This window comes from Leptonychotes weddellii, chromosome 2 (genome assembly GCF_054177405.1).
Source record: "Leptonychotes weddellii isolate Sample4059 chromosome 2, ASM5417740v2, whole genome shotgun sequence".
Classification (NCBI taxonomy): Eukaryota; Metazoa; Chordata; class Mammalia; order Carnivora; family Phocidae; genus Leptonychotes; species Leptonychotes weddellii.
Genome location: NC_138370.1, coordinates 39,759,933 through 39,832,021, shown reverse-complemented (window position 1 = coordinate 39,832,021; position 72,089 = coordinate 39,759,933). Strand labels below are relative to the sequence as shown.

At 43.7% G+C, this 72,089-nt stretch overlaps 1 long non-coding RNA gene across 2 annotated transcripts; it reads left to right on the top strand.

The window, feature by feature from the left end:
• The first annotated feature begins 20,250 nt into the window (after window positions 1-20,250).
• Window positions 20,251-39,835, top strand: LOC145718862 (uncharacterized). Of its 2 annotated transcripts, none has more exons than XR_014142062.1 (7): window positions 20,251-20,352; window positions 21,565-21,610; window positions 27,865-28,031; window positions 31,056-31,223; window positions 31,649-31,696; window positions 33,533-33,633; window positions 35,545-39,835. It is a non-coding gene; the product is annotated as an uncharacterized LOC145718862 (long non-coding RNA). The 2 variants fall into 2 exon arrangements; XR_014142061.1 differs by having other exon boundaries at window positions 27,762-28,031.
• The last annotated feature ends 32,254 nt before the right edge of the window (window positions 39,836-72,089 follow it).

The window sequence follows — 72,089 nt, the reverse complement described above, 5'->3', positions numbered from 1 at the left end:
GAAGAGGGAGAGGAGAGTCGGGGGTAAGGGGGACGAGTGACTAAGTGAGATAAATGTGCTGATTGTCCCTGGTCTCCATGTAAATAGCAATGTAACTGGCACCGAGCTGCAAAGTCACGTGCACGGACTCTCATGAAAATATGAAGCCAATAGTTCATTCGATTGTTTGGTGTTATGACTAGTAAGTCGTTAACATAATGCATTGTATTATTAGCCTACTTTTAACAGCTTAGAAGCCATCCACAGGAACAAGACAAGAATCGCCATGGATGCCTCCATGATGACTCTGATGGGGATGCTGAAGGTGTGACCCCAGAGATGTGACTGGGGCCAGGGCTGTGGTGTGCGGGGGTGCACAGAGGGTTGGCAAACCAACCCTCCCCCCCACACACAGGGTCGACCTCAGCCTGGGCAGATGGTGACTCTGCTTTCGGGGTCCCTCTGTGCCTCACACACTCTTGTGTCACTTGGTATGTCAGATTTCATTGCTTTCGGAGTCACAGAAAAACCCTGTTGCCAGGGCTGTGCTGGGAACGTTGGCTCTCGAGAAAGGTTTGGCAGTGTGAATGCTCGCCCGCCATGGCCAGTGTCAAGCTTCCCAAGTTGGAATGAGGATAATTGGCTCTGGGGAGCCAGGGTGAGCAGGCTCCCGCTGCACCCACTGCACCCCCAGACAGCGCCTTCCCACCACATGCAGTTACTAGTCCACCATCGGTAAAGTGGGGCTCCCTTCAAGATAGAAATCTATCTAGAAAGGTTGGGGTGTGGGAATTCCTCCTCCCTTCTAGGTCCTTCCTCCCTCCTCCGTCTCCTCCTCCTCCTCCTACTTCTCTTTACTTCCCCTCCTCCAACCCTCTTTCTCTTCCTCTTCCCTTTCAGAATTTACCGATGGCAACTCCACGTTGGACATCAAGCCAGACACTGGGCTGCAAAGACGGGTCAGGATTCATCTCTGACGGTAGGAACTTATGGTCTAGCTGGTGGAGACCCACGTAGGAAGGCAGCAGACGTTTCCATATTTGGTGCCGGAGGACTGCATGGCACACACGGGGACTCAGAGGAGAGGGGTTAATTCTGTGCGATGCAGGAGTGAGTATGTAAGGAAGGGTCTCAGGAAGGTGCTGGTGCTTAAGCTGAATCATCAGAAGTGTTCCTCTTTGAACTTGTGTTTAAGATTGAATTCATGTCAAGTGAAAGCCCAACGGTGAGAATAAAAACAGTAGCAGCAAGGTTTACTGAGCACATCCTATGTGTTAGGCACTCTTCCGAGCCCATGTATTATCTCATGTACCCTGACAGCAACTTTATGAAGATTATACTCTCAGTGTCCCTATTTTATTTTTTATTTTTTTAGAGAGATTGAGAGAGAGAGAAAGAGCGAGAGAGAGCAGGGTGGGGGGACGGGTGGCGGGAGGGAGAGGGAGAGAGAGAATCTTAAGCAGGTGCCATGCTCAGTATAGAGCCCAATATGCTTGATACAGGGCGTGATCCCACAACCCTGAGATCATGACCTGAGCCGAGATCAAGAGTCCGATGCTCTGGCACCTGGGTGGTTCAGTCGGATAAGCATCTGCTTTAGGCTCAGGTCATGATCCCAGGGTCTTAGGATTGAGTCCTGCATCCTGCTCAGTAGGGAGTCTGCTTCTCCCTCTGTCCTCCCCCCCAACGCCGTCCCCCACCCATGAGCGTGTGCGCACTCTCTCTTTCAAAAATAAATAAAATCTTTAAAAAATAATAAAAAAAAAGAGTCAGACACTCAACCAACTGGACCACCCAGGCACCCCTTAGTGCCCCTATTTTAGATGAGATGACTGAGGCACAGAGGGAGGTTAATATCTTGCCAAAGACCACGGAGCTAGTAAAATATGGAGCCAAGAATGAACTCAGGCACTTTGACTCTGGAGCTGCAATCTCAACCATTTAGGATAGACTGCTTCAAATAACATCACAGTATAAAATATAACTGAAAGTTTTTCGGGAATTCAAATAGAACAAATAGGAACGGTTTAAACCACCACACATGACCTCAAAAGCCCTGGGCCAGGACATCAGTCCTGTATCGGCAGGGCAATCAGATGTTCTGTGTGGAGCCGATCACTGAGCATGCCAGCTTGGCAACAGTTCATTAGCTATAAATGTAGTGGTAAATGTGCCATGAAGAAATTTTCTGTAACCAATTCCAGTAATAATTGGATTAGATACTTATTTAGGACAGATTTCAATAAAGCTGCAATGTTAACTTCACGTTCAAATGAACAAAACTGCTTTGCCGAGATCAAATGACAGCGCATTAAATTGGCATTGAAAATCACCTGCTGGCAGAGTTTTGGTTAAGCATGGGGTCGGATCATCTTGAACTAGCAAACAAAGCTTTGAAATTATGAATGCCGTTTTGTACAACATACTATGCAAATAGAGGGTCTCTGCCTCGCTATTACGGAAGTCAAAGGACGGAGAAGCTTAAGTCAAGAGATGGACCTGAGGCTATAGGGTCTTATTTTAAAACACAACATGTATGAGTTAATTAAACAAAACGTGATCTAGCATATTACATCGATAATGTTCATTTAGATATTATTGGTTTTGTATTTTGATTTGGACTCCCTGAGGAGTGCGTTTGCCTTGGTTTTTATAGGTGCATAAGCAGCATAAGGAATTTGTCTCTTTTAAGTTAATATTGCAACTTCCAACTTCCTGTTTCATCCTTCGTTTAAAATATTTTGGTGTGTATAGTTTTTCCAGTTCTTGAAACTGAGATTTTGACCCTTGGCTGAGATGATCTGTGGGCATCCAGAGCATGCCTTCTCTGTCCCTGGTGTTTGTCTATTACCCCCAAAGGCTATGGCTCTCAGTTTCATGTTGCAGATGTGTAGGTAAAGCACTTAGAAATGTAGGCAGCAGAGAATCCAACTCCACTGATCACGGAGTTTGAGAGGGCAAGTATTTGTAGTCGAGGATGATACTCCCCTAAACAAAGTCAGGGTATTGCTGGTAAGGAAGAAACGGAGATGGGGGTTGGGTAGGAAACTAGCAGAGTCTGTTGAAGTGACTGAGTCAAGGAAAGAAAAGACAAAACCATTCTCAGAGTTCTTTCTATACAGTCCCTCCCTCCCACTGTCCTTTCCTTGGTCTCTTAAAAGCAGTGGTGTGCTGATAACTGTTTCACACGTGGCTCTTGGTGGGGAAAAGCACTGATTTCTGTTTGCCAGTTTCTGTGGTGGAAATAGTCCCATCGTGGCGGGTTTCAAGCTACTAACGTGCTGTCCCCCACTGCGCACGGTGTGGGGGAGAGATGCCCAACGGCTCACCGTCACGTAGCATTTCCCCCAGACAGATCCAGTAGGAGTCAGTCACCTCAAGATTATTGAATATAGTAAAATGTTCTATCGGTCAGCTTGGATGCACCAGAACAAAATACCACGGGCCGGGTGGCTTACACAGCAGACATTAATTTTCTCACAGTTCTGGAGGCTGGAAGTCTGAGACAAAGGAATTGGCAAGGTTGGGGTCCTCGGAGGTCTCTCTCCTCAGCTCACAGGCAGCCATCCGTTTGCGGCCTCTTCACATAGCTGTCCTGGCTTTCCATGCATGTGTGCGTCTCGAGTCTCTTTGTGTGTCCAAATGTCCTCTTCTTATTAGGACCGCCGGTCAGAGTGGGTTAGGGCCCACACTAATGACCTCATGTTAACTTTACTGCATCTTTTTTTTTTTTTTTTTAAGATTTTATCTATTTATTTGACAGAGAGAGAGAGAGAGAGAGACCAAGCAGGGGGAGCAGGTAGAGGGAGAAGGAGAAGCAGAATCCCTGCTGAGCAGGGAGCCCAATGTGGGGCTCGATCCCAGGACCCCAGGATCATGACCTGAGCCGAAGGCAGACCCCCAACTGGCTGAGCCACCCAAGTGCCCCAATTTTATCACATCTTTAAAGGTCTTGTCTCCAAATACTGTCACATTCTGAGGTGCTGGGGGTTAGGACTTCAACATAATTCAGTCCATAACAAATGTCGTAAAAAACTAGGAAGTGATGAACTGGGAGTATTTCCTTTGTTTTTAATATCATTTAGTGAATCATAAGTTCATAGAATTTAGGTTTAAAAAATGGCTGTGTTTAGCAGCTGAATTGAAAAAATTCCTGAAGATTTAAAAATCAGCTCTCATGAGCTGGTGTGAACTGCTTTAATAAAACAAAAGCTTAAGCAAATCCCCCTAGCCAACCAGAAAAAGACAAAGCACGATGTGCCAGGGTGTCAATTTTCCTAAGGATCTTTTCCTGGCAATTATCTCATTACTGTGAGGAAACAATAATTTCCAGAATCATTCGAGCTCTAATATTCTTTCATTTTGTAAAAGATCTTAATAGTAACTAGAAATGTCATGATGCTTTGCAATTTAAAAAAATATTTTACCTTATTCCACACTGCATTTATAAAGTCTTTGCTGAGTACATGCTATAGACTGAATGTTTGTGTCCCTCCCAAATTCATGTATTGAAACCCTAATCCCCAATGTGATGGTATCTGGAGGTAATTAGGTTTGATGAGAACAAGAGGGTGGAGCCTGGTGAATAGGATTAGTGCCTTTATAAGAAGAGACACAGGACAGCTCGCTTCCTCTCTGTCTCTCTCCCTCTTCCTCTCTTGACTCTGCCATGGGTGGATACAGTTGGAAGGTGGCCATCTGCCAAGCAGGAAGAAGGTCCTCAAAAGAACCCTGATCTTGGACTTCCCAGCCTCCAGAACTGTGAGAAATAAATATCTGTTATTCAAGCTGCTCAGTCCATGACATTCTGTTACAGCAGCCCGAACGGACTAAGACAGTACCTTCCAGGTACATGGCACTGTGCTGGGAAATAGGGCCCAGAGAAGACAAGAGAGACATGATCCCTCCCCCGATGGTGCCTACATCTAGAGGGGGAGATAGATGTAGAGCGACTAGTCATTTAGTAACTAATTATAGTAGTTGTAACTGCTAGTAGGAACATGTATAGGGCACTACGGGAACATTTATCAAAGGAGGAATTAACCAAACCTAGGAGATCACAGAAGACTTATCTTGGGAAATGACATTTAACCTGTGTTATAGGCTGAATCCTCTACTACCCGCCCCCCCCAATTCAGGTACTGAAGCCTTAATCCTTAGAACCTCAGAATGTGACTGGGTTCAGAGATAGATCTTCATTTATTTATTTATTTTTAAAGGTTTTATTTATTTATTTGAGAGAGAGAGTGAGAGAGAGTATGAGAGTGGGGTGAGGAGCAGAGGGAGGAGCAGACTCCCCGCTGAGCAGGGAGCCCGATATGGGGCTTGATCCTGGGACCCTGGGATCATGACCTGAGCCAAAGGCAGATGCTTAACCAACTGAGCCACCTACCCTCTTTAAAGATAGAATCTTTAAAGAGGTAAGTTAAAATGAGTCTTTAATGTGAGTCCTAATCCAATCTGACCAGTGTCCTTATTGGAAGAGGGAATTTGACCATACAGAAGGACACCAGGGATGTAGGGATGAATGCACAGAGGACACAGCGAGAAGGTAGCTATCCAGAAACCAAGGAGAGAGGCCTCAGGAGAAATTACACCTGCCAACACCTTGATTTTGGACTTCCAGCCTCCAGAACTGTGAGAACATAAACTTCTGTTGCTTAACCCAGCTGGTCTGTCATATTTTGTTACGGTAACACCAGCAGACTAATGGAACCCGGGGCCCGGGAGTAAGGACGGGCTGGTAAGACGAGGGGAGGCAGGAGGGCATTCTAACCAGAGGAGGGAACATCTGGCGGGATCCTTAAAACAACAGATAAAAGGCTCAGAATCTAATCTAGAAGGGCGGTTAGGGATATGGGCCCCGGAGTCAAAGGGCCAGACTCAACCCTGGAAAAGTTCTAGGACTAGACACCTCTGTTTTCTCATCTGTACAGTGCAGCTAATGCTAGGTTCTCCTGCAGGGATGATGGGGAGAGGGTTAAGGGACTGAGCTGCGAAGCAGTTAGCGCAGTGCTTGGCACACACTCCTGGAAATGCTCAAAATATGTGAGATGTCACTTATTATCTGAGAATAGCTCACCATTCTCAAAGTGTAGTTGGAATGTTCCTTACAGTGGCAAGTCTTTACTGGTACCACTCCAACCTGAGTAAAATCATTTTCTCTCCCTTATTGGGAAGGAAGACCATCTGTTTCTAAAATCTGGATTCTCCATTTTATCTTCCTGAGGGTTTGGATTTTGTCCTAATGTCTTTTGCTATGGGCCATAGAAACCTATCATTTAGAAAAAAAGAAATAAAATTCAGGCTTTGGGGAGTGAGGACTGACCAGGCTGTGGGTAGAGCCCATGATGGTTTGGGGGACAGTACCAGGAGAGGGGACTCTGGCTCTGACAGGTGTTTGGGCCTCCATCCCTGAGCTCTCAGGTCCTGAGAAGTGCCAGGAAGCCAGGAGAAGAGTCACGCTGAAGGCACCACTAAGTGAGTATTGGGGCACTTGGAGAGGACATCGCCCTACAACACCATATTTGTAAGCCCCTTGAAAACTGGAAATTCTGCAGGATGGTGGTGATAGACAGACGCACTTGCACCCCTACCTTCATGCACCCCAAATTAGGGACTTCTGGGGTAGGACAGCATGTTTGGCATTAACGACACCATTTTCTCTAAATTCCCTCACTGGACCCTGGTCCTTAAGGACAAGTATTCTATTTTTCTCTCTGCATCCTCCACACTCAGTATAGTGCCGAATACCTGTATTTGCTGAATAAAATTTGTATTTATAAATTAGGCACTTGAGGCCGAGTGATTGAGCGACTCGCTTGAGGGCATACATCTTGGTGTAAAACCGTATCCAAAAGCCTAAGGTCCGTCGGTAGCGGCTTTGCTCTTGCCAGCCACCACAAGGGCAAGGGATGTTTCTTATGCTTTTCCCATGGTGCCTGGTGCCCTGGTGAGCCTGCAGTCGAGCACAGGAAGAACCTGAGAATCAGTAGTGCTATCTAGAAGGTGCGTCAGTGGAATGATTGATAGAGTTGTTTGTGTGGAGGCCAGAACAGATAAGCATGCTCATCCCATTTTGGCTTTAGGGAAGCCCCACAGCCATTCATATTCATTTATTCCAAAGACATTTAGGAATGGGGATGTCACACATCCGGCTTTTTCTCCTCTACATTTATGCCCCGCGAGCTAGTGAACAAAGCATGGACTTTTGGTCATTCATTCAGCATATATTTATCAAGCAGTGTCCCAAATATTTACTGTCTGGCTGCGCAAGGGCCAGCTGGTCTACCTCTGTGTTTCGGTGTCCACATGTATAAATTGAGGACAATAACACCTATTGCATAAAGGTTGGCATAAAGTTCAAAAGAGGGTGAACACATAAAAGCTGCACATACGTTCATACCACCTGGCCCTCGCACCCGGGACAATGACAGCTGATTATTTCACTTCTCTTTCGCAGTGCTGGGGAGCCCATGGGGGCTTCATAAATGTGGTGGAGTTGGTTCTTGTGCCTGATTTGGCTCCTCAATTATGGTAAAACAAGAGGAGCGGGACTTCCCTGGTCAGAGTCTCTCCTGTGACTGGCACATTAATGATGCGCAGTAAATATACATTCAGTCAGTTATTCTGGCCTTTGGAATGAGTGGGACATTTTGATTACGCAGGAAATTGAGATTCACTATACAGCTATGCTTGTTCTGGCCACGGTCACTTCCTATAAATTGAGAAAAGAAAGTCCCCGGCAAAATAAGTTTATGCTGTTTCAGTATCAGTTCTTTATCAGTTCGGATTAGGTTCATCTGCATAAGGTAGAAACACTTCCCCACACATGTCCCTTTCCCTATTTAGCCTTTGATAAGATAAAATCCCATTTCTTTTTCATGTAAAAGACTAGAGTTAGGCATTCCAGGACTTGTGTGACAGCTCCACACAGCCATCAAAGACCCAGGTCCCTTCCAGCTTCACTCCCAGGGTGGTCTCCTAGTCCACGGTGACTGCTAAGGCTCCCGCCAGCCATCTCATCTCTGTTCCTTGAAGCAAGATGGAAGAATGGGGAGAAGAAAAGAGCATTCTCTCCCTTTAAAAAAGACTTCCCTAAGTCCCACACAGTACTTCTTCAGTGAGAGATTGGGCAGAGGGCCAGACCTCTGCAAGCAAGGCTAGAAAATGAAGTCTTTCAGCTGGGCAGTAATGTGCTCAGCCAAAAACTGGAATTCTAGCACAAAGGAAGAAAAGGAAGCTGGGGTCTAAGGTAGGCAAATTACAATCTCTCTCACCTCCTCCATTCTGGAGAAGATACATGGCCATTTTTCCCTTCTATGTTTCTGCCACCCCACGCACAGGCATCATTAATGTCTTGACATCTTATGTTGAGGGAAACAGAGGAGATGATGCTGAGGTTTTTCATCCTAGGCCAGAAAGAAAGAAGAAATGATACCATTTGTCCATGTGCACATTCATGCCCTTTTTCTCACATGTGGTGTCATCCTCTCTCTGTCTCTCCCCACCTATGTGCACAGAGCTCAGGTTAAAACTGCCCTCTGCACTGCAAATGATGATTGCCCTGAAAGTGATCGCGGGGTTTTGTGCACTTGGCCCCGGGACATCCACCGCCAGCCACAGACCAGAGCCCTTCCTCTTGTTCAGGAAGAACAGCTCTAAGAGCGGGTAACCACTCCACACGCTAGCATCTCCTGAGTGAAGAGTGGGGTTCTGTTGGGATTTGGACCGGTAGTCTTTCATTTAATGATTACCGAGAGTTCTCCCCAGAATCTTCTGTCTTCTCATTTTGAACATAGAGAATTAGTGTCTACCTCTTACCTTTCATAAAATAAAATAAAGATTAATAAAATAAATAAACAGCTGGCTGTGGCAAATTCCAGGTAAAAACATTTTGGAAGACACCCGTTGTCTATGAATCTAATTATTGGTTATGGCAGAAGTGAAGTCAGAATTTAACATGGTGGTTTGGGGTGAGGGTGGGAGGTGTTTGAATAGGAAGGCCTGGCTAAGCCCTGGGGTAGCCATTGGATTCTGGGTGAACCTGGGTGATATCTTCATCCTTGAAATGTCAATAAGGATGTCTACTTCACAGGGCCATTTTAGCGCTTTCAATTAGATAACACACCCCTTAACACTGGGCCTGACAAAGGGCAAGGACTCCCTAATTTGTTTCCTTTTCCCTGAGGCGAGTAATAGAGAATAAAGGATCAAGAAGGGAAGGGAGAGGAGATGAGGAGTTGAAGTGGAAGTTGCTTTAAATAGGTTCTTACCAACTGGGGGGTTGAAGTCCATGGAGGCTCTGGAAGCAAGCCCACCGTCCATTCCACTTTATTTCATTCCACTTTAAGACCAGCTCTGTTCGGCAGACATAGCTTATTCTATAAGACATAGTGAGGAGTTATTTTTCAAGGCCGCTAAACTCTAAATTTTTTTTTCAAGGTTAGAAATAATACTGGAGCTTTAAAAAAAATCTGGAACCTAAATAATAGTAGTTTACTTTCCAAAAAGGAAACAAAGGTAAAGAAGTTGAGTGACTACATCACGCTGCCAAACAGTGTTTCCCTCCTCTCTCATCTCACCCTCCCCTCCTACCCCCCACCCCCAGGACAGAGGCGGACCACAGTTTGAAAGTATTTGTATCACAGAGGCGCTAGCACAGGGCCCGCAGTGGGCTCTGTGACCCCCTCCCCACCCACCACTGGGGGTTCTTTGGCAGCCCCAGGGCTCCTGCCCAGGGGAACACCCCGTGGGGGGCCTGCCTGCCATGTCAAACACAAGTGGGTGTGCGGAAAAGGGGCAGCAGGAGGAAGAACTGAAATGATTCAGAGCAGAAGCATCATCGCTCCTGGGCCTGCAGACTGGGCTGGGGAGAACCAGGGAGCAGCACATTCCTACAGATGCTCTGTTTTCTTGGTATTTTGTCTGAAGATGCAGACATTAATCCTCAACTGAGTTGTGGGTTTTAAACAAGAGACTGTGTGTGGGGTGCCTGGGTGGCTCAGCTGGTTAAGCGGCTGCCTTCGGCTCAGGTCATGATCCCAGGGTCCTGGGATCGAGTCCCGCTCCGTGGGGAGCCTGCTTCTCCCTCTGCATGCCGCTCCCCCTGCTTGTGCTCTCTCTCCCTCTCTGACAAATAAACAAATAAAATCTTTAAAAAAGAAATACACAAGAGACTGTGTGAAAGTGCCAATGCAGTGTTCATCATAGAGAGCTGGTTCACATGGCCTCCAGCCCCCAAACTCAGCCCCGAATTGTCTATGCAATCCCTCAGCAAACATTATGAAAAGTCTACAAAGTGCTTGGTATGTTTAGATATATTATTTTATCTAATCCTCAGGGTTCTTTTTTTTTTTTTTTTTAAGATTTTATTTATTTATTTGAGAGAGAGAATGAGAGAGAGAGAGCACATGAGAGGGGGGAGGATCAGAGGGAGAAGCAGACCCCCTGCTGAGCAAGGAGCCCGATATGGGACTCCATCCCGGGACTCCAGGATCATGATCTGAGCCGAAGGCAGTTGCTTAACCAACTGAGCCACCCAGGCGCCCTAATCCTCAGGGTTCTGACCAGGGTGAGGTGGTGAGGTGCTTGCTTCTTGTGCAAAATTTAAGAGGATGCCCCCAAACTCCACCTAACTCCGTGATTAAGATAAATAAGATTTCAATGCAATATTTAAAAAAGAAAAACTAATGCAAAATAATCAATGATGAGAAACACAGCAAGATTTTAAATATAGTATATCCATGTTTGTGGTTTCTTTATTCGGCTCAGCTCCTAAATGGCTTTTGTTCTGGCACTGCCAATCCTTTTATTCTATTCTTGAGGTAGGGCCACGCCGTAGATTGGGGTTCAAAAGAGCTGCATAAACTTAACTCTGGTAGATGGTAGACCTGGAACTTGAACCCGGGACTCCATTGTCTGTTTTCTTTTCCTAGAACTGTAGCCACCTGCCTGGTTTTGCAGGACTGGTGTCTGCCTCCTTCAGAGGATTTGTTAATATGTCTTCCAGGCAGCTGATACCCTTAGCTTCTGAGATAACTGCTTCTCGGAGGTGCCAGAAGGAGATAATTTGTGCAGTGCCCGGAGGGATAAATCACCCTGTAAGCCTAAAATCATCTCGTTGGGGGAGGGGCTGGAGTGAGCAAAACATATACTTCGGTTTGGATGACAAACATGCTGAGCAAGAATTAGCCTGACTTTGAGTTCTCAACGCCATGTAATCCTTCCATTTAACCTCTCCCTGGCAGAATGGGTTTCTCAGACCCAAAGGCTGCCCGCAGAATCAGTTAAAGGAGAAACAAGTTTCAAAATCCATTTTGAAAGCCAAGGTTAGGTAATGGTGTTTACAAACTCAGCCGAGGCTTTTCGTGCTGTAATTTTTTTTTTTTTTTTTTTTAATCGCAAAGGTGCCTCTAGGCATCCCTGGTTTGTTTCCAGCACCGCAGGTTGACTAGGAGGAGGACGCGAGGCCAGAGGAAGGGCGGCTGGAAGGCATTCTGGATTGCAGTGTTTCCCCGGGTGCCGGGCGTGGAGCTGGGCTGGGGTCCGGGCCGGGCTCCGGGGTGGCCACGCCTGCCTTCCGCCTCGAACGCTGCACACACACTGCCACCTACGGAGCTCGGGAGGCAAGTCAGCCTCCCCGCCCGGCCCTTTCCTCCCGCCGAGACCGGCCTGGCCTCTAGCCCGGCGTAGGATTCCTGCAGGGGCCTCCCCACATTACCATGACAAAAGCTGAAGCTTTCCTTGGGCAACTGAAGACATTCTGTGAAGCAAGTCTCATTTTACCAACCCTGTCTAGCTAACCTTGGGTCCCTCCCCGACAGAGGTCCTGTCCTTTCCGCGGCTGGTAAGACTCCTTCCCCAAATGTACCTTGAGGGCCGGCTAAGCTCACCCTACCGCACCACACGGCCGTCCTCTGCTCCCCTACTGGTTGTTCGTATTTATTGAACACCCCTCAGATACCAGGCTCTGTACTATGTACTTTACGTACATCATTTTATTTAACTTTCCCCAAACCCTTTAAATGAGGTCCTAGAATTGCGTATGCTATAGAGGACGAAACAGGCTTAGGAACATTATGTAAATTTATGTAAGGTCACTTAGCCAGTAAGCAGTGGTGCCCGGTTTTAAATCTGAGTAGATTTTAAATCCGAGTAGATTTTAAATCCAGGGCCCACATCCTGACTCCCTTAAATTAGATCCCCTAGGAGACTCTGAACGGACCTCATTCAGTCTAAAAGTACTGAGCATCAACATAGGCCATGTGCTCTGCTTAGGGCTTGGACACATTTTATCCTGTTTAATTCTTACCGTTCCATAAAGTACATACAGATGATAAGACTATTTTACAAATAAAGAAGCGAGGCTCAAAGAAATTAATGGTCTTTTTCTCGAAACCATAAGAGACTCTTACTCATAGGAAACAAACTGAGGGTTGCTGGAGGGGACGAGGGTGGGGGAATGGGGCATTAAGGAGGGCACTTGATGTAATGAGCACTAGGTATTGTATAAGACTGATGAATCACAGACCTGTACTCCTGAAACAAATAATACATTATATGTTAATTAATTGAATTTAAATAAAAAATGTTAAAAAAAAAAAGAAGTTAATAGTTTTTTTCTGTTGGCCACTGTGTCTGGGTATAAGAACTGGAGTAGGGTAGGGCAGAAAGCTGGAAAGAACTTGGGTTATTCTCAACCAGCCACCTGGAGCCACCCTTTCCAGCTACTTCTGGATTCTTTGTCGTGAAAAAAGATATATTCTAAGGATTTGACTTAGGGTTTTTGTTTTTTGTGCGTGAAAGCAAAGCAGCTGATGTAATGAGGATTCAAACGCAGGTCTAGCAAACCCAAGAGCTGCTGGACATGTTTTCCAGGCTACCTTCCTGCCTTGTGTTATAAAATTATTAAAAAGTTGCAGATTCCTCAGGGATAAGGAGACTTCTACATGTGCAATCACGTGTTAGAAAGAATCAGGAGGCCTAGAGTTTGATCCTGACTCTTCCTTAGGTTGCTTGCTGATTCACCAGGGAAATAAGTCACCAACAAATGAAATACTAAGAAAGGTGGAGTACTAGAATGGAATGGTCAAGCCAATGAATGCTTTCTTAGAAAGTCTTAGAGGGGCTCCTGGCTGGCTCAGTCAGTTCTAAGTGTCTGCCTTTGGGTTGGGTCATGATCCTGGGGTCCTGGGGTCCCAGGGTCCTGCTCAGTGGGGAGCCTGCTTCTCCCTCTCCCTCTACCCCACCAATCTCCCCTCCTACCCTGCACTCTCTCTCTCTCTCAAGTAAATAAATAATATCATAAAAAAAAGTCTTAGAGCAGAAATTAAATAAGTCTGGCTTTTGGGCATTCTGCAAAGGTAAAAGATCCAGATAAACAAAGAAATGGCCTATCCGTATTAACAGAAACTTATTTTCCAAACTCTGCTGAAGCGTTCATTCCACTTTGTATGCAGCCCCATCTGGAGCCCAGCGAAATGAATAATGTCATTCAGTAACATCGAAGGGCAATGGGACCACAACCCACCATGCTTGGGGAATGGCATACTCAGGTTTATAAAATAAATATGCTTTCGAATCATACACTGTTACTATATGTGCATTACCAGTTTTCAAGAAAATAAGATTCAGTAAAGTTTAGCTCATGGCATAACCATGTAGGACAGGAGTCGTCCTTTGATGGCTAAGCAAGATTTGTCCTTGATGAACCATGCAGAATCACAGGGCCACTGGGATCCTTACTATAAGGTACAATTGGAAAATAATGGTTTCAGGTTGATGGAGTGCTAAATACACCAGCTTTGACCTAACAATAATTGCTGGGAACACATTTTAATAGCTTGCTAATAAGCCAGTATACGTTACCTGTGCACGCCTCTAAGTAAGTGGTTTTGACAAGACTTGCTTCTAGGGACATAGGCCCTGGACTTGATCTACTACATAGAAAGTGGTTGAGAGCCATATTTCATGACAAGCTCCCATCTTTTAAATAACTCCTATCACTGCTTTCTGTCTGCCTTCATTTATCTATTTATAGAATGGGCATTAAACTATGTTTCCCTACTTCCCATAGAGGGGTAGAGTCTGTAAGGTAGCTTGAGATACGGGCATCATGTGAATATATGGATTTTCCTGTACTGTTTGTTTTCTTTGGATGGCCAGGCCATTCTGAAATAAATTGTTTCGGTTCTTAACCGTTGACTGGCAAATTAATAGTAATGATGGTCTAATCAGGGAGTTTTAGACTTACCAGATAGAGATCCAGTATCTCATAGAAGTGTGATCTCCTGGTGGTCTTTAGAGTCACCTTAAGGTGGGGGTTATTTAAAACACATTACTTGGGCGCCTGGGTGGCTCAGTTGGTTAAGCGACTGCCTTCGGCTCAGGTCATGATCCTGGAGTCCCGGGATCGAGTCCCGCATCGGGCTCCCTGCTCGGCGGGGAGTCTGCTTCTCCCTCTGACCCTCCCCCCTCTCATGTGCTCTCTGTCTCTCTCATTCTCTCTGTCTCAAAAAAAAAAAAAAAAAAAAATCCTTAAAACACATTACTTAAAATACATATTTAAATTTTATTTAAAGGACATTATTTCAAACACATTTGTCTGGGCCCTATGCCAAACCCTTGCATCAGTATGTGGGGGGTTAGGGACTAGGAGTCTGCCTTTCGCCAGCTCCTCTGATATGTCTGGTGTATATTGAAGTCTGAGGATCACTGGTGTGGTACGTGGAAAACACAATAGCATGAAACCTGAAGGGTAATCCGTGTATCACTGGACATGACCATAGGATATTGCAGTGGAAGGCTCCTTTACCTCCTTCAGTATGTAGTTCTTCAGTCTGAGTGAGGAGGGCCATTGAAGGAGCCCAGAGGTCTATGTGAGCTGAGTGCCTCAGCGGTGGGCAAGGGTGGATCCACCACTGATCCCCACAGCCCTCCCTCCTCCTGCAAAACTTGGCTTGGCCATTCAGGGCAGCCTTGCCTCGTCTTCATTGCTCTTATCTGTGGTGTAATTTTTTGGGTTGTTCTTTTAAAAATTGTTTTTAATTATGCTAGAATGCACATAAAATTTATCATCTTAGCCATTTTTAAGTGTACGACTCAGTGGCATTAAGTACGTTCACCTTGTTGTGCGACCTTCACCACCAACATCTCCAGAACTTTTTCATTGTCCCAAACTGAAGCTCTGTCCCCGTTAGACACTAACTCTCCATTCCTTCCTTACCCCGGGCCCCTGGTAACCTCCATCCTACTTTCTGTCTCTATGAATTGACTACTCTAAGTACCTCATATAAGAGGAATCATGCAGTATTTGTCCTTTTGTGACTGGTTTATTTCACTCAGCATCGTGTCTTCAACATTCATTCATGTTGAGCAAGTGTCAGAATTGCCTTCCTTTTTAAAGCCGAATAATATTCCATCGCATGGATAGACCGCATTTTATTTACCCATCCATCCATTGATGGACACCTGGGTTGCTTCCCCCTTTTGGCAACTGTGAATAATGCAGCTCTGAACATGGGTGTATAGATATCTTTTTGAGACACTGCTTTCCATTCTTCTTTTCTTCCCCAAAGATTTTATTTATTTATTTGAGAGGGAGAGAGAGCAAGTGAGAGCACAAGAGCGGGGGGAGGGAGAAGCAGGCTCCCCGCTGAGCAGGGAGCCCAATGTGGGGCTGGATCCCAGGACTGGGACCATGACCTGAGCCAAAGGCAGCCGCCCACCCGACTGAGCCACCCAGGCGCCCCGTTCTTCTGACTTCTTCTGACCAAGAAGGGCAATTGCTGGATGGAATGGTAATTCTATTATTAACTTTTTAAGGAACTGAGACCACAGTGTTTTCAATAGTAGCTCTCTGGTGTGATTTTACGTTGATTTGTGTGATTATTTGATTGTCTGTCCGCTCACCATGAGAGCAGGGATCCTGTTTATTTTTGCCGCCTTGCCTCCTGTATCTCCGTATCTTGAACAACAATGTCTGGGACGCAGTAGTCACTGAAATATCTGATGAATTAATGAATGAGTCAGCCTGATGGGAACACGGCATTGCAGAGAGACTCAGTCTCTGCACTTAATGAGTTTATAAATTAGTTGGTGAGACGTGACCCACACAAGGCAGTGAGCAAATAAAGGAAGGATATAATTATGTACTTCCCACCAACAGTGCACAAGAGGAGGAAACAGTCTTCGCTTGTGATTCTTTCTCGGGGGCCTACATTGGAGGGCTGGGTGCAGAGTTAGCTAAGGAGTCTGGAGACATCAGCCTGGGCACAGCAGTATGCAATGTGGATTAGGAGTGGGCACAAGAGGTCCAAGGCAAGTTGTTCCTTAGGTCACTGCAATGGGGGATCCAGAAAGCAGCCCCCACTTGACGATTAAGCAGGGGGGCAATGCGGGGGGATCTACCATGTCTCCCTCAGGGAGGCACAACGATAGTCCACACCCAGGCTGAGGGCCTGGCAAAAGCAAAGCATGGCCCAGTCAATAGGGTTGGGAGCTTAGGCAGAAACTGGGGATGCGGGTGGGGAGCACAGCTCGATCCTAAGAACTCAGATGAAAACCAGACTGAAAGGTGTGAGCTGGGCCTTCTTTTGCCATAAACACCATAAATCCCACAATTGGAAGGATTCTTCATGTTAAGGGGCCGCAGCCCTAAAGTCTTTTTTTTTTTTTTTTCCCTTTATGGCCCAGCGGGGAAGGGCTCTGGAAGAGGGCAGGGCTGAGTTTGCAAAAAGGGAGAGTGGCCAGCCAGCTGTGGGGATGTGGGGGAAGGAGGCAGAAGGAGAGGAATTGGTGATAAGAGAGGTATGGAAAAGGGAGGCGTTGGTAAACAGGTGCATGGGGAGCAAGATGGAAAAGTGGCCTGCCTAGCCAAGATGGCAGGCACAGGCTGTAATGGGAGCCACAGAGCTGGGCTAGTGTTGAGGCAGGGTGGGGAGGCCTGGGAATCAAGTGGAGACATGCTCCTATTTCATTTTCCTTCTCCTTCGGTGAGGAGGAAAAAAAAATCATTGCTTTAATATTAGAACTTGGAATTCCTAGGGGAGAGAATAGTCTATTTAACCTTGATGGACCAGGCTGGTTTTGAAAAAAATAGAACCCAGAGCCTCTGTGTCCAGGGTCAGGTATGAATCGGAGTCAGGTAATTGTCTCTGCCAAAGAAATGAACAGAAATGCTTAGTTTGAGGAGTGCGAAAGCTCTGGAAGAACTCTGAGGGGAAGGGATATTGCAGTTTGGCTTTTCCGTGAAGCAGATGCCCAGATAGGGAGTTCAGGATGTGTGTCAAAGAGGCCCCTGGGCTCAGGACCATGGGAGGCAGGAGGATTCACAGACGGAGAAACTGAACTGGACCTGGGACCTGGTGGCCGTCTGGGCCTGTCATGGCCTGTCCGGGTTGTCCCCAGCTGGGCTGAGTGGCTGGGCCTTCCTCTGCCCTCCTCCATCAGTCACTGGATGTGGGCTGCCTCAGAAGGTGTGGTCTTGGCGAGGTGCGGCTGCTGCACAGCCTGGAAGAGAGCGAGTTGGAGGTGGTCACTCAGCATTCTCAGCAGCAGGGACAACAGGTCCTTTCTTGAAGGGGCTCTGGGCTGAGCCTCTCTGTGTCCAACATAGGGCTCTCAGGTTTTGGGACTAGAGGCAGATGTTGGGATGGTCATCGGGTTTTCCATCCTATGCATGATGCATGTTGAAACAGAGTTTTAATTATTTCGAAGGGCAAGGAAACCCCAGCAATGTAGAAGATTTGAAATACGGAGGGGCCAGCATCTGTCCGGGTCATTGTGGTAGCCAGACTTGGAGATGGCCCCTGGTGATCCTTGGCACCTGGTATTCAAGCCTCTCCCACACTGAATAGTCCACCTGGGTGATCAGTAGGCTGTTACAGAAATGATGGTGTGTGACTTCTTGGCTAGGGAAGAGGAAGACATTGTGACTTCCATGTGGTTCTTTCTTGGATCATTCCCTCGGGGGAAGCCAGTTGTCCCGCTGTGAGGACACAAGCAATTCTCTGGAGAGGTCCCTGGGGCAAGGAACTGATATCTGCCAACAGCCAGCACCAACTTGCCAAACGCGAAGTCAGATCCTTAGTTCCAGTCTAACCTTCCATGACCTCAGGCTTGCCTTTCACCTTGACTGTAACCTCGTTAAAGACCTGGGGGCCATGAGCTGGAAACAGCCACCGAAGGTGCTTCTGAGTTTTTGACCCACAAAAATGGAGAAACAGTACAACACTGTTTATTGTTGATTTAAGTCATCGAGTGTTGGGTAATTTGTTACTGATGAAGAAATAACTAATCCATTGTGTTCTTAGTCAAAATTCTTTTATTTTGGCTGAGTATTTCCATTCTCTGCCCCCCCCAAACACACTCAGAGTAGTGTGTCGTTTTTCTCCCAGCCGCATCAAAGTACTACTTCAAGGATATTTTCAGAGGTTGCTGTGCATTAAAGTAACCTAAAAACTGAATTCCAAATCCTTGAGCCGTATGTATTTCTAACACAGACCAAACACAGGAAGGAAACAAAAACATCTGCTTACAAGCATACGGTTTTTGTTCAATTCCTATCCAATTTTTTTTTTAACTTCTGACTTTATTTTATTAAGCATTTACAAAGAAAACCCCCCAAATTTACAAAAGAAACAGCAATACAGTACTCCAATATATTGACAACAAAATGAAAAAAAATACTATTAGATGTAATGTAAAATGCACATTTTGTGCACCATGCCTTGAACTTCTAAGTGATTATTGTGTTCAATTGTGCATCACTGATTGATGTTTAGACTAATTGGACCACAAATCGATTCGGTCGGTGAAAATGGCCATGCTGGCCACACACCATGCTGTTGACACCACCAGTTGGTGACTAAGCTACAGTGGGAGTAGATGACAGGCTGGGGCTGCAACAATAGAAAAACAAATTATCCATGGCTAGTCATTGCTAATAAAGTAATAAGGTTACACACATTCTCAAAATGTCTATGAATAAGAAGGAGGATAAAAAGGGCGGAGAACAGGAATCAAGTTATGTCAAAGGACCTCAGTAGATTATTTTGGAAAAACAAAACTTGCCACGTGGATGGCTTTACCCAGGACTGTGTTAATGCCCAAGCAGCTTCAAATGCTGTTTGGACAGTGGGAACGAATCCAAAGTCAGAACAGGCTATTGGAGAAAGGGTGAGTTAAGACAGACTAGTATTACTGGAGGGCTGAGAAGTGTTAAGAATCCAGTGAATTCTGAGTTGGCATTAAGGTGATCCATGCTCCGGTCAGGGATCAGCATCCAACTAATCATCCAATCAAGAGGACCTCCAGCAGGAGACTGTGATTCAGAGGCAGGAAATCCCACCCCCAGGGTGGGACCGCCAGCATATTGTGCTGGGACTTCACCAGCTCTCTGTCCACTACATGGTCCCTAGACACCACTTCTTACCCCGAGGCAAGCTGCATAGCCATATCCCTCCAAGGCCCTGCTGTTCTCTGGTCCCTGAACTTTCTGAGAGCTTGTCTCATCCGAGCAGGGGAGGCCCCTCCAGCTGGGACTTCCTCCCTGCTGGCTGTGGGCAGTCGAGCCCCTGAGCTCTCTGAGAGTTCATGGCTCCTTTCAAATTCCCAGAGGTAGTCTCGATCTTTCAGATATCCAGCCCCCTTTGTCACTGCCTTAGACCAAGTTGCCATGACCTGGGAAGGAGCCTCCTTGGGGAACTACTGCTCTGTGCTACACCAGTTCTCCTCCTCCACTGGCCTAACTCCAATCATGAGGACGCAGCTTCTTCCTCTTTCAAGGCGGCTCCATTTATCTTCCTTTCAGGGGACTTGGGGCCTGCATTTTTCTTCTCTCTTTTGTACAGGAATCTTAATACTTATGCCCGGGCTGTGACCTCTGACCTGTAAGTCCCTTTGCAGTTTCTCCCCAGGGTGACTCGTGAGGAGGGATAGCCCAGAGTTCGGAAGTGGGAGTGAAGGTTACATTAGCTCGTTGCCAGGCTACACTTATTTTAAGGGATAGAGTCCTCTTTTATTTTTTTTCTTCCTCAAGCTCCTTTCCAAAGCATTGTTTATAGCTATTGTGTCTTTTAAAAAAAAATTGGAAATTACTGCCTTTAAGTTTGACCCTTGCAAAAGGTCTAAATCTGTCCTGGGAACTAGGGGTTACAAGATAGAACAAGCCTGGGCAAATAATTTATAGTCTCACGTGGTCCAAGGACAAGCAAGGAAATGTGCAGTCCTACTACAGATCTGAATGAAGCATTCTTTCCTCAGAAAGCATCTAGGGGTACCAGGATCAAGTTCAAGGTCCCCAGCACAGTGCGAATGGCTTTTCAAGACCTGACTCCATCCACCTTTCCAAACGCATCTCTCCATTCACAAGTAAGTTGTCCCCAGGTTTGCTTATGACTTTGCGTTATGCCCTTTGCCTTGTGTGATCGTTAATTTTATGTACCAACTTGACTAAACTAAGGGATGCCAAGGTAGCTGGTAAAACATTATTTCTGGGCACGTCTGTGGAGGATGTTTCAGGAAGAGAATAGCATTTGAATTGGTAGACTGGGTAAAGCAGATAGCCTTCCCCAATAGGGGTGGGCCTCATCCAATCCATTGGGGATCCAAATAGAACAAAAAGGTGAGGAAGGGAAAATTCACTCTGCTTGATTTGGGACCTCCCTCTTCTTCTGTCTTGGTTCTCAAACTTTGGACTCAGACTGAATGATACCATTGGCTTTCGTAGTTCTCCAGCTTGCACACGGCAGATCGTGGGACATGGCCTCCATAAGTGTGTGAACCAATTCCTATAGTAAATTTCCTCTTCCAGGTATCTCTGTGTATCCTACTGTCTCTGTTTCTCTGGAGAACCCTGACTAATACACCTTGAATGCCTTTGTCCACCTCTGAGCTCTTATTTATCTTTTACGAGGCAGGTTAAATGTCACTGTCCTGGTGACACTTCGCCAGATCCTCCTACAGTTAGTAACTCCTGTTCTGCTCCCACTTTGTCCACACCTCATGTAGTTACATTGTAATGATTTATTTAGATGTCTTACTGCCCCAATAGCTTATGAGTTCCTGTGGCATGAGCTTTATTCATATCTGTATTCCTAGTACAGAGTAGACACTCAATAAATGTTTTTTAGTAAAATGAATGAATGAGTGAATGAATGACTGAATGAAATCTTGATTGGCAGGATAATTTTGGGTATTCGGCTCTAGCATGGGTTAATTAGGAGCATGGACGAGGGACTGGGAGAGGCAGAAGACCATGTTCTTGAATAGGAAGATGAGGGGGACACCAGAAGTGAACATAATTTTCTTAGTAATTTTGCCTTAGATTTGTTCTGCCTAAGGGGGTGTCTTGTATGGAAAAGAATTCCATTTGACTCAACCTTTGACCATTGACCCTTTATGGACATTTCTCAGGAAGCTTATGGTCCACATAACCCAAATCTCAAATTAGGTGGTGATCATAATTGGATTTCCAAATTTACTGTGTAATTTATTTAATTCTAATATAGTAATAATACCTTATAATTATATGGTATCTTTCATCTTCCAACCTCAAAGCATTTTCTAAATATTAATTGACAGGAAAAGCTCCAAGTGTTTGATGCTACTGGATCCATTTCTCAGCTGGGTAAGTGTATGATGGAGAGTTAGCTAACTTGCCAAGAGCATGTTATTATTTTTCAAAACACTTTTCATTATGGAATATTTTAAGCACACAGAAGTAGAAAGGAGAGTACAATGAACATCTATGTACCTACCACTCAACTATGAAGTTGTGGCCAATCTTGTTTTACCTATTTCTACCATCTTGTGTTACTTTGATGCAAATCTCAGGTATCATACATTTTCATCCATAAATTTTTCAGTATCTACAAAAGATAAGAACTCTTTAAAAAAAAACATGACCATGGGGGGACTGGGTGGCTCAGTTGGTTGTCTGACTCTTGGCTTTGGCTCAGGCTGTGATCTCAGAGTCTTGAGATCAAGCCCTGCATCAGGCTCCCCACTCAGTGCAAAGTCTGCTTGAGATTCTATTTCTCTCCCTCTGCCCCTCCACCCACGCTCTCTCTCTCTCTCTCTCTCAAAAAAAAAAAAAAAATGACCATGATAAGAGTATCACACCTTCGACAATAGACAATAACTTTTTAATATGAAGTATTCGATCTATTTTTAATTTCCAATTGTTATATAAATTTTAAAATTTTGTGGTTTTGAATCAAGACCTAAATATGGCTCATATATTGTGTTGGTTGATATCTTTTATGTTTCCTTTTTTTTTTTTTAAGATTTTATTTATTTATTTGAGAGAGAAAGAACAAGCAGAGGGGAAAAGCAGGTTCCCCACTGAGCAGGGAGCCCAGCTCAGGGCTCGATCTCAGGAACATGAGGTCATGACTTTCTCCAGAGGCAGACGCTTACCCGACTGAACCACCCAGGTGCCCCTCTTTTATGTTTCTTTTTAAACCTGTAGGTCCTTCTCTCTTTTGTAGTTTATTTGGTGAAGCAATCAGGTTTTGTCCTGCAGAGTTCTCGCTGTTTGGATTTTTCTGATCACATGTTCATATTACCAGTTAACATGTCCTTTCCTCCTATTTCTTGAAAACTAGGAGTTGGACCCAGAAGCTTGATCCAGAATTGGGTTTAATTTTTTTGGCAAGACAACTTTATAGGTGTTAGTGTTTTCTTCCATCAGGAGGTGGATAATGTCTGGTTGTATGTTTCTTTTTGTGATGTTTGTAGTTGTTGATAATCTATGTCTATAGTCATTAATTTATTAGGGATTCCTTCATTATTTATTAATGGGAATATATCTATAAAGAGAAACTTCATCTACTATTTGGTTATTCTAACAGTTTGGGCAATCCTAAAATTTGTAGGAACCACAAAAGATCCTGAATAGCCAAAGCAATTCTGAAAAAGAAAAACAAAATTGGAGGCATCATGATTCTGGATTTCAAGCTCTATTACAAAGCTGTAGTCATCAAGACAGCATGATACTGGCACAAAAACAGACACATTGATTAATGGAACAGAATAGAGAACCCAGAGATGGACCCTCAACTCTATGGTCAACCAATCTTTGACAAAGCAGGAAAGAATATCCAATGGCAAAAAGACAGTCTCTTCAACAAATTATGCTGGGAAAACTGGACAGCAACATGAAAAATAATGGAACTGGACCACTTTCTTACACCATACACAAAAATAAATTCAAAATGGAAGAAAGACCTAACTGTGAGACAGGAAACCATTAAAATCCTAGAGGAGAACACAGGCAGCAACCTCTTTGACATCAGCCAGAGCAACTTCTTACTAGACACGTCGCCAGAGGCAAGGGAAACAAAAGCAAAAACGAACTATTGGGACTTCATCAAGATAAAAAGCTTCTGCACAGCAAAGGAAACAATCAACAAAACTAAAAGGCAGCCTACAGAATGGGAGAAGATATTTGCAAATGACATACCTGATGAAGGGTTCGTATCTAAAACCTAGAACTTACCAAACTCAAAACCCAAAAAACAAATAATCAAGTTAAGAAATGGGCAAAAGACATGAACAGACATCTTTCCAAAGAAGACATATATATGGCTAACAGACACATGCAAAGATGCTCAACATCACTCATCAACAGGGAAATACAAATCAAGACCACAATGAGACACCACCTCACACCAGTCAGAATGGCTAAAATTAACAACATAAGAAACAACACCTGTTGATGAGGATGTGGAGAAAGAGGAACCCTCTTGCACTGTTGGTGGGAATGCAAACTGGTGCAGCCACTCTGGAGAATAGTTGGAGTTTCCTCAAAAAGTTAAAAATAGAACTACCCTACGATCCAGCAATTGCACTACTAGGTATTTACCCAAAGGATACAAAAATACAGATTCAAAGGGGTACATGCACCCTGATGTTTATAGCAGCATTATCAACAATAGCCAAACTATGGAGAGAGCCCAAATGTCCATCAGGTGATGAATGGACAAAGAAGATGTGTCATATATATATAAAGGAATATTACACAACCATCAGAAAATGAAATGTTGCCATTTGCAATTATGTGGGAGCTAAAGTGTATTATGCTAAGTGAAATAAGTCAACCAGAGAAGGACAAATACCATGTGATTTCACTCATATGTGGAATTTAAGAAAGAAAACAGATGAACATATGGGAATGGGGAAAAGAAAAAAAGGAAAGAGGGAAACAAACCGTAAGTGACTCTAAACAATAGAGAACAAATTGAGGGTTGATGGGGGGAAGTGGGTGGGGGATGGACTAGATGGGTGATGGGTATTAACGAGTGCACCTGTTGTGATGAGCACTGGGTGTTGCATGTAAGTGATGAATCACTGAATTCTACTCCAGAAACCAATATTGCAGTGTATGTTTGCTAATAAAATTTAAGTTAAAAAAAATAAGTACAATTTGGGTTAGAAAGAAAAAAATGCTTGATTCTCTTTACTAATTATTCAAAATAATGCATTCATTTTTAGCATTATTCAGTATTAAATGATTTGATTATTTAATCTATTTATATATTAACATGAATATTGAGGTATAATGAACACGGATTGCACTTATTCAAAGTGTATAATTTGATGAGTTTTGATAAATGTATACATCTGTGAAACTGTCACCATAATTATGAAAATGAACATATTGCTCATGAATTTGATTTTTTAGGTATTTTATAAGCTGATAAATTTAAACATGTTGATATTTTCCACTGTCTTAGTTATTACTCTTTTTGAAGCTCCAATGGTCTCATTTTTGCACAAAGGGAGCTATGTAGGTCCTCCCATGGTCCTTTGGAAATGACTCTCCTAGGCTTTGTTAATTTCCTTGCCATCTTGTCACGACAGGATGCTCCAGATCTGACATCAGCCCTTTCTCCACGCAGCCCTGGTCCTTTCAGTGGGAAACAGGATGTGTCATATATTATATGGTGGTTAAACAGAGCAGCAAAATCCAATAAAATTTTTGGTCTGAGTTCACTGTAGTCAGAATGCAATAGTGCTTTACCAAGCAGCTCTATAATTATGTCTTTTGTTTCTGTAGTTCCTTTCACTGAAGTGTTCAAAGTGATTTTACAGCATCAAATTGATCTTTGGGGCAATCTAAGGGTAGAAGAAAAGGTTAGGGATATTATTATCCCATTTTATAGTTGGGGAAACAGATGCAATTGTTGTGACTTGTCCATTAGTTTGTAGAAAATTGGGTACAAGTTTGAATTGAATCCTAGCCAGGAAAACAGGGATTCTCATCTTGCTGCTAGGGTCACCCTGGCTTAACAACCTGAGATAAACTTTTTTTTTTTTTTAAATAAATAGGGGATAAGAATCAATAAGCAATGGAAAGGAAGGGAAATAGTTTTTTCCTGTCTCTTCTGTTTCCTTCCTTCCTACCTTTTTTTTTTTAATTTAAAAATTTCAGTGGCTCTCCTAAGGAGTTGAAAAATATATGAGAAGTGGGATGAGAAATTAGGAAATCACAGGATCCTGGGCTTTGAAGAGTCTGTAAACCTTGCAAGCCCAGCCTCTTTCATCCAGACAGCACTGCATCGGGGCTAAATCCAGATAAATGGGCAGCTCTCCTTTTAGACAGATGCAACGAAGTGTAGTCCACTGTGAACTAAATCAATTTAGACTTACAAAAGCAAATCCCAAAATAGCAGCCTGGAGTTCATGAAAATGAATCCAAGTCTGAGTGCTCTGGGAAAAATAGATGACCAGGAATAGACTGTGCTGTGAAACTCTTTGAGAGCGCTTTGCAGCTGTGGCTTCCATTTCGCCCCGGTCCTTGCTGAGGAAATGGGAAGGTAGCCTACTTTGTGCTAACTAAAGAATTAATGATTCCATTAATTAGCTTCATGGATTTTCTCTGCAGCCTCAATGTAGGCCACGGAGAAACATTATAGATTAATCTTCCCTAGAGGTCTTTAAAACTGTGTGGTATCAGAGGAAGAAGAATCAGAGGCTTTGGAGTCTGGGTTGAGGAAGCTGGAAGCACCTTGTGTAGCATCCAGGACAGTGTTTCCCAAACTGGTTCCAGGGAGCACTAGTGTTCCGAGGAAAACAGAGTTCTGTGGTAAAATAAGACAAATAAGGCTATATTGCTGTCTCAAAGATTCCCAAAGCATATCATTATCTGAAAGGCTTTTTGAAGTCCTGCAATAAATATCTTGGTCTCTGTTTAAGTCTGTTTCCTCAGATGTATTTGACTGTGGAATCCTCCAACACCTTTTCGCCCTATGCTGTTAACTTGCGGACATGAGCGTACCAAGAGACAGTAATTTTAGAAATGTTGACATAGCCCCTTCCTTTTACAGATGAGGAGAGTAAGGACCAGAGAGGTGGGACAATTTATTCAGGAGTCACAGTGTAAGTCACTGGGAGCCAGAATTAAATAGAGGAGAAAGCAGGGCATTTGGAATGAGACAGACCTGGGTTCAAATCCCTGCTCCGCAGTTATCTAACCATGGGATCTTGGGCAATATCTTAATTCCTTCTGGACCTTGATATTTTTATTTGTAAGACTGGCAATATAACGCTGATATCCTGGAACTGTTACCTGTGAAATGTGTTGTGAGTTGATGGTTCCATTAGAGAACAAGTCTGAAGCCCAGGTGTCAGAACAAGGACAAGCTGGGTGCCCGACTAACTCTGAGGTGAATGGAATCTCATGGCTGGGAGCCTGGCTGAGTTGTGGGATTGACGAGGTGTAGACGAGGACCCGGACAGTGAGCGGTACTGTAGCAGGAGGAGGGGGTGGTAGAGGCTGGGAACCAGACAGCGCTAATTGGTAGTTCCCCACAAGGAAGTATGATTAGAAGGTAGAGACAATGCCTCACTTTCAGACGAACACAACACCCCCTTCCTCTTTTACTCGGCGTTACAAACTGAAGCAGCTGGACCGGAGAAGGGGGAGGTTGGGGAGGGAGTGGTCTAACTCGACAGTGAGAGCCGATCATTGTTTATCTTTGTTCTTTGTTTCCATGCTGGTGAAAACTTGCCATGTTTTACAGGGTCACCCACTAAATAGAATGGTGACTTAGGCTTTATTAATTATAAATTAGTAGCAATTTGCATGGATTATTATGTTTCATGCTCTACGAGGCTTTGGATAAATTATATATAGCCTTTCTGGGGGTGTTGGGATATTTTAGACTGGGATGAGGGTGTTGCAGCATGATCTCCCCTAAAGCAAACTAGTGCTCATATTTACGTGGTGGGTTTTCCCGTCCTGCTTGTCCCTGGCATGTTCCCCCACACAACTGGCTCTATATGGGTCAGCTCCCCTCCTATACGTTCCTACAGCTCCTCTGTAGCATGCTTCCTCGAAAGCACTCAAATAGCATGGCAATGATCTATGGGTCTCTCCCCCCATCCGGTGTCCGGATACTTAAAGAGAGCAAGAACTGAGTCTCATACATCTCTTTCTTCCCTCAGCCCCCAGGGCGGCATGTGCTCTGAGTCAGTGCTTATTAAAGGTGATTTGAGTGAACGAATGATGCTCTGTTCTTTTTCACATTCTCCTTCTTATTTAACCTCCACAGATCATCGTTTTTCATTCTAAAAATAATCTCCACTTCTTTAGTTTTTCCAGCTTTTCTGATACACAATTGGCACATAACATCGTGTAGGTTAAGGTATACAACGTGATGATTTGATACATGTATATATTGCAAAACGACTACCACAATAAGGTTAGTTATCACTTCCATCACCTTGCAAAATGATCATTTATTTTCTTCCTGTATATCATTGGTCTTTTACAGATGGAATCCTCATCCCTATTTTACAGATGAAGGCAAGGAACCCGCCCTTTAAGTAAACATGCCAGAACTGGGTCACTCTGAATGAGTATCCTCTCTCCTACAGCATCCTCTTGGCACTCTCAGTGCTTGTGGCAGAAGTGACCTTGGCCATGGATGTCGGTGTCAGAGGCACCTCCTCTTACGTGTCCTCAGTGCTCACTACTCTTTTACGGCAGATTTCATTTTTGAAATCAGTTCCAAGTCATTTGGAGCAAAATCTGGTAAAAGAAGGTAAGTGACCCAACTTGAAAATGCCATTTCCATTTCAAAAGAAAGTCCTAGCTGACACAAATCAGAGGCAATCCCAAGGAGAAATTCCAAATACCTTGTGAGCAATGATAATGTCAATGGAATGAGTATATAGACTTTGGAGAGGAGAGTAGTCATTTAGATTCATGAATTCTAGTGTTTTGGTGTGAAACACCTCTTTAATATGGAACCAAACCTTTCAGAGCTGGGTTCAAATAACAAATGAGAGTGATAAATTCAATCCTTTGAAATGTACTTTCTTTTCTGGCCAGGCCCCAGTTCAGGCTCCCAAGTTGGTTCTCCTGCAGCCACTGATAACATCATGGGCACCTCCAGAGCCTTTCCTGGCATTGTTCTGGGTGTCATTGATGTTAAGCAAATGGGGAAGGAAACACAATTCAGAGCTCACAAAGCTAAGGCGAACTGATTTTCAAGTTCATGACTTTCAAATCCATGGTACAAAAGCATATGCACGTTCGCTAACTAGGTATGTGAAGATGAAGTTATGGCTCTTGGATCTGTTTTTCCCTTTTAATGGGAAACGCTTGTTAATTAATGTTTTTGAAACTTATTTTACCACACGAAGAGGCTTGTTCTCATGCATTTTTGGTTTAATGCCTTCCTACGTGTTTGGGTGAAAAGAATGTGTAAATAAGGCTCTGGAAAATCAAAGGTCTCATGAAATCTGAGCCTATTTAATTCAGCAAACGTTTATTAAACACTGGTGTGTTCTGGGCAGTGTAGTAGGACCTGGACGCTGAAGAGGAGCAAGACATGGTGCATACGCTAAAGTAATTCAGAACCTGATAACAGGATTGACAGGAACACAAATAAATGGCAGAAAAAAGGGCTAGGAGAGCAGTGTGAACAAGAAATAGGGAAGTAGGTGGGAGGATGGGAGAGGACTCGAGGGCACAAGCGATATTTTATTTTTTTAATTTTTTTTAATTTTTAAAATTTTTTTTATTTTTTAAAGATTTTATTTATTTATCTGACAGAGAGAGAGAGAGAGAGAACAAGTAGGCAGAGAGACAGGCAGAGGGAGAGGGAGAAGCAGGCTTCCCGCTGAGCAGGGAGCCCGATGTGGGGCTTGATCCCAGGACCCTGGGATCATGACCTGAGCCGAAGGCAGCCGCTTCGGCTGAGCCACCCAGGCACCCCACAAGCAATATTTTAGTTGAGTCTTAAAGGACAGATTAAATCCTAAGTGTGGTGGAGATTGTGGGCAGGATGGGAAATCCAGATGGAAGAAAGAGAGTAAGTTAGGACCTGGAAAATGCAGAGGATCCTGGTGACATGGTGCCCGATCCAGTCTCCCTGACCATTGAGGTGGGGGTGGGGGAGTAGAGGCATCGACTCTGAGAGAGAGAGAATGCCAGAGAATGGATGCCTGAACTGGTCTCTCATGCTCTCATGCCGTGGGATCCCCTTCCCTCCGCTTCCTCTCAGACCTGAGTGATTTCAGGTGCTGTCCTGCAGAGCTTTGCACACCGATTCATACTAACGTGACTTGACTCTTCCTGCGTATGTCTACATCTTAAAAGGAAAACATTTAAGAACACAGTGATGGAGCTGATGGAGTTACTTTTTTACAGGGAATTTTAAAGATTTATTTATCCATTTGAGAGAGAGAGCAAGTACACGAGTGTGAGTGTGGTGGGGAGAGGGGCGGGGTGGGGGGAGAGAGATAATCCCAAGCAGACTCCTCACTGATTCTGGAGCCCAACATGGGGATCCATCTCACCCCCCTGAGATCATGACCTGAGCCAAAACCAAGAGTCAACTAACTGAGTCACCCAGGCGTCCCTACAGGAGAGTTTTATACCTTGAGCAAGGGGCCTGTAAGGAATGTACTAGCCATGGGGACTGGGGGGTGGGGGGGCATCGCTGGAGCACATAATCATTCCATCATAGTGGGTATGTGAGCACTGAAGAAAGAGGGTCTCTGTTCAGGGGTGTGCATTTGGGAGAGCAGAAGAGGGAGGCGGTAGATAAAACCTCAAGTTGGGATTGATGGTCCTATGTCTTATCTTGGTATCTTCCAGTGAGCTCACCAATAAGCTCTTTTTCTCCCTGGTGCTTATTTATGTGCCAGTTTCCCATTTTTATCCTTTCTCATCTTCTTCCTTTAACTCCATCCGCTTTTTCCAGATCCAACACCGTCATACATCCACCATATGGCATGATGTTATAATTTGGCAAACACCAGTAAAATGAAATCAAACTCTCCTTTACATTGCCCTTTTCTTCCCTTTCCTTCTGTTGCTAGTTGTGGTTCTGTGGGAGGCTCACGCAGCTGGTAGCCTGTTGAAGGAGCCATAAAATGATGTAAGATGCCACTTCGGAGATAAACACATTGATCCTGCAAAATGCCCAAGCTTAACAGTGGAAGGGAAATCCAGCAGAGACCTGAGACAGATGAGTTCATTGTGATTGTGTTCTTTGGCATTAAAGCATATTGGTTACACCATATGTCACATACCCACTATCTCGAAGGCATAAAGTATTCCACTGAAATGCATTTTAAAAATTACTGAAGTTATCATGTCAGGGATAAAATTAACACTTTTCCATTTGAATCTTTATAAAACACAATCACTCTCTCACCTTCATTTTGAGTATTTTAGAAAGAATGTAAGAACAACCTTCAGATCAAAAACTAATGATGTAATGTATGGTGATTAACATAACAAAAAAAAGAACAGCCTTCAGCATATTTTTTCATTTGTTTTAAACAAGAGCAAATTTACAGAAAAATTGGAAATACTGTACAAAAACACTCACTTTTCCTCAACCATTTGGGAGTAAGTTGGTGAAATAATGCCCCATCATTCCCCTTAATATTTGTTATGGGCTGAATGGAGTCCCCTTGACATTCTTATGAGTCTCTAATTCTTGGGACTTCAGAATGTGACTGAATTTGGAGGTAGGGCCTTTAAAGAGGCAATTAAGTTAAAATGAGGGGATTGGGATGGGCCTAATCCAATGTGACTGGTGTCCTAATAGGAAGAGGAAATTTGGACACAGATGTGATACAGAGGGAGGATGATGTGAAGACACAGGGAGAAGCTGGCCATCTACAAGCCAAGGCCTGGAACAGACCCTTCCCTCAGAGCCCTCAGGAGGAACCAACCCTGCAGACATCTTGATCTTGGAATTCCAGCCTCCAGAGCTGTAAGAAAATACATTTCTGTTGTTTAAACCACCTAGTCCATAGCACCTTGTTATGACAGGTATAGCAAATGAATATAATACTGTAGTGGACATTTCCTAAACAAGGGCATTTTTCCACACAACCAGCAATACAACCATCAGAACCAAAAAATGAATCCTTAGCTCTCATTCAAGTTTCATGAGTTGTCCCTGTGCAGAAAAAGGATCCAGTTGAGAAGCACGTCTTGCATTCAGTAGGTCCTTAGGCCCGAGTGGTTCCTCCGTTTTCCCTTGACTTTTGTGACACTCATGCTTTTCAAGGTTGCAGGCCAGTCATTTTGTAAAATGTCCTTCATTTCCTTTGTCTCATGGTTCTACACTATGATATTCAGATTATGCTCTTTTACGGCAAAGATGGTGGATGATTTCCATTTGTCTTTTTCCAGGTGATGTTCACTTTGTCACTTGATTACTGTGGTAGCGGCTTGTCCTCTGTAAGTATCTTCCCTTTACAAATATCAAGTATTTTGTGAAGAGTTATTTTGAAAATGCAAGTATGTTGCAAACTTTCAATTAATTAATTAATTTTTCTATTAAGTTTCTGTTATTTCTATTAAGTTTCTATTAAGTTTTCTATTTTATTTGATGGGGTTATAATATGTTACTATCATTTCTTTTGATGCTTAAATTGCTCCCAATTTAGAAAATGGGAGCTTCTTCAAGATATCCTCTGTGTTCTTTTGACATGTCCCAATATGCTTTGAATCCTTTCTTGCTTTTTAACACAAAGAGATATTCCAGGCCCATATTGCAATTTTCCTGCTTTAGGCCTGGGATTGGCTATTTCTCCAAGGAATCTGGTTGCTTTAGTGGACAGTGGTATTTAGGGTCCCAAATTGGGAAAGTAAGTATGCTCATTCCTGCGGGGGTATCACTGCTCCTGTGACAAAACTAGAGAACGTGTGTGTATGTATATTTGCACATATACATGCACCTTTATTTGTTTCTTTATCTGTGCCTGCATCTATCTATGTATCTACCCATGTCTGTCTGTCTATCTACCTACCTTAAAAATAATGAGTTCAAACTGCTACCTTCCATTTCAATTCACCGTTACGGGGCTCTGACTTCCCACACTAGGCTGCCCACTCTCCTCACCTTGCTCAGGGTCTGATCCCCACACTGGGCAGCCCATACCATGGGGGTAACCTCCTCCCTTCACTTCTGTCCCAGGCTCTAACACCTCACATAAAGGCCCTCTTTACACCTCTTTATACCTGCGCTGAGCAGCCCTCTCCATGTATGCACTTCTCAGACTGCTTGGACACTGAATTCTGCTCAGGTGCTTCTCTACCCCCCCCCTACCTTATCCTACAGCCTTCCCTGTCCCATCTAATGGCTTTAGGATTGAGTTGTTCAGGACCAGAAGGGGAAGGGATAAAGAAGAGAAAAAAAATCATACTTAAGCTCACTCATTTTAAGTAACTATTTTCATTTTAGTTTACTGTCAATCTTGACCTTGTATATATATATGTATATATATATACTGAATTTGGAGGTAGGGCCTTTAAAGAGGCAATTAAGTTAAAATGAGGGGATTGGAATGGGCCTAATCTCGTGTGATATACTTGGGCCTAATCCAATATATATACACATACATATATATTATAATATATATATATCTACAGTTATCATAGAGTAATGCAATTGTTTTATATTTAAGGTTAACATTGAAATTCTTCTTATTTTTCTACATAGCTTTTATAAAAAGTTATTATTGGCCATAGAAAATGCCTTAAGAAGATAAGCCTTAATTTACTCAATCATTTCTCTCTTATTGGTTATTTATGTTGTTCCTAATTGTTCCCATATAGATAATGTGGGGAATCTCCTCATGAATATGACTTCCCTTGTCTGTTAGATTAATTTCCTTGGATGATGCCCAGGAGTGGGATTATATGGCTGGAGAACATGAATCCTCTTGAATATGTGCAAAGCACTTAGCTAAGGGTTTAGCACCCTAGTAAGTCCTCAACACATGTTTATTGAATCAAATAAGGATATCGCTTTCCCTTTTTTCTTCTTAAACAATTTGCTTGATTTGGACAAGTTGCTTAACTTTTCTAAACCTCAGTTTCCTCATCTCTAAGTAGGGTAATCCACAGTCTAATTGTACTGTTGACTCCTCACCCCTTCTCATGGGAGACTTTGTGAAGTCCCTTATCTGTAGGTACTTGAGGGAGACTAATGTCTGTCCAGTCTGCCTCAGACCCTGTCTGGTGCCCCTTGGCTCTACATTGCCCACATAGCATGTCCTTTGTCCTTCACAGGCAATTCCTAGTGTCACAGACTCTTATCCTAATTGTAAAGTTCTCAGAACACCGACTGTTCCCTGCTTCCTGCTTCCGTCTCTGCTGCAGCCGCAGCTGAGGTGCGCCCATCTCTCCATTCTGCTCAGTGGTGAATGAGGAGCGATAGACATGGCTCTGGATGATTTGAGTGGAAAGGAAGCATCATTCCAGAGCAAGTGGAATCTAAAAAGAATTTCTTGACTGTAGAAATCAGGAATGTATGATATTTGCTGTGTTCCACTGTAAAACATTGTTCTCTGCATTTAGAGGCCTGAGGATTTTTTGTTATTGTTGTTGATGATGATGTCTTAATGGTTCCCTTAAGCCTTTTTGACTTTATTATTTTTTTTAAAGTTAAAAACATCAAAGCAATGTATAAATGAAATAAAACATGATCTAGCACTGCCAGATTTTTAATAGAAAATGGCCGCTCTTCTCCATCCCTTCTTATCTTGATTGCTTCTCTGAGGCAACTACTTTTAACTCTTTTAGCCATTGTTTTCCTAATATTTGCCTCCATATTTCTAAATAACATTTTATTTTATTTAAAGATTTTTATTTATTCATTTGACAGAGAGAGACACAGCGAGAGAGGGAACACAAGCAGGGGGAGGGGGAGAGGGAGAAGCAGGCCTCCCACAGAGCAGGGAGCCTGATGCGGGGCTCGATCCCAGGACTCTGGGATCATGACCTGAGCCGAAGCAGACGCTTAACGACTGAGCCACCCAGGCGCCCCTCTAAATAACATTTTAAAATACAAGTTGCATTGGCTTTGCGTCTTGGTAAAATAACTAGAGTGAATTTTGTTATTTGTTAAGAAAACAAATGTATTAAAGGATTTGGGTGGCTTACTGAATTTGGGGGCATTCTGGAGAAAATGGATTGAAGCTGAACTTCTAGAAATAATGTCCCAGACCACACCACAGATTAGCCTGCTGAGGAAACTGTGGCTACTGACCGCAAAACCACACAGCCAGGTCCATCCTTAGGAAGCATGCCAGCCAGAGGTCTCTCAATCAGTGTTTATGTGGGAGCCCATCATGGCTGCATGTCTATATATAGATCAATGTGTAAACTAAAACTCATTGTGCAGCTCCCCTTCAGCTCACTTCGGCCACCACCCACGCCAGCCCCTCACCAGTGTTTCCTTTGCTTTCTCACTTCTTTCAAGTATGTATGTGTGATTGGTGGAATCTAGCTGCAAGTTTAAATGTGAAAAGCGAAGTGTGTCATTTTTTCACAGAGAGCTTGGTGACCCAGTGTGTGGGTTACATGCTGTCTACTTTTTCCATTAGAATATTAATACTATAGTATATTAGTTATAGTATATTACTACATTAATCATAGTTATTTTTTGATGGTCTGATAATTTCTAACATCATTGCCATATCTGAGTCTGGTTCTGATGCTTGTTTTGTCTCTTCAAACTGTGCTTTTTGCCTTTAAGGATGTCTTATAATTTTAGGTGGAAAGCCAGACATGATGTACTGGGTAAAAGATGCTGCAGTAAATAGGCCATTAGCAGTGTGGTGGTAAGGTGTGTGGGGGGAGTGTTCTACAGTCCTGTGATCAGGTCCCAGTCTTTTAGTGAGCCTGGCCTGGGACTGTGAACTTCACGCGTGCTTCTCAGTTCTTCCCTCCCCTCTTGGGTGGGACAGGGTGGTTAGAGTCAGCTGGAGTTGGGTATTTCCCTTCCACAAAGTCAGTTAGGCTCTGATAAAACCCCAGCAGATTAGGGTCTGACTAAACAGTTTCTCCTAAAGTCAGGCCTTGTTAAGAATGGAATGCTCCTTTTCTCCTTCTTCTGGAAGCATGAGAAGAATTTTTTCTGATCTTCACTGTGAGAACCTGGTAGAGCTCCAGGAGGCAAAATTCACAAAAGTGTGGGGGTCCTCTCATGACTGAGTCCCCGTTAAGTTTTAATGCTCAAACTTGTCCACTCTGTGCCTCCCCCAATTTATCAATTACAGTTCAGGTTTCCTATCCTCCAGGCGCTGGTTCCTGCTGTGGTTTCTACCCTGGTGTGTTGTGATTTTCGGGATCTGTCTACCTGTCTCTCCAATTTTGGGAGAAGCACTTCGCCCTGTGACCTCAGTTCTCTGATGGATCTAAGAAGACTTGTTGATTTTTAGTTTGTTCACTTTTTACTTGAGAGGACAGAGTGATGACTTCCAAACAACTTATATGCTGGACCAGAAACTGGAAGTCTCCTCCTGACATTTTTGGATGTTCTAAAGTATTTCTCTGCCAGAAGAGGACCAGTAAAGTTAGAAAAACCCCATTCAATGTGGCAGATTAATTTCATATGTGTTTAGTAGGTTTTATTTGAGACAACCTGAAAGACTGGCAATGACATGGGGTTTGGAAACCTGATGTGACTGATGTCTGCCTGTGTGATTTTGGACATGTTACTTACTCTTTCTGAGGGTCAATTTTCTAATACATAAAATGGAGGTTGGATTATACTTCTTATAGAATTGCCTTCCTGTTGTTATTTTTATTCCTAATTTAGAGAATAGGAGGCAGCTGGGCAGGATAGTGAGGAAATCTCTTCCTTTACTGTGTCCTCACTTGGTTTTGTGCCCTGCTCTACTAGTGTACTTCTAACAGTAACTGTCTTTACTACCTCTTCTATCTTTGATGTTAAGCCTTCAGTGTCATCCTTGTCTGTATATAAAGATAGAATCTATAGGGCTTTGCTATAGTATTACATTCTTCCATGAGCATCAAGGAAACCCTGACATAGACATCTGGCTGAAGTTTGCAAATTAGTGATTTCTGTTTCCAGCCAATTTTCTTTTCTGAGTCAGAATAATTTGAAACTCCCTATATGTTCCATTGGTACTATGTTAAGTAGTATCTCGATTTCAGTGACCATATTAGTAGTCAGGACATTACTGAGGATAGAGTTACGTTTGGCTGTAGGAATTCCACAGCTTCTTTCCCCGTGTCTTGCTAAGTGAAGTACTTAGACTCTCAGTTCCTCATTATGAAGATTCTAGGACACACCCCGATGAGTACGTTCAATTTGTTTCTAGCAACCTTTCCTTGGCAGATGAGCTAAAAGGTCAACTGTTAATTAAGGTGGAGCAAAAATAAGGTGAGCACTGGCTGAGTCATGGGTTGGGACTTGGAGCACTTCAAAGCTGGAGATGGTTGGGTCCAAGTAAGTTGGATCTGTTTCCTCCTGTTGCTGTTTCCAAAGGCCCTCATGGAGGAGGGGAGGAAATGAGAACCAAGAGGCGAAAGACCAAAGGATGAGGAGAGGAGAGGGCAAGAGATAAAGAGGAAAGATAAGAAGGAAACTAAACTTTATCGGGTGTTCCTCAGGTATCAGTAACCATCTTATGCATTTCATTCTATTGCTCCTTAGAGCCATCCTCTAGAGTAGCGATCACTCCTGTTTGTCCAGTATCTGCTTTGTGCCATGTACTGTGTGATGGGCCTGGTGATGTCATGATGAATATTTCATTCACATCTGCCTGAACAGGAGGTGTTGACAGTCTAGTAGGGGATTCTGACATTGAGAGAGTTTCCATACAGGGCACTAAGTGCCTTGGGAGTGCCTGAAGAGTTTTCAGGCAAAAGTAATTAGTATTGCCTGGGGGAAGTAGGTCTGGAAAGAATAAGGTGCATGTGGAGAGGGTCCTCTAAGTGGAGGGAGAGGTATATGCAAACATGAGGGCATAGAACATCATCATATAATTTGCTGTGGCTGGAACACAGGGAGTAGAGGAAGGGAGTGGCCTGATCATGGTGGGTCCTCTGGGCCAGCCCAAGTTTGGGCTTCATGATGAGGGAGAAATGCCTCAGCAGAGAAACAACTTGGTAGCATCTGTCTTTTAGGCAGGCTCCTCTAGCAGCATCGTGCAGGATGGGTTGGAAGTTGTTGAGAATGAAGTGCAGGTGATTCCAGAGAAAAGTCTGTTTAAACAGTCTAGACACAGACTAATACATGTCTGAATAAGACATTGAGGGTGAGAAAATTCATGGACTCCAGTGACTGTTATAAAACAATAGAACTTAGTGACTGATTGTATGGTGATGGGAAGGATGAGGGAAATCTAAGATAATAGTCAAACTTCTGGGTAGGGTAATTAGGATCAGAGTAGCCCACTACCTTGTGTTAGAAATTGGTCCTGGCAATCACCCCTTGCTGCCTCTCTAATGCAGTTGCCAAGGAAGCAACAGTGACAAAATTGATCCTTTTGGAACCAGTACTGGGGCTGGAGCATGCAGATAAGGGTCTATCTCCTCTTCCTCTGAGTCTCAATATTGGAACATCCTACCTAGATGTGGAAGAGAAGGGTCAAGCTGGCCAAGTCAACTTGCCTGTCCAACCACATTCACAAATGAGATGGAAGAGCAAGAGAGTGGAGGATACACAGAATTTAGTTTACAGTAATCTCATGCCATCACTCAATGTGCTTTAGTCTATGTCTTGGATTAGGACCAATCTGTTTTGTAACTCTTCCACTTTGAGTGGGGTGGATGGAAAAGTAGGAGGCAAATGAAAAAAAGGAGCAAGAATTTCCTCTTCTATATCCTGGAGAAGAAATTTAGGAGAAACTGGCTTCAGATGGGGAGATGATAATCATTTCATTTTTTTTTTAAGATTTTATTTATTTATTTGACAGAGAGAGAGAGAGAGAGAGAGGGAGAGAGAGCACAAGCAGGGGGAGCGGCAGGCAGAGGGAGAAAGAGAAGTGGGGCTCAATCCCAGGACCCAGGGACCATGACCCGAACTGAAGGCAGACACTCAACTGACTGAACCACCCAGGTGCCCCAATCATTTCATTTTGATATGCAGAGTCTGAGATGACGGTAGAACATCCAGGTAGTAAAGTCCATTACAAAGTTGAAAATAAGATTCTAGAGCTCAGGAGGGAGGTCTGGCCTAGAAAAACGGGTTATGGTATTATCTGAAAATAGGTGATAGTTGAAGTCTTGTCTGTGGTTCACAACAGGGGACGCAGAGTAAACACCGGGAGCATGCAATTTAAGGGACAGGTGGGGAAGATCGCTCATGAAGGTGAGTGCTGAGAAATTAATGGGTAGGAGAAAAACCTGGCGAGTGAGGTCTGGGAAGCTACAGGAAGAAAGTCCTCAAGAAGAGTTGTCAGTAGGGCATAAGGACAGGTATGGAGCACCAGGAGAATAGCTTGGAACAGCTACGAAGAAAAGGTGGAAAGAACAGAAAGAAGATAAGTAAAAGGCATTTTCAAGCTGCCATGAGAGCATAGCTGAAAATGGAACCCCACCAATCATGGTGCCAGTCCCCATGAAAATGCCACTTCAGCAACAGTCAAATGTCAGATTGCTAGGATTGGGGATTTGCTGGGTGAATGTGGTGGGAGGACAAAAGGATGGGGAACCGAAAATGTTGGGTTCCAGTTCAAAAAGAAGGGAAGACATTTCAAGTGGGATTGGGAGACTCTAATAGGCTGCAGAGTTCTAGCGACTGCCTTGGGGTCTCTATGCAGTAAGAGACTAGTGCAAAGGCAGAGGGATGAAGAGGTGGTGGTTTATAGACTGAAATGTTGAGTTTAAGGTTTCAGAGGCAAAACTGCTCCTCCTGATGACAAGGGCCACTGTGGCCATGGGAGTAGATTGTAGAGGGGGGAGGGAGTTGGAGTTTATTGTCACTGAGGCTTGGGACTAAGAGGCTAGTGTGTTAGGTGTGCTGCCCATGTGGACACTGAATTCATTTAAGATGATAGCAGGTCTAAGGTGGAGAGGAGGACAACCAGGTATCAAAATACTTGATGAATGTAGAATTGTGATGCTCACTTTGGTGGATTGTTACCTAGAAGAGTAGAAGGAGGAATACAAAATGGTTGAACCATAAGAAAAAGGGATTTGGTACAGGAGGAAAAATAACATCTTGAGAGCATTATTAGAGACTTAAGAGAATGCCGACCTTTGGTGTCCCTGTAAGGGAATGAGCAGCCTCCATGAAAAAAGAAATTAATATCCTCAGGGAAGAGACAGGATTCAAACAGTCAAGGAAGTAGAGAGAACATTATTAGGAGGATGTCATCCCAGAGGTGGCTTATATTGCATATGGCATTTTCTGTTTCATTGACTTTTTTCTATTAAGTATTATTAATATATTGTTTAAATTATTATGGCTCTAGAATAAAATTTAATTTCTGGTGTTTGAAGTCCAACTTTGTTGCTCTTTTTTCCTTTCAAAGTTTCTTAGTTATTCTCACTTAATAAAATTATTTCACTGTTATTCAAACAGATTTTGAATAAATGTATATAGTGGGCCTTTGAACAACCCAGGTTTGAACGGCACAGGTCCACTTACATGTGGATTTTTTTCTTTTCCTGTGAAAAGCTTTATTGTTTTCATTGGATCCATGGCTTGGGAGAGGCCTCCAGGGTAAAAAGCTGCCTGCAGGGAGAGCCTCAGGCAGAAGCTCTTGCACCAGGGGGATGCCAGGGGACCCCTCAAAGACTGCTAGGCTCCTGAGGCTCCTGGGTGTGCTTGAGGGTGAGTCTTTCTGAGAGATATTCATCCAGCCCAGCCTGGGGGCCAAGCCTGTGAAGTTAGCCAGGTGGTCACCATCTTCTCAATGAGTTTCACCTGCTCACCCAGGAAGCCGTTCTCCAGGAAGCTACAGAGATGAGGGTCTGAGTGGGCCGAACTTCGGGCACACAGATCCAAGAGGGCCTGCTTCAGGTTTTTCTCCAGGACCACGCAGATTCCACGGAATCCAGGGCTTTATCCCACTCATCTTGGAACAGCGTCTGCATGTCCTGGAAATGGGCGCAGCCCTGGGCTGGTTTTGCATCTTCAAAGGATGCTGCCTGTCCTCATTTTTCTCCTCTGCCAACTCTCGGAAGAAGTGGTCCATGCCCTCCAGAGCCAGATCTTCGTGGTCAAAATAGAAACCCAGAGAGAGAAAAGTGTAGGAGGCCTGCAGATGCATGTTGACCAGGCGGCTGATGGCAGTTTCCACCTCAGTGGAATAATTCTGATGAATCTGAGTGCTCATGGTTGCTCAGCAGTAAGGAGCTAAGCTCAGAAGGTGGTGTTGGCTGGTTCCAGAGGCAGAGGATGGCTGAGAAGATGCCTTTACAGGTCACGACTGGACAAGAATTTGGAGGGTGGTGGTCGGCTGAAAGAAGGGGTGTCCCTGGGTCTGTTCTGTCCAAGCACGATTGAAGCAACGGACAGATCTGGACGACCATCAGGACCACTGCCTATACAAGGATTTTTTATAGTGCAGTGCTGTAAATGTAGTTTCTCTTCCTTGTGGTTTTCTTAATAACATTTTCTCTTCTCTACCTCTCTTTATTTTAAGGATACGGTTTGTAGTACATATAACATACAAAATACAGTGTTAATTGTAAAGAAGAAAGAAGATGTTATCAGTAAAGCATCAGTCAGCAGTAGGCTATCAGTAGTTAAATTTTGGGGAAGTCCAAAGTTATGTGCGGAATTTTGATTGTGTGGAGGAGTCAGTGCCCCTAACCCCCAGGTTGTGCAAGGGTCAACAGTACTTTAATCTGGGTCTAATTGATACCCTCACCTTTTGTTGTAGGTCAAGTTCTCTGGGAAGCAGACTCTGAGAGGAAGATTTCCATGTAGTAGGTTTATTAAGAAGTGCCCTTGGGGTGGGGGGCGTCTGGCTGGCTTAGTCGGAAGAGAGTGTGACTCTTGACCTAGGGGTTGTGAGTTCAAGCCCCACATGGGGTATAGAGATTACTTAAGTAAAGAAAACCTCGAAAAAAAAAAAAGTACTTCTCTGGGCATGAAGGAAGTGGGACGAGGCAGAGCAAGGGGTTGAACTGTAATGAAGTCACGGACAGGGGCCTCAGCTGACCCCAGAAAGTTCCGGGAATAGGATGGAACTTCATAGTTGTCCCGAACTGAGGCAAAGGGGACCAGGCCTTTGTGAAACTTCCTCCCCAACCACTGAGCAGTCACCTGAGAACTACCCAGGAGAGAAGGCGCCTTTCTTCAGATAAGGGAGGTTCCTTGAGAACAAGCGGGCAGAAGCTGTTAGCATCCAACACTCTGCAGCTAAAGGAATGAGTGTCTTGGTTCTGAAGTGGGAAATCTGGATGGCACATCACAACGTCCACTTCAACAAAATGGGAGCATATTGCGTCTTCTCATTTATTCACATCTTTTTTGCAGAGATTTTCAAAGATTCAAATAATCACAAAGACTTAAAATTTTTTTTCATATATGCCTACCACACTGCTTGTTAAATTTATTACAGGTTATTTTGTATTTTGTGTTAGAATGTTGAATAAGAACTTTTCCCGTGAGATTTTCTAGCTGTGTATTCCTTGTATGTAAGTACAATGTGTATGGATTACTATATTTGTTTATTATATTTTTTCAGCTTTATTAAGGTATGATTGACACAATAAACAACACATATTTAAAGTGCATACTTAGATGAGTTTTTTAAAATTTAAATTCAATTAATTAACATATAATATATGATTTGTTTCAAGAGTACAGGTCTGTGATTCATACTTATGTGAGTTTTGACATATATATTCCTTTATAAAAACATCATCGCCCCCAGAAGCTTCCTTATGTCCCATTGTCAGCCATTCTTCCTTAGTGTCAGCTCCTGGCCCAAGGCAACCACTCATTTGCTTTCTGGCACTATAGATTAGTTTACATTTTTGAGAATTTCTTATTAACGGAATCAGAGTACCTATCCTTTTTTTGCTTGTCTTCTCAGCATAATTACGTGGAAATTCATCCATGTTGTTTTGTGTCTCAGTAATTCGTTTCTTCTCATTGCCGTGTAGTATTCTATCATAGATAGACCACACTTGGTTTATCCATTTACCAGCCAATGGATATTTGCTTGTTTCCAGTTGGGGCTGATTATAAATAAAGCTGCTGTGAACATCTGTGTACAAGTCTTTGTGTGGACATATGATTTCTTTTCTCTTGGGTAAATGTTTACAAGTGGAATGGCCTGGTCATAGGGGAAATATGTGTTTAACTTTGTTTTTTAAATCAGATTGTCTGTTTTCCAAACTATTTTCAAAATGATCATATCCTTTTACATTCTCAACAGCAGTAAATGAAAGTTTCAGTTCTTCCATATCCTTTGCCAGTACTCAGTATGGTAAGACTTTTTAATGACCAATGATGTTGAGCATCTTTTCACGTGCTTATTGTATTTATTTTTACAGATCTAACTTAATTCTGATTATTTCTAAAACATATTTATATATTTAGTTGGGTTTTCTAGGTACACAAATAAATCATGTGTAAGTTACGCTATTTATTTCCTTTCAAAGATGCTGTCTTAGTTCTGTTTTTTGTTGAGAACTTAAATAGTAGTGCTATCTTTGGCTTTACCCTGACTAACATAGTCAGTTGCAAGTCACATAATATTATTGGCATTAGAATATTTAATTCTTTAAATATACTTGTTTCCATCCAAATTTGCTAAGATTTTTGTTAAGCAGTTTACCCTTAGGGCTGCCTGGGTAGCTCAGTCAATTAAGCGTCAGACTCGATCTCTCAGCTCAGGTCTTGTCTCAGCTCTCATTTTGTAAACAAGACCTCAGCTCAGGTCTTGATCTCTCAGCTCAGGACATAAGGAAGCTGAGTTCTTAAAAAAAAAGAAAGAAAGAAAGAAATTTACCTTTAAATTACATTTTTTCCACAATATTAAGATAATTATGTTTCTCCTTTTTCCTTTTTAGATATAAAAATGGAAAAAACTACATACTATTTTCTAATTTTTTTGTAGATGTAAACTTTTATGATGAGCATCTTCCTATGCATTGACGATCATTCCATAACATTATGATTAAAGGCTGCTTAGTATTTTATTTTATAGTGGTACTGTAATTTAGTCGGCCAGTCTTCTATTATAAAACATATAGGTTATTTAAACTTTCTCTTTTGCTATTATAAATTTTGTTGAGATAAATATTGTTGTAAATTAAATCTTGGTGTGCATGTAGGCCTATCCAGCTAAAATTTCTAGATGTGCAATGCTAGGTCAGAGTCTGAATATTTTTAATGCTTTAATATTTACTATAACATTTCTCCCAAGAAAGTTAGTAGCCATTTACAGTTTACAAAATTCTAATCTGCTCTTATAATTTGAGGGATGACCAGTGTTGCCTCATGTGCCGTGAACATTTGCTTTAGTAATTTTCATTTGCTGTTGATTTTACTGATCATTTTATTTATTTTTTTAAAACACTTTTATTTATTTATTTGAGAGAGAGAGAGACTGAGGGAGAGAGACAGAGACAGAGAGCACGGTGAGGAAGAGAGAGAGAGGGACAAGCAGACTTCTGCACTGAGTGTGGAGCCCAATGTGGGACTTGATCCCAGGACCCTGAGATCATGACCTGAGCTGAAATCAAGAGTCAGATGCTCAACTAACTGAGCCTCCTAAGTGCCCCTGATTACGTTGATCGTTTTAAATGTGTGTTTTATTTTTTATTTTCTATTTTACTTCTTTGTTTCCTTTCTGTTTGGTTATACGTACAGTTGATCCTTATCATTTGTGGATTCTGTATTTGCAAACTCATCTACTAAGTAGATTGGTTTGTAATCTCAAGGTCCACATGCATGGCATTTCTGCAGTCATACACAGACATGTGCAGAGCAGTGAAAATTTTGAGTTGCCTGACATACATGTTTCTGGCTGAGGTCAAACAAGAGGACTCTCCTTTTGTCTCAGCTCTCATTTTGTAAACAAGAGTGCTTTACGTGGTCTATGTAGTGCCATGCTTTTGCATTGTTATGCCTTTTGGTGGTGATTTCACTGTTTGAAACGACCCAAGCACAGTGCTGAAGGGCTGTCTGGTGTTCCTAAGTACAAGAAGGCTATGATGTGCCTCCCCAAGAAAATACTGTGTTAGACAAGCTTCATTCAGGCATCAGTTACAGTGCTATTGGCTGTGAGTTCAATGTTAATGAACCAACAATATATATTTAAAAGTTCTCTTTAAACAGAAAAAAAATAAAGTCATGTATTGATCAATGGATGTAAACATTGTGACCAGAAGCTTGTAGGAACCTAACCCTGTATTTGCCCTAGGAGCAGTGGCTCAGTATTTGCTAATTCAGTGTTTTTTGAGGACTTTAAAAACATAACTGCTGCCAATAATGAGAACTGACTGTTCTATGTTTTCTATGGATTTTGCCCCCAAGATTTAGAAGGTCTGCTCTCAGCTCATTATCATCTTTGCCCCCTTCTGAGCACTTATTTCCCAGAATCATTTGCCATCTGGGTTCCAGTTCAGGGTCTACTGGTGAAAAGTAGTCATGTGAGGTTAGGAAGGTGGAAGAGAAGGAGAAGACATCTGTTCCCCACCACCAGCGGCAGATGGTTAAGTGGGCAGAGGGTGGCATCCTGGTTTGTGTGTTACATGAAGCCTGCAGCAGCTTCCCACAGAGATGTTGCAAGGAACCTGTTTTGATGCTTCAGTGGGCTGAATCATTAAGAAATCATCCTTTCCCAACAGCCTACCACAATAGTCCCAACCTCTGCTTCCTTCAATCTTCCAATAATTCTCTAAGCACCCGGTTCTCTGTTGCATTCCTTATTTGAAACACTAGACTAGTTTTTGTTTTCTTGACTGAAGCCTGACTAATACAGTTTTGATACTGGAAGAGGGTGCCTTCTCTCTGAAGGATGAAGGGAGCACAAATGTCAGATGACCAGACTGCTGGTCTTCATCAGAATCCATGTCCTTCTCTTCATCTTAGGCATACAGCTAAGCAAGATTTCTTGCTTTCCTTATGTCTAGGTGGGCCTTGTGAGCAGAACTCTTCCCTATCCTCTTCCCAACACCATGGACTATGCCATGAGCAAGAAATACATTTTACTGTGATACATCATTGAAATCGTGGGACTCTTTGTTTTAGCAGTTTGCCTACCCTAATACAAATGGTATTTTAAAATGGTACTAGTGCCTCCTTTTTATATTTCTAAAAATATTCTTAGTTCTGTTATCACCAATGATAAGAATGAAACAGTATTGATTAATTCCTCCCTTAGTAAGATGAAAAACTTACTGTGTGTTTACTTCCATTTACTTTTACTCCTATCTTTGTTGGTATAATCTGAAATTACATTGGGGTTATACTTAATTTTTTTGACATTTGCATTCTATCTTAAAGTCATATTTCCAATAATTATTTAGGCTTCATTCAACATAGAACAGGTGTTAATGCTCACCAGTCATCCTTTTACTGCATAAATTAGCCTTTGTTGAGTTCTTTCTTTGTTGTATGTCTCGGTTTCTGTAAGAAGCCTTCCGGTACTTGTCTTAGGAAAGATACAGAGAGAAGAGAATGCTTTCAGAGTCCTTGAACAGCTGAGACTGTTTCTTTGTTGTTTTTCTACAGGATTTGGCTGAGTCCATAATCTTGATCAACTACCTTAATCCCTCAAAACTGTAATAGTTGACATATCTCCTTTTAGCATTTAATATGGTTTTATAGGAGAAGATTGAAGTTAGATGGATTTTCTTCCTTTTTAGGTTAACTTTCCCTCTCCCCCAAATGCTTATAAGATTTTTTTCCGCAAAATCTTGATATTTACAAATACTATCACGTGTATCTATGGGTTGGTTCTTGTTCATTAACTTCGCTTGGTACTCAGTGAGCCTCTTTGAAATGTTGAAACTTCTGCCAGATACCCTGCTAAGTGCTCTGTATATATTACCTTATGACAACACTATGAGGTGACAGCTATTATCCCTCCCAATTTACAGATGATGAAATTGAGGTTCAAGGACTCATAGAAGATCATCAACAGAGTTAGGATAGGAACTTTGGTCTACCTCACTATAGGGTCTGAGCTTTTAGTCACTGTACCACACAATTTTTTCAAAGGAAAGAAATATCTCCTTTACTGTATAAACTCTACAATTTTGCTTTTGCTTCCTTGGTTCCTGATTCTCCTTCAGAGACAAGACAATTGCCCATATGGCAGGTCTCTCTTGTGTGTGTTTACTTCTTATATATGCTAGTTTTTATTTTGTCATTCTTTTCTTTTATATTATCGTAGAGTTTGGCAAACTTACTCTTCATATTTGGATTATGTTTTCTGCAGCTTTGTGCTTGTTCTTTTCTGATACTAATGCATTTAAATTTTTTAAACAGGATTTTTCACTTTTCATTTTCTCTGCCTCATCAATTTCCATTTCTATTTCTCTGCCCTTTAGCCAGATTCACTGACATCTCAGTCCTTCCTCAGTTTTGTTAAAATCTTGTTTTACAGTCTGTTTTCTCTCATTTTCTTCTGTCTCAGGTATTAAACAGTGCTCAAGGGTATGCTCTTCCTCTATGCTGAGTACTATGCTCTCCATCCTTTATGTCTTGGGATATTTTCATAAGCCCCATGGTGGTTTTGTTGCTTTTAATGACCCCCCGGTTGGTGGGAGGTCTGCTCAGTGCCCGTGGTTTCCCATAAACAATGGAAGTGGATGCTGTTTGAATCCTCCTCTCAAATCATGAGGAGAAGGGATTGTCAACGTAAATGTACATTACCTGTCCAGCAGTACATCATTCTGGGAAGAAAATGGAAACAGTTGATGCAGAGGTGGATCTGGGGAGAGGAAGGGAAGATTTCATTTTTGTATCACTTCTTTTGTCACAGAATCATCTTTTGGACCTGCCTCTATTTGGGCCAGCCTCTATGCCTGCGGTTTTACCTGGTAAGGTCATGATGTTGCTGTCTTAGAAGGAGAACTTGAGACTTCGGTGTGGATAATGGTGACAGTGGGACAGACCATTTGTGGTAGGTGTGGTGGGTAAATGGTGGCGGTTGTTGAGTACCTGTTTCACACTATTCCTGAGGATTGGGGCTATGCCTGCCATATGCAGAAGAATAGCACTAGGGCCCGAAGCATCACAGAATCTTGCTCCCTTCAGCAGTGGTTCAGCCAAGATAGGCCGACACGGGTTCAGAACAGTCAGTCATGGCTCTGCAGCCACTCCCCTGCCAGCAGATAACAGGATGGTACTATGACCTTGTTTCTGGTAAGTCACTCCTCCTTCCTCTGCCAGGCCCACGCCTAGCTGACCTCAGGATACCGTTGAGCTATCAGATGCAGTTAATTGAAGTTAGAGAAGTACGACTCCCCACTTCCACCTCTTCATATCTTTATCAGCAACATAGTTATCTGTGGGGAAGGCAGACACTTCCCAGCCTAGAATGGAATCTATACCTCTTCTCTCTCTCTTTCATTCCCTCTTTCATCTACATTATTGACCTGCTAGATGTTTATTAGATTTAACCGTTCTTTATTAGCCTTGCGGATAGCAGTTATATTGATGGTGAAGATGGAGGCACCAAAGCCCTTGCTCCAGATGTCAGAACCCTTGGTCCGATGTTGGCAGCAGCAGCATGGGCAGCAGCACCAGCACAGGACATCTTTTGTTAGCCTTTTCAGGTGCACTCTCTGTCCTTTCCCAACCTGCTCTGTGTCCTGGGAGGCTGACCCATATGGTCTACTTCAGTGATGTGCTGGAGCCTGCAAGAGCTGATTATGTGCATCTCTTCCTAACTCCATGCTTGGTGACCATAGTAGGAATATTTCCACCTTGGAAGTTGGCGAACACTACAAATAGGCATATATACACCTACCTCAGAGCTTGTTATTAAATATTTACTGACCAGCACCACTGGGGCTGAGTCAGTGTATCAATAGACTCCTTTGCCCTCTGACTTCTGGTTGAGTTTGGCCTTTGGGAGCCCCTGAAGGGATGAAAGGGCAGGAAGAGGGTGTGGTCAGAATGTTCATTCTTCTGGCTCCATCCCTAACAGGTTCCCACAGATTGGCTGCCTCCCTCTACAAACACTTCAGCTGCTGTCAGGCACCCTCTCTAAACGTCCATCCTCTGTGGAAACCAGAAAACCCTTCCACTCCCCTCTTCGTGCCTGCGGGGTTGTTCTGACTGGGTGGGGGCTGGTGGTGCAGCTGGTGAAAGAATTCACCTGAAGCAGAACGAAGGAGATAGAAGTTTATTGAACACACTGCAAGGGACAGTGGGCAGGACAGCAAAGGAGAGATCGTGTGCCATGAGGTGGTGGTGAGGGACTATATTTATAGGGTGGAGTGAGGAAGTATAGGGAAGTATGAAATTTTCCCTTTTTTGGTAACTGTCTGTGCCTGTTTGTAAGCATCCCGCTGGCCAGTTAGGTCCTATGGCTATTTTGAGGTGGGTCATTTAATGAGCCTGTTTGCATTCAGCTCGGTAGTCACCATGGGCCCTTTTGCCTTGCTCGTTTCCATGGCTCAAGCCTGTTGCCTAAAAGTGGTCTCTACAAGGCCTATGAGTGGTAATGGCTCCCCCAAACCCTACCTACACCAGTAGTCCCTTCATGATGCCCTTCTCTAACAACACCTTTGAGTGCGTGCCACTTCTTTCCTCCCATGACCATGACCCTGACCCTTCCATGACCGACACAAAACCTAATCACATTCAGTCAGGTAGGACTACTTATTTGCTTCCTGGGTGTATTTCCTTGGTCTTGCTTGGTCCCAACACCAGTGGTTTTCAAACTCTTCATAGGCTTTCTTGGGGGTGTTTTCTTCAAATGAAATCTTATCTGAAAACTCAGTGTATACATTAGATAAAGTAAAGATTCTTGTCTTAAGTGGGGTAGGAGCTAAAGCCTGTCTGCTCCCTATCCTACACCCTAACCTTTCTCCGCCATCATGAATATACATCACTGGAACCTCCAAGGATCCAAGAAGCACAATTTTAATACCATATTCCTAGAAGACAGAGACCATGACTTGAATTTCCCAGGGCACCTAGAGAGATTTGGGTAAACTACAGGCATATTTTCAAGCTACCATTTACAGAGTACTTACTTTATGCCAGGCTCTCTTCTGAGTGCGTTCCGTTGGTTCGTTCACATAATCCTCCCAGCAATGCCACTGAGGTGAGGGCCTCCATTACTTAACACTGTCTGAACGAGGCCACTAAAGCACAGTGTGGTGAAACTCACTCAGGAGCTCATGGCTGGCATAGCTAGGGAGTTGAGCTGCAGACCTGTGCTCTCAGGCACCCTGTATACTTAGGGGAGCTAAGTATGCTTCTGAGTGATGAAATGAGAAGCATGTGAGCGCAGCTGTGAGGAAAACCTCACAGCCTCAGAATCCAAGTGAGGAATGCCCACTGTCCTGTGGGTTTCCTCGGTGGCTTCACACAACCTCCATCTCCGGCAGCTCAGTTACGGGGAGACAGTCCCCGATGCAGGAACACGGCTCTGTTGCTCTGGAAATGTGGCTGATGAGGGATTTTATCCTCCGGCTGGCAACCCGTTTCTGAAATAATCAATGAAACAAGACAATGGCTTTTTTTTTAAGCTTTTAATTTTTTAAAAAAGATTTTATTTATTTGACAGAGAGACAGCATAAGCAGGAGGAGTGGGAGAGGGAGAAGCAGACTCCCTGATGAACAGGGAGCCCGATGTGGGGCTCGATCCCAGGACCCTGGAATCATGACCTGAACCGAAGTCAGACGCTTAACAACTGAGCCATCCAGGTGCCCCCTTTTTTAAGCTTTAAAAACTCTAACTGTGGGGTTAATTACTGCAGTCTGGATGCTGGCTGTCTTGCCACTGGTCTTTTGCTCCAATCCAGATGTAGAAAGGCAGACGCAAGCTTCCTAGGCTGCTGTGGGCATCGGGCCGGGGCTTCCTGAGGACTGTACGAGTTTGAGGCCTTTGAGCCACACCCTTTGGGGACTGAACTATCAAAACCTGGAAAGTTTTATTTCTGGGAGTTTAATAGCAACTTAAACAGAAATGTTAAAAAAACAAAATGATATAAGCCAAGCAAACCCCACACAACATGGGGGTGGTGTGGAAGTCTCAAGTTTCTGATCTGCCATATATTCGGGAGTGATGTCAAATGTCGTTTTGAAAAACTTTCTCCACTTCTCAATTAGGAGTTCTCAAAGATGTGAAGACATCAAGAATACCTGAAGAATACACAATCACCTATTTGTCCTTTCCTCACGTAGAAAAATAAACTGTTATTAGAATTTTGGGGAGAAGTCAGTGGGGTGAGACTTGGCTTTTAGTAAATAGCAGAAGTGAATTATTACTTCGTGTGAGGAATGAGAGCACATTCTCATGCCCTAAATATTTGGAATTCTAGAGCCCAGCCTGCACACTTCCTAGCAGCAGGCCTGGCTACACAAAATGGAAACAAGGGGCCCCTTGCTTAAAATCGTTCAGAATTTCCAGACAGCAACAGCAGAATTTTGAGGTGAGTGCAGGCCTGTCAGAGTGGGGAGGCCTGTGTGGACGGCCACGGAGCTGGCCCTGCCTGGGAGCAGCAACCCACATTTGAATCCTGGGAGGGTGAGGATAAGCCTCCCATTCTACCAACGGATGCCCGAGAAAGCAGCAGTTGTGTGTGGTGTCACCAGAAAGATGGCTGAAGTCAAGACACTGCTCCCAATATTCTCCTCCTCCATGTTTGTGCTGAGAACAAGAATCCCATGCTCTACCCACTGATCCCAAGTTTGTGTCACTATTAGATGAGACCCACTTTCTGGAATAAAGAAGAAAGGATTGGTCTATGCCAGAGGATAGTCACTTTTTTTTTTTTTAATATGCTTTATTTTTTAGAGCAGTTTTAGGTTCACAGCAGAATTGAGAGGAAGGTACAGAGATTGCCCATTTACCCCGGCCCCACACATGCAGAACCTCCTCGACTATTGATATCCCTCAGCAGAGTTGTACATGTGTTAAAATTGATGACCCTACACTGATACATCATTGTCACCCAGAGTCCATAGTACATTAGTGTTGTACATTCTATGGTTTTGGACAAATGAATAATGTCATGTATCCACCACACAGAATGGTTTCACTGCCCTAAAAATCCTCTGTGCTCTGTCTATTCATCCGTCCTTCCTTCTAATGATCCTTCACCTTTTCTTGGTGCCATGGACCCTTTCATTGGTCTGGTGTAGTCTTTGGGCATCTTCCCCAAATAAGAATTTTTATACATAAAATATAATAATAATTGAAGTACAAAGGGAGTCCTACAATAAATCAAGTTACGAACCCATTACAAAACAAAATCATGTTGGCATTATTTTGCTTCTTAATTAGCACATGAAATTACTAGGTCTAGCAGCGAATCTAACACCTATAATTTTAAAATAGTGTTGGTAAGCATAAATGGTATTTTGAAATATCTGCCGCAACTCTAATGTGCAATGAAAACATTGGTGATGGAATTACAGACACTGCTTACACTACTGTGGTTTTATCCATTTATTTTTGGCCCATATTCATAAGGGAAGGAAATGCTGGATCTCAGAGAGAGGACAATGAAAATAAAGCTGTGACTGTGTTTTCCACCCAAGCTTCCATGCCCTGTGTTGTTATTAAGCTCTCGTCTCTCAGCTCCCCATCCACCCGCCAGAGTCAGCTCTGGGATGCCAGGGTTCGGCACTCCACGTTTCTCCCTGACACCTGGCCCCCTATTACGCGGACATTGGCCAAAGAGCAATGAAGAGGGGGGACTGGAAGGCTGGAGGAGAGAGTATGTGATTAGGGTTTGCTCGTTGTCTCTCTCAGCCTCATGCCAACAATGGTGTTCCAGCCCAGCAGTAGCGGGGGACTCCAGGAGTGGTTGTTTTAGCCTCCAGTTGTTTCCATACCCTCAGAATCAGCCTCAGGGTCTTTCCTCAGAGATACCTCCAGCCGGCACTCTCTTCTTGGCTACCCAAACAAAGCACCAACAGCTGAGTGGCTGAAAACAACAGAAATTCACTCTCTTACAGCTCTGGGGGCCAGAAGTCGGAGATCAACTTGTCCATGGGGCGGTGCTTTCTCCAACAGCTCTAGGGGAGAATCATTCCTTGCCTCCTCTGGTGTTGCCAGCAATCTTTGGCCTTCCCCGGCTCTTAGGGACATCACTCCGGTCCCACGGCTGTGTCCACATCTCCCTCGTCTGTAAGGACACTGCCATATTAGATTAGAGCCATCCTCATGACCTCATTTTGACTTGATTACCTCAGGAAGGACCCTATTTCCAAAGAAGGCCATATTCAGAGGTCCTGGGGTTAGGAATTCAATACATTTTTTTGGAGGGGCACAATTAAATCTATAATACTTCCCAGAGGTCTGGGTCCCAGTTCTGTGGAAAGTTTCCACAAGCTTCTCTGTCCCCCAGCCCTAGGTCAGAAGCTGTTTCCTACAGTTATTTCTGTGCTATCTAGTGTCTCCCTTCTGTCTGTCTGTCCTCCAATACCTGATTAATCAGTTCCTTACACGACCTTCTCTCTGTTAAAAATAACTGGTGTGGTTTCATTTTGCTGACCAGGTCCTGGCTGGCCTAGACCCCTGTATCTTCAATGTGGTCCCCAGATGAAGAGGATCTGATGTCTTAAATGGATAGCTGGCAATTATTTTAAGAGAGAAGCAGGGATTCTAAGCAAGGATTTATAACTCACAAAACTTAGTAAGACTTCTAAAGTTTTTGCACTTTTTCCCCTTGTTTTAAGCGTCTCAGTTATTCCGTTCTTGTGTTCCTGCAAGGGATGATTGAAAGTGAAGTGGACCCATGAGTTTGTCTGTAGAGGCAGCGAGGAAGGAGAGGACTGGCAGGGGGTGGGGTGGTCTTGGATGGGGATCAACCCAGGGGCAGAGACGGGGCAGCACTAAGGAGAGAGTGCGAGTGGTTGAGCCCCTGGGTCTGGGGTAGGGCGGAAAAGAAGAACATGGTAGCTGGGCCTGAGAACTGGGGTAAAAAAAAAAAAGCTTTGGGGCTCTTTAACCCACTAGTCCTGCTTCTAGGAAGCTCTCCTAGGAAAACCATCCAAAGGAAATCACGTCTAACCCCCTGAACTCTTCCCATTCTGTCTGGCCTGTGGGTGCAGACGTGAGTCCATTAACGTTGATGTCCGTAGTCCTTGGCCTCCTTGGCCCATCTCAAGCCCCTGCCTCAGAGCCCCCCATTCAGCTCTTAGAGTCCCCCGAAGTGTCTCACACATGCTAAGGACCAGACCTACTTCCACCCTGCTCCAGCCTGCTTGGGAAAGTCACGGGCTGGTGGCATGCTGCTTCTGCACCAACCACTCCACCCACATGAAAAGGTTGCACCTGGGCCATTTTCCGGAACACGGCAAGCTCTGCCACCGTCCCCTGCCTCCCTGACTTACAGTCACTGTGTTGTTCATACCTGAACCGGGAAGTGACAGTGCTTGGCTCGCGGGTCTCATAAACCTTTCATCCAAAAGACACTTCCTGTTCCTGTCTGTTCACCCTGTCTGTACCAAAGATCGGAACCAGTGCCTCTGGCCAGCTATGGAACCGACAGCACATCTTCCATTTCTCTTGTCTTCCCAATCTCCCCCGCAACGCCACCCCCTGAAGCCAGAACAGTCCCACTCCCCACTGTGGGTCCCGTCATGCAGAGGGTCGCCTGCCAATTTGCCAGCACCTATCCCTCAGTCTTCCCTGCGGCATCTGGACTCTGAATGCTGCACTAGTGTGTTCATCATAACGTTAGGTGCAAAGCGGAGAGCAATCTAGAAGAGCCCCGGAAGGGAGAGGATTTGGTAAACGATGTGGTATAACCCCCTGTGGGGTAGACGGTGCCGGTAACAATTATGAAGACTCCATAACAACATAAAAAAGCACTTATGACTTCATTGTAAGTGATAAAAAAGTGTACGTCATATACAACTAGGATTTCAGCTACCCCAAAATGGCAAATGCAACGCAGGGAAGAGAAAAGAAACTCGAGTGAATGAAAACCAGTTCAGTCTGGAGCGTTCCCTTAATTTATCTGTAATGTCATTCATTTAGGAAAAACATAACAGTTATTAGCAAAGGTTATGAAACTGCTTGATCCTGCTTTGAGAGCCTCTTGGTACACACGGCAGGTGCATCTGAGTTCCAGGAAGGGTCTCGGCCTGACCAGACATATGGGGTTGACCGGATCTTCTCCCTGGGAGCGTTTCCAGCTTGGAATTCTAGAAGCGATCCAAAAGACCCTTCTTGTCTATGGTGGCAACATGCAGCCCCAGGGCTTCAGGAGGGAAGAATCATAATATCTAAATATGGAGTGTTGGGGACCAATTAGAACATGGACATTCTGAGAACTGCCTCCTTCAGAACTGCCTCGATCAACCTGCAGTGTGGGGTTGAGAAGAGAAAGCAATTGGGTTGATGGTTAAGAGACTGGAGCTCTTTTTTTTGGCACTGACACGTATTTGTTGTGTGTGTTTAGTGTTCCTCTCTCGTCAGCTAGGGAAACCACTGATCCACATTCGGGCCACCACAGCCTCGCCCCATGAAGAAATGAATCAGCTTGCTCCTTTTGGTTTGCCTTCACATCTAGGTTTTTCTGTTTTGATTCATGATTCACTCTAGACTTTCCCCCCAGCTCTGTGGATTGCTTTCTGTGATGAAGCTGGTGGATCTGCTCCTCTCTTCCGACACACCAAGACCACGGGGCGAGTGTGGAGGGCCATGTGGGCCTCACCTGGAGAACACCAAATCTCACCCACCTGGAGTCCAGCTCCTGAACTCATGGCCTCTGACTCCAGGAAGTCCTATAGATATACGGATTGATTGACTTTGATCCTCCATCATTTCCAGTGTACTTGGCTTGGTATTTTGGCTCACCTGTCTTGCCCTGCCTGTTTGGATCTCTATGCCTGCCTCTGAACTCTGTATCCCCTGCTTTTTATAATTACCCCTTGGCTGCAAATACTACACTGGGGCGGCAACAGATCAGGGCCATCCCCAGCTGCACTCTCCATCACCCTCCCGGCCTAGGGATCCTGATGGGACCAGTGGGTTAAGGATGAGCCTCTCTGTTGCTCCCTCAGCGAAACAGGAAACATAACAGCTGTTCTGTGAGTCTTACTGAAATTCTGTAGCCTTAAACTGGTTCATGGGTGAGAAGTTATTTAAATGCTTTGCAAGCAAGTACCAAATCTTGCTACTTTTTAAAGGAACTACTGAAGTGCTTTGGATACTGTGCTTTCAAGTAGAACGATTTCTCCAGGGACTCACTCAGAGGACTCAACAGCAGCACACGAATCTCTTGCTGAGGGCAGGGGCTTGGAATGAGGGGACCTGGATTCAAGACCTGGTTCTGCCTCATTCCAGGTGTGTGACTCAGGCCTCACATTTCCTCATCTATAGAATGGGAATAACAATAACATCTGTCTAACAAGGTTGTTCTGAGGATCAAATGAGGTGCTGGGAAAGTGTTAAAAATAAAAAGCAGTTGCCTTAATTATTAGTGCTATGTACCCGATTATTGTATTAATTACAATGGAGCGAGGGTTAAAAGGACATGGAAGACTTGGCCTTGCCCACCAAGATCTCAGGCACAGAAAGAAAATGACCATGCTGGCTGTGCAGGCAAAGGGTTCAAGTTCAGGGTTCACATCAAAGAGTCCTCTCTGGAGGAACTGAATCAGGTTGGGCCCCACCCTAACAAGAGAGACCTCCGCTCCTGCTTCTGTGCCTGAGATCCCAAGCTGGGTCCCAGAGAAGAGCCTCTGCGGGCAAACGCGCAGGCATGATGTCTAAGAAGCCGGCCCCACAAGCCGCTGCCAACCAACCACAGGCATCCTCGCACTCGGATCTCCTGGGAGAAGTCGCCGCTTCCCGTCTCTCCCCGCTTGACGCGGTGCATCGCGCATCGCAGGGCGCGTCGCGAGGCTGGGCTCCGGGCGCCGGCACCTGCCGGAGCCTGTGGGAGGGGGACCCCCTTGCCAGCTGAAGTCCCGGCGAACCGCAGAGAGGGGAGAAGGAGCTGACAGCAGCCACCCCCCTCCCCCCCCCCACCCCGGAGGTCTGCCGAGTGAGATGAGAGCGAGCAGCTGTGGCTGCGTCGGGTAGGAATCTCTGGGACAGTGGCCCTGCCTCGGTTCGATGACTTGATGTCCTGAGCTCCTCGCGACCGCCTGAACTTGTTGGCTCACCTGTAATAAATAGGTTGCTAAAATTCCATGAAAAATATAGTAAAGAACTTGCTAATTGTTCAACAAATAGTAGCTGCTGTTGTCCCCGTCATCAGCAGCAGCACTGCTCTATCATCTCTGAAGGCTGAGTCAGCCCTGCCTCGTGCGGCGCCAACCGGCACGACCGCCACGTGTCCGAGGCTCTTTAGCGCCACCGTCTGGGAGGCGGCTGCCATAGCCTCGCCGCCGCGGGAGACCCGGAGCCTGCGAGCCAGGGATCCAGGGATTGGAGCTGGAGCGGCTTTCAGGTCACAGCTCCCGCATGGACCTCTCCCTGTCCCCCAGCCTCCCTCGCTCCCCATGCTCCTCGTGGATCCATCCAAGAACTGGATTTCTGCCGGTTTCCTTGTCCCCACGAGGACTGCGGGCGCTCGCTGGCCCCCAAACTAGACAACCTACCTGGCTGTCCCTTCCTGCATCTCAGGGGTTCCCAAGAGGAGAGAGACTCCCCTCCTGGGGGCAATTGGAACTTGGTGGGGGCATTTTTATCACCCAAAGGGGAGCCCTACTGGCATTTAGTGGGGTTGGCCGGTGATGCTAGACCCCCGGTAAGGTGTGGGACGCTCTTGCACAAGAAAGAATTGTCTTGCATGACTTATGGATGTCTTGTAAGCGAAAGGATATTATTAATTATTTGAGCTACACTCTAACTCCATTTTACGGATAAACAAACCTTTTTTTCTGCAAGACTTTTTTTTAGGTATTTTATTATTGTGGTAAGAATACACAACATAAAATTTCCCCTTTTAGTTATTTTTAAGTGCTCAGTTCCATAACATTAAGTACATTCACAGTGTTGTACAAGGGTCACTACTATTTCCAAAACTTTTTCATTACCCCAGAGACTGTACCCCTGAAGCAATAGCTCCCCATTTCCTCTTCCCTCAGCGCTTTGGAACCTCAAATCTACTTTCTGTCTCTGTGAATTTGCCTATTCTAGGGACCCCATATAAGTGGAATCATATAGTGTCTGCCCTTTGCTTCAACAAAAACTTTACCAAGAGTCCCTCCTGATGTTGGGAAATTGCGATCACCAGTGACAAAGCTGTGAATGGTGTTCGAATCATCGATACAATTTACATGTTTCAGTCTGCTGCATTCTACACGGCTGCGAGCCTCTGACACTTCGTTTCCTAACATCATTATGTCCCCACATTCACATACTGAAATACATGTTATTTTTTTACACTTTACACTCCTTTTTATTCCCAAGTTAAAGTATTATTTTATATTTATTTATTTATTTAAAGATTTTATTTATCTATTTGACAGAGGGAGAGACAGAGAGAGAGAGCACAAGCAGGGGGAGCAGCAGAGGGAGAGGGAGAAGCAGACTCCCTGCTGAGCAGGGAGCCCGACGCGGGGCTCGGTTCCAGGACCCTGGAATCATGACCTGAGCCAAAGGCACACGCTTAACGGAATGAGCCACCCGGGCACCCCAAGGCATTTTTTTTTTTTTAAATTATGTGTTTGTAGCTTAAATAAGCTCTTAATTTCATTTTTTTAAAAAAGATTTTATTTATTTATTTGAGACAGAGAGAATGAGAGACAGAGAGCATGAGAGGGAGGAGGGTCAGAGGGAGAAGCAGACTCCCTGCCAAGCAGGGAGCCCGATGCGGGACTCGATCCAGGGACTCCAGGATCATGACCTGAGCCGAAGGCAGTCGCTTAACCAACTGAGCCACCCAGGCGCCCCTCTTAATTTCATTTTAGCTTAGTAAAGGGCACATTATAAAGTATTTATTATAAAAAAGGGCATTGGGCCCAGTGGGGTTGAGAATCAGGGATTTCTTTCCTGCAGTCCCTGACAGGTGACCAGGTGTGAGGGAACAGATCTCTGGAAGTGAAGTGTGCTGTTGACCAATCCTGAGTACTGCCTGTGATTACAACCTCCCACAGCCAGCCCACCCCTCAAACAGGAAAGCCTCAATCAAACTACTGAACCCGTTGTCTCCTGGGTCACCACTATGGGCTGCTCTGGTCTGGCCAGTGCGGCCAGGCAGGGAATTTTGCTCCTGTCGTCAACGCTAGGCAGGGCAATCACCACCATTCTGGATTTAAGGATGGGCACGGGCATCCGAAACAAATTGCGATCGGACCATATCTAGGCAGACACCTAGAAGTAAAGCTGGATTTTCAGCATTCAACAAAGTGACTGATTCCAATGTAAGTCCTGGGCCTCTCACGAGTGGGAATTCGGGGCCATGCTGTATTCATGTCCTTGTTTCAGATTGATCTCCATCTAGTTGGGAGCATCCAGATATCAGATTTCTTCTAAATAAAAAGGCCAGAAAAAGTAGAGATACTGTTTCCTAACCAACTGTCCCTTTAATAGTCACACGTCCTTAGATCAGCCTCAAAGTCTTTCTTGAGAGTGTGTAATATCACAAGAGTTTAAATGGGCTAAAATGTGTTGTTAAAATCAACTCTAGGGGCGCCTGGGTGGCTCAGTCGATTAAGCTCAGGTTCAGCTCAGGTCATGATCCTGGAGTCCCAGGATCGGGCTCCCTGCTCAGTGGAGAGAGTCTGCTTCTCCCTCTCCCTGTGCCCCTCACCCCGTTCAAGTCAGCTTCTCCTTCTGCTCCTTACCCTGCTTGTGTTCTCTCTCAAATAAATAAATAAAATCTTTAAAAAAAAATCAATTCTAGGCATTATAATGACGTAAATAATTATATATACATGTATCTATCTCTGTAATGTGGAGCTTTGGATCTGTGGTACTGTGAGAAGAATATAATGTGACATCTGAATGATATTACATTTCCTCCCTATTCTGGGATTCCTTCACTGAAATGCTTTCTAGCTCTTCACTTGGGGCTGATGTCACACAGATGAATAAGATCCTTGGCCTCAAGGAGTTTGGAGGCTTACACAAAGACTGGCAAGCAAAACATGGCCATGCGGTGTGATGGATGTTTTCTCAGAAGAGGGAGGGAGTGGTCACCCTGACTCAAAAAAAGAGGTCTGGGAAGGCTACTCAGAGTAGGGAGCCTAGGGTGCTTTACACACAGACACACACACACACCTGTCAATCTAAGTGCTTTAACAAATACTCAGTTGAAACCCTTGTGAGAGCTTTGTGTTACGAAATATGAAAAAGACAGCTTGAGGCTGAGAAATGTCAAGGGCTGAGCACCTACTGTGAATAGATCTAAGCCGGTTTGGCTGTTTGCAATTATGAGGTCTTTTTGGTAGAGATCAGTGGCTTCCAAAAGTTGCAGCTAAGTGAGGGCTACGGGCGTCCTCCCTTCAGTCTTGCTGTCAAGTGGTATGCTCCCAGCAAAACGTGTGTCAGACTGAATTCTGTAGTCCATTATCAGTGTTTATTAGCCAGGGGCCCAGAAAGAGTCCTATAATCCATTTAACTGGTAAATTTGATGAAGTTTCTGCTCTCTGTCCCTTCCTACATTGCAACAAGTCCTTTAATGAAAGTTATGGAATGGAATGCCTTTTGAGGCACATTTCAACCAGTGTTCTAGTTGGATGAGGAGACAATACCCTTCTAGTGGCCTATCCCAGATCTGACAAAGTTCGAGGCCAGGATGCCACTCCAAAGGGTTTAGAGTCTTCTGGTGTGGCCAGATTATTATCTTCTGTTCATGTAAAGGTGAAGATGCCTATTCAGTGTATATAACCAATCTATGTGTCTTGAATACCACATACTTTGTCAATTAAAATTAATTTTTTTCTTTTTTGAGAGAGAGAGAGAGCATGTGTGTACGGGGTGGGGGGCAGGCAGAGAGAAAATCTTAAGCAGGTTTCACGCCCAGTGAGGAGCCCAGTTTGGGGCTCGATCTCATGACCTGAGCTGAAATCAAGAGTTGGACACTTAACCTACTGAGCCACCTAGGCAGCCCCAAATTAATTTTTAACATCACTATGCTAGTTAATAAGCCCTCTGGGGCAGAAGGAAATTTAAAAAAAATAGTTATAGTGGCTGCAGGTGCAGGGGCTGCTGGTTCTTGTACGAGGTAACTGACAACCCCTGGAGGGTGTATTCAGGGCTTAGGGCACTCCAAGGGTTACCTTGCTGCCTCTAAGCTGTAGAATAAAACCAATGAACACACACATATATATCACATTTTCCATGATAAAATATTTTAAAGTAAGTGAAATAGCTCTCAAACCATAAAACAGCCTGGTGAAAATGCTAGAAGAGTATCTGAGGGGGAGCTAAGTTGTGCTGTACCCAGAAGAAACGAGCTCTACCCCTAGTTAATTGATAGTGAGAACATATATCCTGTAATAGGTAAACACTGGTGAATGTGGGGTACATATGGATACCTGGATTTTTTTTACCTTCTTATTTAAAAAATAATTACAGATTCACAGCAAGCGGCAAAGATAGTGTGGAGAGGTATCTTCACCCAGTTTCCTCCAGTAGTTTCATTTTTTTAAAAAAAGTTAATTATTTTTATTTTTTAAAGTGTTATTTATTTAAGTAATCTCTACACCCCATGTGGGGCTCAAACTCATGACCCTAAGGCCAAGAGGTGCATGCTCTTCCGACCGAGGCAGCCAGGAGCCCTGAAAGTTAATTATTTTTAAAATTTTTCTTTGGGGTCAAGTACACCTAACATAACTTTTGGCCATTTTAAGTGTATAGTTCAGTGGCGTTAAGTACATTCCCATAGTTGTGCAACCAATTTCTAGAGCTCTCTTCATCTTGCAAAACTGGAACTCTGTGTCCATTAAAAGACCAACTCCCTACTTCCGTTCCCCCAGCCTCTGGCAACCATCATTCTACTTCCCAGATCTATGAATTCGTCCACCCCAGGTGCCCCCTCTGAGTGAAATCATACAGTATTTGTCTTTTTGTGACCCTAATGGTACATCTTAGAACAATACGAAAGCCAGGATGTTAACTTTGGCACAATGTGTGTATATCATTGTGGCCCATTGTATCACATGTGGAGGAGATTCCTGTAACAGGAATCCACAACAGGATTCCACAAACAGGATCTAGAACGTTCCCACCACCACCATAAAGGGATCACATGGGAGCCGGTATCTCTCTTGCTGCTCTTCTGTAGTCACACCGTCCCCACCATCCCTAACCTTCGGCAACCAGTGATCTCTACAATCTCTACGATTTTATCATTTTGAGAAGGTTATATACAGTAGCATACACAGATTTTTCTCTCACACTGTTGTAATTATAATAACCAAGATTAACGTTCTGGCTTGGGGAGCAAGTTCAGTTGTTTTTAAGGCTGCTTTTGTTTCGTAGTAATATACCCATTAGCAGAGCGGGAGCCTGGGGCTTATATTCCATTTGTTACGGCGGCAGCCATACACACAATTCATCTAACTGGCTGTGTCTTGCTCTTTAAATGTGAACCTAGAAACACCAGAGAGGTTGGGGCGCCTGGGTAGCTCAGTCTGTTAAGCGTCCGACTCTTGATTTCAGCTCAGGTCATGATCTCAGGGTTCTGAGATGGAGCCCCACGTCAGGCTCCATGCTGGGCTTTGTGCTGGGCATGGAGCCTGCTTAAGATTCTCTCTCTCTCTCCCTCTGCCCCACCACCCCTCAAAAAACAAAACAAAATACCAAAGAGGTCCTTTTACCCTTTAATACTTGTCTGTCAATTTGTTTTTTTTTTTTTTTTTAAAGATTTTATTTATTTATTTGAGAGACAGAGCACAAGCAGGGGGAGTGGGAGAGGGAGAAGCAGGCTCCCCGCCGAGCAGGGAGCCTGACGCAGGGCTCGATCCCAGGACGCTGGGATCATGACCCAAGCCGAAGGCAGCCACCTAAACCACTGAGTCACCCAGACGCCCCCATCAATTAGGTCTTTAAAAAAAGAATCTTGTCTGGGGTGCCTGGGTGATAGACATTGGGGAGGGTACGTGCTATGGTGAGCACTGTGAATTGTGTAAGACTGTTGAATTACAGACCTGTACCTCTGAAACAAATAATACATTATATGTTAAAAAAAGATAGTAGGAAGGGAAAAATGAAGGGGGGAAATCAGAGGGGGAGACGAACCATGAGAGACTATGGACTCTGAAAAACAAACTGAGGGTTCTAGAGGGGAGGGGGTGAGGGGATTGGGTTAGCCAGGTGATGGGTATTAAGGAGGGCACATATTACACGGAGCACTGTGTGTTATACGCAAACAATGAATCATGGAACACTACATCAAAAACTAATGATGTATGGTGATTAACATAACATAAAAAAAAAAAAAAGAATCTTGTCTGCTCTAAAGTTCACGGGCATGAGGCTTTGAACAAGTTCTCAGGGGCTGGAGACTAACAGAGACTCTCTCCTTGACCAAACCTTAGCCAGGCTCCTCTGGCCCTTTTCTCAACCAGGCCTCAACCTTGGCCTATAAAGACTTGAACAAACACTAACATAGTTGCTAACAGCTCAAGGCCACATCCTTAGGATGACCCTACCTCCCTTAAAATCTGAGAAAAATTAAAGCCTGAGAAAACCCAAGACTGCCAAAAAAACCTTTACTGTTTGTTTCAACCAAGGTACCTGAAGATAGGGCTCCGTTGCCCAACCTCTGTGGGAGGGGGTAAGTGCCAGTTAGCAAACCCAGATACTCTCCTTCCTGCTTTTTGTAACTTTTCATTTGCCCCAGTCTACTGAGCCCCTACCTCCCTGTCTTCCTATCCTCTCATTCTCTCTTTAAAACACCCAGTCACCTCTGTTCAAATAAAAATTCACTTAAGCTCAGTTCATGCTGCACTTTCCCCCTACTGCAGTAGTGTATTGCTGATGAAAATCTGTCCCTACCTCTTCAGTCTGGCTTTGTTTATCCTAACAGTATAGAAAGATTATTCAGCTTGTCTACCTCTTTGCAAGCATCACCTCTTTAAACAAAAATCAGTGAATGGAGGATGAAGTGTCTGTCAGACAGATCTTGGTCCCTTGTCAGTCATGGGAAATGTTGCAAAAATGATCAGCAATATCTAAAACCTGCTTGAATCCCCTGGTAAGACTTTATGAGAAACTATTCAATCAGGAGAAAGGCTGGTGTGGGTTTTGAAAAACATGACACCTCCTCTCCAAATAACTCAGCCATAATTCTGGAGAAACAGGGGCTGCCATTTTGAAAATGGGGTCAACTGTATATCAGTCAGTCCTGGGAGATTTTTATAACTTGGGAGGTAATGAGGGTGTAGAAATTAGCCAAGATTAGGGCTAACTGATATTAGAGGTGACCCTTTCTCCTGTGGGTGACGGCTGTGGTTCTAAAACATGGCATCAGAATCACCTTGGGGGGTGATTTGACTTTTGTGTTCTTCAGATTCTGATTCTGTAGGGCTGGTGGGGCCTGTTTGTCTATAGTTGGGTCTGATGGCCATTTCCCTCTTTCCAAGATGATCCATTTAGGGAAGGAGTTTTGGGCCTCACTACATGTGTTTTCTGGGAGCCTCTCAGCTAAACCGTGGGAAGCTTGGCTTTGCTTCTGATCACCACCCCTCACCCCCTGGCTGGCAGTGGGGGGTAGACGTGGGTAGGACGCTCTTAGCTGTCAGAGCTCTATATCCCCAGTGTTTTCACTCCAAGGAAATAGAGGCTTACTCCTAGAACACAAACAATTCTGTCTTGAATGTTAGACCCCACTGTGTATTCTTTGGCCCACTGATAAGGGTTGCACTGTGTTCCTCCAAAAAAGATATGTTGGAATCCTAGCCCTTTTAGAATGTGAAGTAATCCGTTAAAATAGGTCATTAGGGTGGACCCTAATCTAAGATGACTGATGTCCTTATAAGAAGAGGAAATTTTGACCTAGGCATGCATACAGGAAGAACGTCATGCGAGCATGAAGATGGCCATCCACACGCCAAGGAGAGGGGCCTGGAACAGATTCTCCCTCATGGCTCTTGGAAGGGACCAACCCTGCTGACACTTTGATCTTAGATTTCTAGCCTCCAGAACTATGAGAAAATACATTTCTTTTAAGACCCCCAGTGTGTGGCACTGTGTCATGGCAGCCCCAGCAGATGAATACATCCACTTACCACCCAGATTGTTTCCCTTCGGAGACCTTCTTCTTCAGACTCTCCCCGCCTCCCCTGTCATCTCTTCTCCTTCCCCTCCCTCCTCCTCCCTTCTCTTTCATTCTCTCTTGTCCCTCGACTCCATCTTATTTCTCATGCAGGGCAGTTAGCTACTTCCTTGCTCGCAGTTTTCTAGCCTAAGCCCTCGGAGGCCATCCCCTGCTCACCCTTTGTACTGCAACATGTTTTCCTAAACAGAAAGGTCCCTTCTCCAAGAGGAATTCTGGTGGTAACCGTCAAGATCATGGCCTTTTTTTTTTTTTTTTTAATCTGTGACAAGTCATTGCTCTTAAAGCTCTCGAGGTGATTCTGGTGTGCAGCCAGGGCTGAGCATTACTGCTCTAAAATGAATTGTGTCACTGTTGCTCACCCGGGAGAACCCTGGGCTTAGACAGTATGAAGAACCTGCACTTGTCAACTGAAGTTTGTATTCCCGTAATCCTTTTGCACAAAATGTACCGGCAGCAAACACATAAATTCTTCATTTGATACTGGCTTTGATGAGTATTATGGATGGAATTGTGTCCCCCACAAATTCGTATGTGGAGGCCCTGAACCCCCAGTGTGACTGTGTTTAGAGAGGGCCTTTAAAGAGGTGATTCAGTCAAAATGAAGTCACCAGGGTGGGTCCTAATCCAATATGACTGGTGTCCTTGTAAAACGAGGAGATTAGGACACAGATATAGACTCACACAGAAGAAAGACCATGTGAGGACCCAGAGAGAAAATGGCTGTCTGTAAGTCAAGGAGAGAGGCCTCAGGAGAGACCAGCCCTGCTGGCATCTCAGACTTCCAGCCTCCAGAGCTGTGAGAAAATAAATGTCTGTTGTTTAAACCACCCAGGCTGTGGTATTTTGTGATGGTGGCTGGAGAAAACTAATACAACGCCTTCATCCAAGCTAAGGTATAATATACGATATAATGGACTATAAGGTATAAGACATAAGGTAATATAAGGTATAATTAAGGTACAAGGTATAATTCTGCTGAGGTATATAATTTTTTTTTAAGAATGAAAATGTTTAGAGAGAAGTTTCATTTAGCAAAGGAAACAGGAATAATATTTTGAATTATTAAACTGACATGTTTTTCAGACCCCTGTAGATCACATAACCCCACAGCCTTCCACCGTGAATGTGAAACCATGAGCCGCAGGGAAGGTGAGGGTGGGTAGTGCCTGGAATAAAAAGGCCATTGATGAGCTTTGATTTTCAAAAGCTGACTTTGTTGATTCCATATTGAAATCATAGTTTTAAAAGCCGGGCTTTGTGGAGAGAGCAAATGTTTATTTTCTGAACTTTAAAAGCGCTCTTTATATATGGAAAGTTAAAGTTGGCATTTAGACATATAAGCCTTAGGTAGAGAGAACTCAGGTGATTTCATTAGGGAGGTGCTGACCAGACAAGAAGAGTTAAGATGGGAGGTAAAATAATCAGACACTCGTGTCCCGCTCTGTCCCCTGAAAGAAGGCCATGTTAGAAACTTCGAGGTCGTTTGGGAGAATCCCAGAGCAGTGGCTTCCCTTGCTTATCCAGGTGTAAACTGGGGAAATGTCAAGTCCCAGAGTCTAGCTACGTCCAACATGGTGCCATGGTAGTTAAAAAGGGCTGAACGAAGGGCCTAGACAAGAGAGAGGACAGGGATAGTCCCATCCTGAAAGTGTTTCTAGGTTCCTGTGTGGCACAGAAATGGTCTGGATGGTCCTGTGCGCTCCTGGTGGAAAATGCAAACGGTAGCTGAGTTGAGAGCCAGGATCCTTACTCTGAAGCCACCCAGGGCAGTGGGGACCTTATAGAAGATGCTGTTGGTGGAGAGCCAGGCCAGGGAGTGAGGACACTGTCAAGATTCAGAGCATTTGCAACACGAGGGAGAGCCAGATAGAACCGAGACTGCAGAGTTGGGAGGAAAGGTACGAGAGCCCATGACCAGGTGGGATGAGAAACTTTGACTCTTGCATAAGGACCCACACTTTGATCTGAGATTCTCCTCCTGCGGCTAAGCTCATGTAAGCTTTTTCCTACAACTGAAGGCCAGGTGGCGGTGGGAAGGGGCCAGAAGTCTTGAAAAATGGTTTTACCCGGAAAAGATCAAAGAGACCCAAATAAGACTGAGATATATTTAAATGCTTCCTCACCAACTTCCCGCCTTTTCTACTCCAAGAAAGAGTGTAGTAACATTTGCAGAAAACAAAGGCATAGATTTTTCTTGCATCTCTGAATGCACGGGAAAGAGTTTTCAACCTCATGTGTGTGATTTCTTCGGATTGTTCTAAGGTTTTGACTCACTAGCTTTTGCTAGACGTCTCTGAACTTCTTTGTAGGTAAATAGCATCCAGAGAGAGGGTGAGTATTCCTTGGGTTCTTTATTTAAGATAGTTTATGCTCTGTGGTAGGCAGTTACTTTGATGACTAATAATGTAATGTATCCTAATAATACCATGCAAGCAACACTTTTATTTTTTTCTTTGTTTATTTTAATGGGCTAACATAGGAGGTGGCAAATTTTTTCTAGGGACCAGATAGTAGATATTTTAAGCTTTATGGGCCACTTGATCCCTGTTACAACTATTCAGTTTTGCTGTTGGAGAGAAAAGCAGCCACGGACTATGTAAATGCACTGGCATGGCTGAGTCCCAATTACTACTACGGACACCAAAATTTGAATTTTCTGTAATTTGTGAATGTCACGAAGTGTTCTTCTTTTGATTCCCCCCCAACAATTTAAAAATGTAAAAACTATTTTTAGATCGCAGGCTGTACAAAAATGATCAGTGGATTAGATTTGACCAGAAGGCTGTAGTTTGCCATTTCCTGGGCTAACAAATGACAACAAATGTTTTATATGTAAACAAAGCACTTTTCTATAGCCCTAATTTTTCAAAAAATAAAATGGCAGGATTTTTTGGGGGGGGGTAGGGCAAAGAGGATGCAAAAACAATATATTTGGTCTAAGCTTAGATATTTGATTGAAAAAATAAGTCAGATGTTGTTGGATTAGCGCAATTTCCTCTTTTTTTTTTTTAAAGCCAATTTCTGCCAATGGTGATGTGAGAAAATGCTATTTTGATGAGGAAATAATGAGATCATTTCGGTTATCACTGACACATGATGCCTGTGAGAGCAACCTTTACCAGTTGCCAGGCCTTGGAGGATTTAAAGAAAGGGAGGATGGGTTAGTTTCTTTAATGTTATTTAATTCCTTGTGCTGTTTGTAGCATGAAAAACACATGCACGTGTGTGTGTACGTGTGTGCGTGCATATGTGTGTATGAGAAAGAGGGAGAGAGAAGGTGGTGTGGTGGACTACAAGGGGCATCTTTCCTTTCCCACAGGCACTAATCCAGTCTTTGCTTTGCTTTAGTTCTTCATTGTGTAATCCGCAGACCACCATTATTTATTACTTATGCTCGCCTGTAGACTCCTCCACCAGAAGTAAAATTGGCTGGCTGCTGCAGGCAGTCATTAGAGAGAAAGGTTGACAGTAATGGAGCCCCAGAGTTCCAAGATATGGCAGAGATAAGAATTGGGCCGCATCCATCTGCAATGGTCTGGAAGGAAGAAGGGAGAAGAAAGAGCAGGTCAAGCAGGGAAGGAAAATGCCATTGGCCAGGAGCACTTGACAGAGTTCCCAACTTCCCACTGAAATATAGCACCCCCCTTGATAACTAAATCTAACTCTTGAGAATGTGCTGAATAACAATTTCTTAGAGAGTCGGAACCATATTTTTTTTAAGAGGGAAAAATAATGGTGCTTCCCTTGTCACCTAAAACCTCAACTATCTTTTTGCTGAAAATTAAAAAAAAAAAACAAAACAAACAACTCACTAAGATACTCTTAAACACCTATACAAAACCCTGTTAAGAATTTCTAAATAAGGGGCGCCTGGGTGGCTCAGTCAGTTAAGCGTCTGCCTTCGGCTCAGGTCATGATCCCGGGGTCCGGGGATCGAGCCCCGCATCGGGCTCCCTGCTCAACGGGAAGCCTGCTTCTGTCTCTCCCTCTGCCGCTCCCCCTGCTTGTGTGCTCTCTTGCTATCTCTCTTTCTTTCTCAAATAAATAAATAAATAAATAAATAAATAAATAAATAAATAAAATCTTTCCAAAAAAACCCAAGAATAAAGTGTTTCGAAGCCTCTGTTGCATAATAATTAATGAACTCAATTAGTGGGTCCCTTTGTGGCACATATGCAATATTGCTGAGCCATATCAGTTCCAATTTTGTTTTCTCTCTATACCACGCAGTGGACATGTGCTACAGGGTAAGTCAGTAATGAAGTACTATGTCCAAAGCATTAAAGTTTCTGTCTACATTGGACCCAGGTTGTTAGTGCCCCCAAGTGCCCTGGGGAATCTAACATGGAATCCATGAAGAACTTCATCCCTAGAGGGTGAGGAGGGTGATTGCACACTACATCTTGTAACCCGGACTCGGGCTACTTTATGTGCCCACCGGTTCAGGTATGCAAATTTCCTACGGAAGATTTTAGACTAGGAAAGTGGATTTTGGGTGAATATTTTTGTGAAAGGTAGCATACTTCCTGAAAAGTGTGAGTTTAGACAAAGATAAAGATATCTATACCTTTGTGGACACAGGAAAAGACCAACACTTGCTCATCATCACAAGCTAGTACTGACAGACTAACAGTGCCTGAATTTGGAAGGGGCGTCTACTAAGAACCGGCCGAGGGAATCACATTGAAAGCAAATCAATGAACCACTCGTGCTCAGCCTGCTGGGGGTGTTGGTCTCTTAGTCCTTATTCCGGACCAAAAACTCAAGGCTTAGGGTTGGGGGATGGGTGAACTAGGTGATGGGGGTTAAGGAGGGCACTTGTGATGAGCACTGGGTGTTGTATGGAATTGTTGAATCACTATATTGTACACACGAAACTAATATAACACTGTATGTTAACTATACTGGAATTAAAATAAAATAAAACCAAAATAACCCTCAAGGCTTGAACGAAACCAAAGAATGGTGAAGCCATCACTCTAAGACTGCTCTGAGCCAACCACAACACCATCACCACTCAACTCTCAATCCTTGCCTTGTATTACTACAGTTCAGAACACCTCTGTACAATGAGTGCAGTGCTCAGAGATGGATAGGAGGTGTGTGTGTGTGTGTGTGTGAGAGAGAGAGAGAGAGAGAAAGAGGTTGGGGGGAGGATGAGTTGATGCTGGGAAGAACTGCATTGCATCCTGGTTCATCCTGGAAAGAACACTCAAGTTCCCTCAAGGAAATACAGCAGACAACGTTGGGGAGTCCTCGTGGCAGGTATCCTGGATTCTATCTTTTCACGTATTTCTGTTGATCATTAAATTCAAGAAATAGGCAGTGGGAGCGGGAGAGGATTCTATTTGAGTCCAGCAAAGAGAAAGTAGATGATAATGAAAATTGGATTTGTAGTTATGTAACATCATCCTAATATCCAAGTGATGGTCTGAGAAGTCCTTGTTATGTGAAATAATAGATTTTCTTACTGTGTAAGTTGAATTGAGTCAGAATTTTTGGTTAATTGCCTTTGATGGCTGCTGAATATCGGGAAAGTAATTGGAGCATCATTAAAACCATGTAAAGCAGCAAAGGATGGAGCTGACATAGTGGATAAGCTAAATGAATGATATGGGAAAGAAATCTGAAAGGCTCTTGAGAAACAAAGAAAAAGACCATTGTGAGGGCTAATTAAAATAATAGATATGGATGACAGAGTTTTGGAGATCCAACCCAAGGTTTATGGCAACTCCTTCAGAAACAGAACAACTCAAACTAAAGCCATAATCAAAGATGAAATTGAAGAAAGCTTTTTGGGAAAAAAGCATTAAGTGTTTAAATAAAAAAGAATCATTGTGTTTCAAAGTGAGTCTTTGAAAACAGTATCTCACTTCCAGGAAAAAGTTTTAAATGACAAGGATAAAGAAAAATATCTTATGTACTACTTTGGACTCGAAAACTGATACCCTACAGGGGAACAAAACTAGACTGGTCACAGACTTCTCTTTTGCAAAATGGAATGTCAGAAAAAAAGTATCAGCAACAATAGTGTTCTGAGAATTTTGTATTGTAAAGTTTGCTTCACGTGAGAAGAACATATTCTTTGGTATGTAGAGCTCACAAAATATACTGACCATGTATTCTTCTTGAGAAAAATTGCTTAATATTGCCAACTTAAAGATAAATCAAAATTAAGAATTCAAGCATGGGTAAGTTATCCTATTAAAAAAAAAAACAAAACAAAACCATAAAACCTCCAAATGAAGAACTTTCTTGGTTTAGGCTCAAACTCAGGAATTCATGTGGACTGCATGTTTCCAGGTGAGTTCTGCAGGCTGGGGATGAAACTCAACATGCCAAATTCTTTCCCCAGTCATTCCTCCTCTGCTTCAACTCCTCCTCAGGGCCAGGAAATGGGCTTCTTGCTTCCTGTCCTTCTACCCATGGTTAGCATGTTTTGTTTTGTCATGACCACTAAAAGTAATAACCTAAACTGATATACTCTACTGAAAAATGGCTTTATTTTGCATGTTTGGAACTGTGGGCTAAGGTAATTGGGGGAAAAAATATCCTCTTGGCAGCGCTGCATAGACCAGGAGAATAATTTTCTGCATTTAAAAACTCATATTGAAGAAAATGTTAGTTTGTATTTTAGTTAATTTGATTTTTTAATTTTTAAATTTTATTTATTTTTTGACTTTTTTATTTTTAAAGACTTAATTTAAGGGCTAATATTTTTAGAGAAGTTTTAGCTTCACAGCAAAATTGAGAGGAAGATATAGAGATTTCTCATTGACCCCTGTCCTTACACATGCACAGCCTCCTGCATTATCAACATCCCCTACCAGAGTGGGACATTTGTTATAATTTTCAACCTACAGCAACACATCATAGTCACCCAAAATCCATAAATCCATACCTTAGGGTTCATGCTTGGTATTGTACATTCTATGGGTCTGGACAAATATATAACGACATGTGTCCACCATTACAGTATCAGACTACTTTCACTGCCCTAAAATCTTTTTGCTCTGCCTATTCACCCTTCTCTCCCTCAATCCCCAGAAACTGCGGACCTTTTTACTGTCTCTAGTTTTGCCTTTTCCAAAATGTCATATAGTTGGGATCATACAGTTTGTAGCCTTTTCAGATGGGCTTCTTTTACTTTGTAATATGCATTTAAGTTTCCTTCATGTTTCTTCATGGCTTGATAGCTCATTTCTTTTTAGTGGTGACTAATATTCCATTGCCAGATGTACCATGATTTATCTATTCACCTACTGAAGGACATCTTGCTTGCTTCCAAGTTTAGTCAATTATGAATAAAGCTTTTATAAACATTCATGGGCAGATTTTTGTGTGGACATGTTTTCAACTTTTTCGGGTAAATACTAAGGAGCACAATTGCTGGCTTGTATGGTAAGGGAATGTTTAGTTTTGTAAGAAACTGCCCAATTGTCTTCCAGAGTGGCTGTACCATTTTGCATTCCCACCAGCGATGAATGAAAGTTCCTGTGGCTCCACGTCTTCACCAGCACTTGGT